The 72,089-nt window shown below is 39.7% G+C and overlaps 1 long non-coding RNA gene across 1 annotated transcript; it reads left to right on the top strand.

Annotated features, from left to right (window-relative positions):
* Positions 1-27,727: 27,727 nt before the first annotated feature.
* Positions 27,728-42,410, top strand: LOC148126882 (uncharacterized). Its single transcript, XR_015741413.1, has 3 exons — positions 27,728-27,876; positions 31,486-31,601; positions 42,196-42,410. It is a non-coding gene; the product is annotated as an uncharacterized LOC148126882 (long non-coding RNA).
* Positions 42,411-72,089: the final 29,679 nt, after the last annotated feature.

Raw genomic sequence — 72,089 nt, 5'->3', positions numbered from 1 at the left:
CTTGCATTCTTGGGTTTCTTTTGACTGTCCAGGGTGAATTTGCTTAGCCTTTCCTTCTCCCGTCTTCCTGAGCCATCTCATCTGGTTCCAAGCATGAGAGGCCAGTTTTACCGTCTTCTTTTAACACAAAGCAGAAATATATATGCATGGGAGGCAGACAGCCAGCGGGAGGTTGGGGGAGGTGGAGGGGAGAGAAAATAGCATTTAGATGGATTATGAGCAATTTCATCCTCTGAAGGCAAAGCTTTATTTTAAAGGTATTGGAAACCCTTTGGCTCTCGGCATCTGAGCTCAGTAACTACTCCTGCTGCTCTGGTATCTTTTAGGGGGGTGTTGAAGCTACAGGAGTTGTTGTAGGCAATTTGGAACTTTCAGGTAAAGTTGGGGAAGGCAGAAAGAAATGAGAAGGCTGCCAACATAGACCTTTTGTGCATGACAGACACTGGAACTCAAGAGCACACAATTTAATCAGGGTTGGAAATATTTTTTTTTTCAAAAGGTTCAGCAGTGATCTCAAGATGACCAGAAACTGTGGATGGTAAGAAAAAGATCTGGCATCCTTTGAGGCTGTAAGTGGATTCTAGCAACAGCTTGAATCTCTGCCCTAGATGGAGAACTCTTGCCTTGAGTGGGAAGACGATTTGGGGAGTGTAGTCTAAACACATTTGGTGGGTGCCAAGTTGAGGCAAGTTAGGTGAAAGTCTTTCCCAAAATGTGATACATGCTATTCACGTGCCATGTTCTGAACTGTTAGCAGATTTATTTAATATTTATTTATATTACACCTTCATTAATTATAAATAATTCAAGGTGGTGAACATATACCTATCACATCCTCCTATTTTCCCCTGTGACATGAGTTGGGTTGAGAGTGACTGGTCCAAGGTCACCCAGATAGCTTTCATGCCTAAGATGAGACTAGAACTCACACTCCTGGTTTCTAGCCTGGAACCTTAAATACTAGACCATGCTGGCTCTTTCATGATGATGATAAAAAATCTTAATAAGATCTTCAAAATAAATAATGTAGATATGCTAAGCTAATTAAGTTTGGATCTTGATTACTAAATAAGGGGCAAGATAGGACAGTGCTTAAAGACTCTGAACTTGTCAGCTGGAGAGCTGACAGCTTGGGTTCAAGACCCAAGCTCCACGCAACGGGATGAGCTCCCGTTACCCCAGCTCCTGCCCACTTCAGTGGGAAGGTTCTGGGTGCCTTTGGTATGTAGCTATACCGGCCACATAAATTGTCTTTGGACAATGCTGTCTTCCTCAGTCAAGAAACAGAGATGAGCAACATGCCCTAGAGTTGGACACAACTGACAGAGAAACATTTACTTTTACTTGGTTAGTAAATATAGAGAAAAATGTTTTTTTTTCAGGTATTCATGGGTCTCCAGACTCCAGGCCATTTGGGGTTTTATGAATTAATGCCAGACCTTGATGATCTCCTCTCCCTCCCCCCTCCCTCCCCTCATAGGGATGGGCAGCCACGTCAGATGGCAAATGCCAGTCCCTGGGAGCAGCAAAGCTGGTTTCAAGCTAATTGCAGTTTCAGTGCATATTAAAATCACAGGAAAATCATATTGGGACTTGAAGTTGAGGAGGAAGTTAATATGCCTGAGAGAGAAAGGATAACTGTAGGCTTACCTACCTTTGAGCTCAAAGAATGAATTGGGACAAGGTTCATAGGGGTGTCCCCATATTCGGCCAGAAAGCAGTGGTGTTTGTTTCAAAGGATATAGACAACATTTGATGTCAACGGTGGCCATTGTTACATCTGAAGCAGAGAAACACATTGCAGAGGAATGATGGTGAAAACCTTGAAAAGAACTTCAACAACCCTTACGTAAATATCAATTTAGGAAGGGATGAGAAAAAAAAAATCCTCAACATCGTCCCACCTTTATTCTCTATGATCTAAGGTAGGCAAAAGAGTCTGTGCTGGGCTTTTAAGGTTTTCTTGCTATAAACAATAAAAGAAAACAAAGTTCCAACACTTCATGTGATTTCTGTTTCCTGACCCAGTTTACCTCAAAGGAGCTAATATAAAGCGATGGCAGGCTGTCTTCCTTCCATTCCTTCCCCTTCTTCTAATTTCCTGGGACTACTCTTAATCCAATAACTGAATCTGAGCTGGTGGAATGAGTTGCAGGATGAAGGGGCTCAAATGAATTGTCTATTGTTAGGGGATTTTTTTCCCTCCCCAATGATCATTCTATCCATTGCACACCCTCTTCTCAGCCACCCTCTTCTCACCAAGGCTGGTGTCAGTAAACACACGACACCAGCCTTGGGGGGCCCAGGAGTAAAATTCTCACAGGTCTCAAGTGAACATTTCCTATCTCACTTCCCCACCCATTCCATACCAGTATGATTCATGGGGAGATGAAGGGGCCTTTGTGCTCCGGCCAGAGAGGAACAGATATTGCAGAACCCTGCAGAGGTGTTGGGTATCAGAGGCTGCCAAATCCACCCAATTCATGCGCAGCCACACGTCAGGTGAAGGCTGCAGTGAACTGGAACTGAACATTACACTTGTCCCCTGCTGACAAAATAGGTTTCGCTGCAGGGCTGCGTGGGCCAATTGAGCATATGGTATATTGAACAACGGGGGGAAAGGTGATAGTGGGGAACAAATTAAGAAACACAGCGTGAACGATGCATATTTATGTCCATTGATATCTAAGCCATGCACATATAGGCATAGGCACCCTGAAAGTACAATGCATACATCGTACGTACAGAGCTTTGTGGTAAGTCAGCGGGCATGCATGAAGGTTTCAGAGTTGCCTCGAAGGGAGATGGATGGCAAATAAATCAAATAAATGAACAAACAAACAAACAGACAAACAAACAAATAAACAAACAAACAAATAAATCCAGAATGTGCTTATTTATTTGCAGAAAGGGACATTGAATAATATTCCTGCAGATCTGTACATTTCTGAACGCATAGATGTGCTACCCATTTTTCATCCCCCCCCCCACCCCCCCACCCCCCCACCCCCCAGCAGTTAAGGAACTAGAAATCTGGACAGGGGAATAAATATTCAGGCAAAAATAAGGGGGAAAAATCTGGAAAAGGCCACCATTTGTGGACCCTATACATCCGCCCACTTTGAAAACGGCTTGGAGGAAGAGCTTTGAATTTCACATAAATCTGAGCATGGCACCTCTACATTACTCATTATTTCTGCATGAGCCTAAAAAGGATGTGGCTGCTTTAAAGATTGAAATGGATTAATTCATTTCCCACCCCCTCAAACTTGTGCAGATGTCCAACGGAAAGACGTGCTACTTTAATTTACAGCTGCAAAGTGTTCCTGTGAGGTTCAAAGCCGTTCTTCTGAGTCATTTTCAGAGTGCACACAGCTCTAACACAACTCAGCCTATTACCTTACTCTGGAACTGCACTATGCTGCTTTAGAAACAAGCTTCTAAATTAGCAAATAGCAACAGCACTTAGACTTATATACCACTTCTTCACAGAGCTTTACAGCCCTCTCTACGTGGCTTACAGAGTCAGCATGTTGCCCCCAACTATCTGGGTCCTCATTTTACTGACCCCGGAAGGATGGAAGGCTGAGACAACCTTAAGCTGGTGAAACCCGAACTGCTTAACTGCTGACAGCCGGTGATCAGCAGAAGTAGCCTTCAGTACTGCCTTCTAACCACTGCACCACCACGACTCTTATTTTCCATAATTTCAGCTCTGCATGATTGTAATGTTATCACCTAGAAATGCCCGCTTCTCTACATATATCCATTTCAAAGAGTTGGGAAGGTATGCCAGACCCACTGGTCACTTTCAGCATCTTCTGTTTTATTTAGCTAGGAATCTCCTATGATTTCCCCATTGGGATATATTGACGCCTTTTGAAAAGCTTTTAACCCATTTTTCCCCTCTACAATGAGAGGATTTCTGGAGATTTGAATCACATGGGGGTTACTTTATTCCAGCTTTATCGCTGATACTGACCTCTACCCACAAACGGGCTTTAAATCGATAGCTCTGGGACTACTTTCTTGGATAGCGAAGCAGAGGCTCAAGAACCATGTTACAGTTTAATACTGAACATCTTCCTGGGTTACCAGATTATTGCTCTGGCCATTCCACTTTTCCAAAAGGCTTATCTGTAGTCTATATTTATTTCTTCTGAATAGAAAAAGTGAACCATGTGGACCCCCATGTGGTTAAACTTTTAATTTGTTACCAAAGAAATAGGGGACTTGAGGGCTCAGTGGTTAAAGATGCAGCTTGTCAGCGGAAAACTGACAGCCTGCGTTTGAGATCTGAGTGCTGTGTAACGGGATGAATTCCAGTTACTTGCTCCAGCTTCAGCCCACCTAGCAGTTTGAAAACATGCAAGTGTGAGTAGACAAATAGGTACTACTTCCGTGGGAAGGTAACAGCATTCCATGCACCTCAACAACTTATGGTCATGCTGGCCACTTGACCATGGAAATGTCTTTAGATAATGCTGGCTCCCTTGGCTAAGAAATGGAGATGAGCGCTGCTCCCTAGAGTCAGACATGACTGGACCGAGGAAACCTGTACTTTTACCTTTACAAAAGAAATGCTATTATTACAGTATTTAACGGGAACAAACTGATCTTCACTTTTCTCTTTGTTATTCATTTTATTTTTTTCCCATCAGTTTCAATTGCTATTTTATTTATCCTGAATGTTTTCTTGCTTCTAGGATAAAGAGGGAATGGCTGTTTTCTCCTGATTAATCCAAGCATTGTGAGAAGATCAGGTGGCGGTTTAGTCATTTCCACAAAACCTCAAAGAGACCTATTATCAAATCTCCTCCTTTGGTCTGCCTCACACAGTCTTGCAGTGAGCTGTGGTTTGCAAACTTGTGGAAAGGACAGTATGAGATTCTTAAAATGTATGGTATAAAAATGTATAAATTTCTTTCTTTTAACACCTCAGTGACATCTGCCAGACTTAATTAGAACTTCCATCTTTCTTTGGACTCAGAATCTCCAGCAATGGGCAGGAGTCTCTGAGATAAACTTGAGGGATATGATTGGGCTGTTGTTCAACACACAGAGAGGAGAAAGGTGCTATTTGAAGTGCCTTTACAGTACTGTATACCAAAATAGATACTGGAGGTCTTTGAATTCCAGTGCCAATAATCTGATTTCTAGTTATGCAACTGGTGACTCATGAGAAAATTTCACTCTTCCTTCCTGTGTTTTCTTTAGGTCAAACTTGACCTGACGTTGCATACCTTCTTCAAAGTTAACTTGATTTTTGGGGGGGAGGGAATGCAAATTGCATCTGATAGAAAAAGTGAGGAAACTTAACAATTGGGTTAGGAATTCCAATAGGTAGGGAGTGAAGAGCTTAACTCTTTCCTCCTTAGCAATGGTCCTCAGGAAAACCTCTCCCTTAAAGAAGCTACAGAGAAGTTGCCCAGTGTGTATCCGAATACGCATGTACCCTTGAAAAAACTGCAGTAGAGAAGAAAAAAAACAGGTTCTTCCAATCTTTTGAAATTCTCATTCCACCACCTGTCCTTCCCAATATCTCTCTCTCCCCATTCTTAGATACCTTTTTTGGATAGTAGGATTTATATCTACAGGGAAAAAACCTGCTCTATCATAGAAGACTCCTCCGAGTCTTCATCGCTTAAGAAAGCTTGTTAAAGCTTCATTGCTTAAGGAAGCTTGTTGAAGACCATTCTATGCTACCTGCGTTTTTTCTTCCAAAAATAAAGCAGGGAGATATGGAAAAAAACTTCAGCAGTATTATCAAAGCCTTGCACATTATGGCACAACCATATTTTATTCTTAAAAATTTACTAGAAATAAAAGTTTCCAGCTAAGTAATTCACAGCTCTTTCCTTCTTTTTCTTACATAATCTTAATGATTTAGGACCAGATATTTGGCGCAGATCAATGAAATGGAGAAGAGAAAGATGTGAAGTTGTTCTTTCTAAGAAAAAAAATTAAATCAGAAATGTGACTTATGGTTCAGTGGATTTGAAAGGAAGCTGCAGAGCTCACAGGTCTACCAGCCAGTTTATAATAATATAACATTCTGGTTTTGGATTGCTTTTAACAATAATATCTGGATCAGAAATCAATTAATTGAAAAAAAAAACACCCAATTTATTTTATAGGACTGCAAAGTTTGAAACAGCTTTTGGTTTATTGTTTGGACACAAATAGCATCTAACTAATAAGTTGGAATTATGTGACTTACATAGAAGAGGTAAGATGAAGGAACTGGAGGACAAAACAGTGTAGTAAAGTTATTGTAGCCTTGGACTTAGTCTGTAATAACAGAGTAACATAATTGGAAGGGACCTTGGAGGTCTTCTAGTCCAACCCCCTTGCTCAAGCAAGAGACCCTATACGAGGGGTGTCAAACTTGCATCATTCATGACAGCGTCACATGATGTATCACAACATTTTTCCCCTTCACTAAGAGGGAAGTGCGTGACACATCCGGCCTGAGGGCCGTGAGTTTGACAGTCCTGCCCTATACTATTCCAGACAAGTGGCTGTCTAGTCTCTTCCTAAAAGCCTGCAGTAATGGAGCATTCCAACTTCTGAAGGCAAGCTATTAATTGTTAATTGTTCTGGTTAATTGTTCTCACTGTGAGGAAGTTTCTCCTTAATTCTAGGTTGCTTCTCTCCTTGATTAGCCTACATAGCAGCCTGTTACTTATGGCTCTTACAGAATGCCCTGCCCAATTATTTATTTATGTACTTTACACTGGATGGACAGCCATATTATTTCAGTTGCTAAGCACACCACCAACATTCTTCTCCTTTCTCTCCCCCCCCCACTCCTTATAATTGCCGTCTTGCAAAGAGGCTGGGAAATACACAGAGGACTACAGAAACTGATAGAAATTCTTCCAGCTCTGATTTAAAAACAGACTCGAGAGAAATGACTGAATAGAAACCACTATCATATCATCATGCCTATAGGAATAAAGAGGAATTTGTTTCTACCACTCTGCTTTTCATAGGATAAGCGTTATGTTCTACAAAAGGATGATATATTCAAATCCTTATGTATCACCTCCTGACAACGCAATGTTTGCTTTAAAATAATAACACTGTGGTGAGCTAACCAGTCTTGTTAAGTCCAGGCAGATCTGTAGGGGAAGTTTCTATCAACCTCAGGTTTTGGAGGATCATTTGATTCCTCTGTGACTGTTCAGCCCTAGTCATGCTGCAGAACATGTTTATTTGAAGTTTAAAAGCAAAACCTTCTCAAGCAACAATATATAGTGTGCCTTTGGGGATTTAGCCCTTCATTAATTTATTTCCAGGCAAATATATTTTATATTAATATTATATTACATTATTTATTTATTTATTAAATTTATATGCTACCTATTTTGCAGTCATGCGACTCTGGGTGGCTCACAGTATAATAATTTGTAACTTATACATAGTATAACTTGGGTTCTATTAATGCAAACACACACACACACACACACACACACACACACACACACATATAGAGAGAGAGAGATAACTATATAAAGTAAAGGAGATAACTCAGCGTGGCTGGCTTTTCACAAATATTGTATTCATATTTTATATGTTTGTGTTTTACACACACACCACACACATACACACACACACACACAATATTTGTCTATGAATACAATATTCGTGGAAAGCCAGCCATGCTAAGTTATCTCCTTTACTGAGGGCGTGAAACTACAGTTTAGCAGGGACAAAAATCCTGCTGTGTAGATTGTCGGTAGGTGGACTTTCAAATCAGCAGGCTTTAAAGTGTGGGGAAATATCTTGAATTTTCTGGCCAGCTAAAAAATCCTTGGCAACCTGGTAGGGCAAGAAAGTCTTATTTAAAGTACTTTGGAGCCACTTGAGTAGAGCGTGCTTTGTGGAAAGGTGACTCCAGTTTCTTTCAATGTAATAAACAACCAAGAGGCCGGAGAGTGATGGGTGGCTGATGGAGATAAAATATAGAAACTGATACACACTTGTAGAACAAAAGAGCATTTCCCCTGCAATAAACCTTCGGTAATAAAGAGCAACAAGATCTCCCTATCGGGGAGATGCCAAGCTGGGTGATTTTCAAAAGCCAGCACGCAGCCTTTGTAATTTATGCCGCTCTAGGGGTTTGCTCCCAAACTGTTCGCTTTGTTTGTATGTGCAGTGCAGAGTACAGGCCACTGAGAATGTATATGCTATTAATAAGCCTCAGAGACAATGAGCTTAAACTGCAATGTAATGAAGACCAGAGGATTGGTCTGGAGAAGTGGAATCGAGACAGAGGCCGTCGCTTTCAATCCTTTTGTCAAAAGCAAAGCATTGTGCATGTATGTCTGTATGGGCTGTTTAGCCTGATTACTTTGAATATTGTTGGACAATCGATCTCTGGGGAAGAGAAGGCCTTGACTCTAGAGCACACCGCAGGGCCCTGTTGCCAGATTTTCTGATGTGACCACTGGGGAGCAGTCTTTGCTCACTGTTAAAGGCAAAGAAAGCAGGGGTCTGGCAGGAGTTTCATATATGTGACTTTACCCTGGGGGTAATCATGAAAATAATGCTCCTTAGTGCCCCCTGATGTGTCTAACAACAAAGAAATCCTCTAAACAAATCCTCTGTTTGGAAAGGAGTTTAGCTCCTTAAAGGATATCAGGAACGTGTGCGGAAAACAATCATTGCCAGTCTCTATCAGTGATCTGCACCAGTTTCTTTAGCACAGAATAATAACACTGTAGATTTGGAGGGAAACATTGGGGCCCTCAAGCCCAACTAAGTCTAACTAGGTAACACCATCATTATAGGTGTTATGAATGTGAGGTTTGCCCTGCCAGTGATGTGATGGAGGTATAGTTTTCTCCTTAGGAATTCTTTGATTAGGATATTGTTTTCTACTTACTTTTGTTTGTTTGCTGTTAATCCTTGCTTATCTGGGTGTTGGTTGCTGGAGAGGATGTGGTTTATCTCTATGTGTCTGTTGATGACCAATTTGTCTGAGAATCAGACTTACAGGAATTCCCTAATGTTTTTAGATTTAACTTCCTAGTTGCAACTACAATTGTAGTGTCCATATGGTGTGAGATTAAGAAGTTTCTGTTGTGCTTTCTGACTGCTAGTTGATATTCATGGATGTATTCTGCTTCCTACAAAGTGACTTACAGTTCTTAAACTGCGATTCCTGGGTTTTCCCCCTTGTACTAATAGGTTTTTTTTATTTCATTTACCATCTCATTTTCTTTTTGTTATTACTGTTATTAGCATCACAATTTAGAATGGAAAGATAGGATACATACATATATAATGGTCATCCATACATAAAAAGATGGATACTTAGGCAATACAAGGTATTTCATATCTAAGGGAGCCATTATTTCCTTCAATGCCCAAAGTGAAGGAGGTTGTGGAAAATTGGAACTTTGACATACAGATCATTATTTCCTATATTTATCTAGGCATGATGATTGTTTGAGGGAAAGTGGTTTGCCTTTCTGTGTTGGTAAATATTTCAGGATGAATAGATTTCTAAACAGTACATATAAAATTAAACGTGTGTATTAAATAAAGGCAAAAATTAGTGCTGCTGCCATTTAGCAATTAAAAGCCTGGAGAAGGCAATATATCTTTGTACTTTTTCTAAACTCTGAGAAGACGGCAAACACCTTTCTTGAGGAAGTGCACTCCATAGCCCGGAAACAGTGAAACAGAAGGCTTCCATTCAAAAGCGAGAAAGACAGGCCTCAGACATGAAGTGTCTCTCCCCGAGAGATCTTTTAACAGCCATACTAGTTTGTAATAGGAGAGGCATCTCTTAAGTAGTCAGCCCCTAAGCCACTTTGCCATGGCAATTTGAGGTTAAGTTTGTTAAACAAAAGTTAGCACTACCTAGACTAAACAGAACTGTCAACATCCTCCCCATTCCAAGTACAATTATTTGCACATTATATATTATTTCCTTCTAATAACTTTTACCCCACTTCACAAACTTAGAAATTAGAACTATCCCTGCTTCAAAATGATTTGGAAAAGATGCATCAGATCACGTAAAAGTATTAAGCCCAATACCGATGTAAAGGAGCTTTATTAGCTTTTTGTTCATACTTCTACCGGAGCCTAAAAAAAAATATGAATCTTCTTTTGGTAGTTGACTCTTTAAAGTAGCTGTCACTTACATGTCATGCTTGATTGAGCCACTTTTTTTCTTTAGAATTCTGTGAAAACCCTGAAAAGAAAAAAGACATGGGCTACTTTAAGGAAATGCAATCTCACGGTCACGGAAGCATGTCTTCTAAATAATTTTTAAGTGTGCATAGCCAGGGGTACATGGGGTAAGGATGTGAAAAAAAAGGCTATCCACAAACAGCCTTCCTGTCCAGGCAGGATAGAAACTACAGTCCTAAACCCTGAAAAACCACCAAGTCAAGAACAATCATTCTACAAGCTTCCTATTCTTGCTCGTCTTCCCCTTGATGACTATTTGTATTGATCAGCTCCACATGGCTTCCTCTTTAAAGAGAAAATCCTAATAAAATGTCAGATTTCCCTGTCTTAGAAGACAATTAGTGGGAAAATGAAAGAAAAAAAAGCTGTGTTTAGCCCTGGAGTGATGCAAACTCATCTTGATTTCAAAGCAGCATGCTCAGGAATGTGTTCTTTAATCATGACATTCAGCTTACAGCTGTAAGATGGTTACTTTTGCTGAAAACCTGGCCAGATCCCCAATGAGGAAAGAGTGGATAAATCCCAATGCGATTAGATTCGTACCCAAAGGAGTTCTGTACCATTAGGAGCAAACATAGATATTTGTATATAATAAAGCTTTCTCCAATTTGTCCTCCAGATGTGCTGGGACATCTGGATGGAAATTCTGGGAATTCTCCAACTCTGAATATAAAATGAAATTCAGTACCTATGCGAGTGCCTGAAACATTCAAGTATGCTGATGCTTAATTAATTTGCTAGAGAATCATATTAATTTGAAGGACACAACACAGGTGTCCTTTCTTTGGTAAGTAATTTCTTTATTTAAACCGATTCTCCTGAGTGTTTCTTGCAAAAGTGTTACATGGTGCTCGCCTGTCATAATATTTCAAAACATATTTCCCCCTTTAAAACTATTTTTTGTTAGATGTTGTGGCTGACTTTCAATAGTGGTCTCCACACTAGCTAGTACTAGTGCAAAGGTGGTGTACCAGTGGTGGTATTCTACCGGTTTGGCCCAGTTCTGGTGAGCTGGTAGCAGAGATGAGCAGTGGAGACAGAAGTGGTTCCACCCACCCGCCTGGGCTCCCATACTCACCTTTGTCCGCTGAATTTGAAGCGTAGCTGCTTTGCGCGGCATAGAAGAGTGCCACGCAACAGCTGCTGAAATGACTGGGATCATGCAGGCTTGCAGGAGGTGAGTTAGAAAGCCTCTGTGCCTGCGCAAATGCCTCTGCACCTGTGCAAAGTGCGTGTTTGGTGCACGTGTGCAATCAAAGTGTGTGCATGCACGCAAAGCACTCCCACCAAGCCACACCCACTGAACCGGTGGCAAAAATATTTGAATCCCACCACTGTGGGCTACCTGAGGTGAAAATCAAGCCTATCATAGCTATAGATTTAGGACTTTTGAGCTGCTTCACTATTTCCCCTTTTAAGCATAAGAAATAGACTGAAACTGTCCAATTCAATTTTCAAATAACTGTGGTTTGATTGTGGTATATTTTAGTTTGATCTGAAGAACAAGCTAATATTAGAAACTATCATTTGAAGTTGGATTGTGTCCCTAGTATATAGTTAAAAATAATTAGTTTTTTCTGGTTTAGAAGCAACTGTAGCTAACTGAAAAGAGAAGAGGAAGTTGCAGCAGGATCCAATCTGGGCTGGTCGCTGGGACCAGAGGTTTTGTCTTCCAAGATTTCAGACTCATCCTGGAGCCCATCTTCCGGGAGCTTCTCTCTAGCCAACTGTATGCTGTTCTCTGTGTGGTATTTATATGGTACCTGTTGAATGTGGCTTTTATAAGTTCATTGGGGTGTTGATTGCTGCCTATTAAGTCTTTGGCTGTCATTTGCTTGTGTTGCTCAGATGTTACCTCCTAAGGACTTGAGTACAAGTCCTTAGATTGGATCCAACTACATTATCCTGGGACATGTATATTTGCCTTCATTCCAGAAGAGGAAGTTTTTATTTTGATCCTGGCAGCAGCATGAGAGCCTGGTAATGCTCACAAAATCAGGCTTATTCAGGTAACTGAAAGCACCCCTTCCAAGCACATATGGTCAATCTACATGTGCCAATATTGCAACTAGGCAGTGAGGTCTAAGACTTTTTGCAAGATTTTCTTTTAATTATTTGAGATAAATGAGTCTCGCCTCAAAAATTATATACGCACACATATGGGTCTGTATTCTATTTCTAAGGACAGGCAAACAGTTTTGTATGCCGTACATATAATGTATGCCATAATTCCTGGATAACGTATGCTTTGGAAATATATCCTCCATATCATAGTAAATCACATTTCCATGATTTCTCCAGATGGAAGACCTGAGAAACTAGCCAGGAACTTTGAATTGCAATTCAAACCTTGTACGCTCACTCACAAACAGACAAGGTGCAATAACGATTACAGATACTGTATTTAGTGGCTCTGTTAACCCAATTATACAGATTGAATCAAATGCAGGAATACAATATTAGGATTGCTAAAAAGCAGGATGTTTTCTCCAGGTCTCTTAATTTTTTAGCTAGTCATTGTCTTAACCAGTCCATAGATTTTCAAATAGAAACTTTTCAATATATTCTGCTTATATGAATGTTTCATCAAACATGTGTTCCTTTTCTTTTAAAATTTAGTGATAGATTTAAATTCACTGATCCAGAGTTTTCTCATGATTGCAGATTGCTATTTTAAAATTTTAAATCATTTTAATCATTTTAAAATTTTAGCTAGAAATTTAATAAACACAATGATTAATATAAATATACCCTTAATCCTCATCACTGTGTGAACGAATGTGCACCTAATTACTAATCAGCCTTGTTGCTGTATTTATAAACCAAAGGGTCCAGGAAATCAAAACTGAATTCCTGAGCCCATCATAACATGTGTGATCCAGAAAGTGAAGCTGAAATGGAATGGTGGAGGGGGGGAGGGACATTTCGGAAAACTAGATGAGGGGAGGAATAAGGCAGCAGTGATTTAAATCTTTTCTTTTTCCTCAAATAAAAGGCAAGTAATCTTTTACAGTATTACTAAGTGGAAGCAGGTGGGCAGGAATGAAGTGGTCTTTATAGTCTCTTCCAGATGTGGCAGGGAAGAATTCCAGCCAAGGAAGGAAGAAAGAGCCAAGAATGGTCATGGATCAACACAGCCAATCAACATCTTTCAAGAGGTTTCAGGCATGATATGAAAGGGGGGGGGGTAATTCTGTGTGGTCAGTTTGTCATCTGACCTTGACTTAACTTTATTTGGCACAGTAGTCAGGGTCACAATGTTTTCAATGGGCAACATATTTCACCACTATGAAATGCCTCCCTAAATAAGCATCCATGCTTGTAGGGATTACTGTTCCACTATGCAGTGATTCTCAAATGGGGGTAATTATGCCCAAGGGTATATTCTGGGGAAATAGAGCAATTTGTAACTGCTTGTTTGAATCGAGGATTCAGTTTGGGACAGTAGCTGCCAAGATATTTGGGTACCTCCATATAGACTGGGTTTTGTATGTGTGTGTGTTTGTGTGTGTGTATGTGGAGGTAATGACATTATTTGAGACTGGGAAAAGAGATAATTGGGTCACACGGTTTGAGAACCACTGCTTTAATGACTTCTCTGCCATACTCTGAAAGTATATAACGCATGTCCTCATTAACGGTTATTTTGACACAAGGAAGATTGGATGGCTCATAGCATCTTCTAGTTATCCAATCATTGCTGGGTCAATATAAAGGTAATAAGAACATGTTTTATACCCTTTCAGGGATGCTATGAAGTAGGGGGAAAGCTTTTGTGGAATATGACTCCATAGGATATCCTTGAGACCTATTGCAGGGGTGAGTAACCCCGTTTTCTTTTGAGAATGGCAGTAAATTTGGGGGAGGTGTGGGTGTGTATGTTGTGATGGGTGAGGCCAGAGCAAAAGGAGGTGGTCCCCCTTTCTTTTTGACATATTTTTCTTTTTTTTAAAAGATCTTGTTGCCAAAAATCTGAACCAAATAATTGCAAGAGGGCTTTGAAAATAAGGTTGCAGAGATTTTCCATCCCTGCCCAACTGAAAATTTATCAGGTATTTTGGAGACACCCTACCTTTCTTGCTCTGAGTTGTGCATCTATGTAAATTTCATAAACATGGATTGCTTGTCAAAAAGGATAACTTCAAGTATTTCATTTAGAAAGAAAAGCCAGAAGACGTAAACCTGTTGTTGAGAGAAGGTAATAGGTTAGTAACAAACAGGGAAAAAAAAGAGGATTCCTCAACTCCTATCTTACTTTGATTACCTCCCCAAATTGATCTAAAGAACAACAATTAATAGAAGATGAAGTGGCAACCCAAGATAAGTAAAGAGAAAGAGAGGATCTGATACCCTGAGCAAATATAAGTCTTCAGGGTCATGATGAAATAACATTTGAGAGTTGTGAAGGAACTTGTGGATATCATCTAGGAAACCCTTTCTTGTGACTTTTGAGAAATCATAGGTGATGGGCACAGAGCCAAAGGGCTGGAAAGGTTTGTTTTGTTTTCAGAATGGAGAAGATGAAGGCCAAGGTAACTACAGGTGCAGTATGTGAGTTTGAGGTCAGTCCTAGAGAAATCATTGAGAATGACTATTAAGCAATATTTAGAAACTCCTGCCTGCTGGTAGGTAGCCAGCATGAGTTTAATAAGAATAAATCATGCCACACTATGATAAAATATGGCCTGGATTATGCCACCTTAGAAGGATACACAGCTTGGGATACACTGTACCCCAAGAATGGAAAGAAAGATTGAGGGATTTTGTTCTAGTTCAATATATTTGTAAATGGTTGGATGAGGATTTGAAAATTTGATTATCAAATTCACAGAGACAGGGAGGTAGCAAATACTTTTGAAGTACATTGGCAAGTTTCAGGGATTTCTGGTAAGCTACAATAGTGGCCAGAAATCATCAGAATAAATTTCAACAGGAACAAGTGCAAAGTCTTACATCCGAAGAGGCAAAATTAAAGACATCTTCATAGGATGCTAAATGGAGAAATATACTAAGTAATAGTAAATGGAAAAAGGATCTGGGGGTAGGGCTTGATGGACATGAGCCAACAGTGTGATGCAAAATGCAAACAAAACAAAACAACAAAAACAATTCTAGACTGCATCAACAGAAGTACAGTGTCAAGAGCAATTATTCATTATTCTACATTAGTCAGATCATACCAAAAATATTGCACCAGGTGTAGGTATTGAATCTTGGAATGGACATTGATAGAACCTGCAAGAACATAAGAAGCCTTATCTGAATAGATCAGAGGCACTGAATTATGCATTGTTTGGAAAAAAAGAAGACTTGTAAAAGGCATGATAGTCATTTTCAACTATCTGAAGGACCATCACATATAAAGCGGAGCAGAATGGTTTCAAACTATTCCAGAAATCAGGACACGAGCAGTGGGTTTAAATTACAAGGAAATAGATTTTAGTTGGACATCAGGAAAAAAAAATCCTAATGACAAGAGCTGTTCAGCAGTGGAAGAGATTGCGTCTGGAGGAGGTAGACTTTCCTTCACTTGAGATCTTTAAACAGAAGCTTAGATGGAATGGCATAGAAGTGGTTTCTTAGACAGAGCAGTGGTTGGATGAGATGGCATTTATGGTCCCTTACCACCCTTATGCTTTAAAATTTCTCCCCAATTCTTTCAATGAACAGCTGCTTTCATCATGTTTACAGCCCTGCTAGATAGGCCTGTATTATTGTGACCAAATTGTAGGCTGGTGAATTCTGACAGCTATCACTGGATTTATGGCTGCTGCTATCTTTGAGCAATGATTTCTTGTATGAGATAAGGAGCTGAATGGGAATTGAGCTGTGCCTTTGATCAGTTGTGCAGAACTGCTGCAGGAAGAGCCCAAGGCAGGAGTGTTCCTCTTGCCTGGGCAGGTGCTTTTCCACCCCACTCTCTCCCTGATCAGGTTGATTTAGGATGGCATTTATGGTCAGTGAAGAGCTTTGTAGGCAGATGATGTTTTCCTGAGAAAATGCCAGGAGGTAAGAACTGAAAAGCATCTCTCTGGGTAGTGGAGAGTTTTAGTGCTGGAAGCTATTTGCAATAGTTCCTGGAGCAAATTTATTTTGAAAGAGAAATGCTGGTTCTGGGGAAGGATCCCCTTTCTTCCTCCTCCCACTAAGCTTTCCCACAATATTTACCACCACTCATAATTCCACATGTAGAGGAAAGGAAACTTGTGCTGATTGCAGCTACTGCTGCCCTGTGTTTTTCTCCTGGAGCCTTACCCCCAGTTGCTCAGCTGACAAGCCTAATACCTCCAGGTGTTATACCTTAGGACTATGCATACATTGTAAGGAAGAATAGGTTAGGATACTTGGGTTGGAAAGCAAGTAATTCATGTGAAACCAGCTTCAAAATGGTGATCTGGTATGAAATTCACTGCTGGATCTTGAACACATGATTGTTCTTCTTCCCTAAATTAACTCGCAGAATCAATCGATATCCACCTGTCCATCCCTCCTGAAGTAGAAACAGAGATTAGCCAGCCATCTTTGAACTAACTCTATCACTTGTGGGCTTGTAGGAATATAACTGTTCTGTTTTGTTTTTTTTAATGAGATACTTTTCCAGTTTAATGTTACTTCTTTATACAAAAGTTGGGATATATTCCATCCTTAAAAAGTTCTCTGATTTTAATGATAGTGATATCCAGAGAACAAAAACCTGTCAGGGCAGGATGAGAAATAAAAATAAAAGAACAGATTCCTTATGAACACCATCAATTACATACTTTACCTCTAGTCCCCATCTTCAGAAATTTCAAGAGCTAAGGACATGTGACAGAACTTAAATGATGCGCAGCTCTTGTGTATACGGGAAGCGACAAAATTGAACTTAGTTGCTGCTTTTTCTCTTGGTAAGCAGCCCTGCTTTTCCTCAGTGACACTGCCTGGAATAAGACTGCCACTCCCTGCATGCTAAAAAGCCTTCCTGGATGAAGGCCTGTTTCTCATGCTCCCTTGCGTGCAATGAAGGGGCAGATGCCAAGCCATATTTGCTTTGTTTTCTGGCCATCTTAACTTGCATAGCTCTTTTTTTTTTAATATAAATTCCCTGTTGCCTTCTATGTACAGACTTGTATATGTGTAAATAACATATAGAAGAAAAGCCGTTCTGATATTTGTATGCCTAATCTGGTAAGAAATGTTTCTGTTTTCTGTATTGAAAAATTCTAGGCAATGGCTGTGCTGGATTAGATTTTTTCCCCCTCATTCGCTGCTCAGACTATAACTCTATGAAGAAGAAAGGTGATAAAAGAGAACCTAGAGACTCTGGCTGTGGGAACGACAGAGACTCCCAGCTGGAAAACATAACCAGCTCTTTACTTGGGTTTTTCTTTTGGAGGTGGCCTCCTTTTTTACGTAGCTCCCTAGCGCCAGAGAGACGGGAAGCTGCTGGATCCTGAACAGAGAACCTCTTTGCTGTAGCTTGGTGTATGTCTGGGATTTCCTTCACTGGACAGTCTGGCTTGCATCTGAGCCCAAGAAGCAAGGGGTCAAGCAAACACAAACATAACCCATGTTTTCTCAGGAGAGGTGAGGACTCTGATACCAAAACGTCAGCAGAGGGATGGAGGAAAGATATGGATCTGACCAAAGCTGAATTACCTACCCTATTTAGACCATGTCATTTTTAGATTCAGAGACCAGCCAGCCAGGAGTCCGTTTTCCCCCTGAAATAGTTTGTCCCATGTCTTACCTGTACGGTGTGATTGTTGCTGTGCTAAAACTTTAGACTGACCACTTTGTATTGTCTCAAATTTATTGATTTTTTTTAAAAATAGAAGTTTATTGCTGAAGTTCAGAAGACAGGTATAGAGGGACTACAAAACTGAAAGTTTGGGCCCCAATGCAGACATAGAAAGCAGCTGGAACCATCTGGATCTTATTTAGAGAGCTTGTCTTACCATAGTGTGACCTAAGGCAATGGTTGTAACTGTTGACTGATAAAATTGAATTAGGTTTGTGAGTACAATATAATCTTATTGAAGGATCAGAGTTGCCAAATTTCAGATATATATCTACAAGGGTTTGGGTTTATTTATTTATTTATTAGTCAAACTTCTAAACTGCCCAATACAAAAAGGCTCTGGGGAGCTTCACAAAGTTAAAAATACAATAATAAATACAACATATATAATATATCCTCAGCTTAAAAAGGGACTCATCTAAACCAACTAGTCTAGTCTGAAGAAACAATTAGGTTTTAAAAGATAATCTGTGGGCAGCCAAGGTGGGGACCGTTTTAGTCAATGCTATCAACGCTTTTATGGTAATACCAACTCAGTATTACAATTCTATCCAGCGCTCTGTGTAAAAGCAATCCAACCATCTTTTTAACAACTTTCTTCAGAATGGCAAAGGTTGGAGACTTGCCAGAAGCACCCAAAGTGATTGGTGCAATGATGATGTCTTGAAGAAGTCCACTGTCAACTCATCCAAGGCCCATAGAAACATGCCTTTGTTCTCAGGCTTAGGAAGGAGCTAAAGGCAAAACACCTCAGAAAAACCTTGCCACAGAACTCCCGGGACTTGTTCAGACAATCTCCAATAAGTGGACACAACTGAATGGAATAATTAAAAAAAAGAAGGAAAACACCAGTAAAAGACCATGCTTTTCTAACTATTGTCTCTGTTGTCTAGTCTCTCCACAGTCTCATTTGTGACTCTACACCAATGGGTGTCAAACTCACGGTGTCATGGCAGCACCACGTGACATACCGGGACCTTTTTCTCCTCCGCTAAACCGGGCATCGGCATGATGCACCCATGGGCCAGGAGTTTGACAGTTTACACAGATAACTAATACCTGTCACAGGGGTGTCAAACTGGATTTCTTCGAGGGCTGGATCAGCATTGTAGTTCTTCTCCGCGGGCCAGTGGGGGTGGAAGGGGGTGGGATGGATGGGATGGATGCCTCCTGCAGCACTCTGCCAGCTGTTTTTGCCCCATTTTTGCCTTGTTTTAGCCCATTTTTACCTATTTTCTGACCCATTTTTACCCATTTTCTGACCCATTTTGTGAACAATTTTTGGCCCATTTATGCCCATTTTGGGCTGTTTTTTGGATAATTTCTAACCCATTTGGGGGCAATTTTTGCCTCATTTTTGGCCCTTTTTCAGCCAGCAGAGTGCTGCAAGAGGCCATGGAGGGTGAAAATGAGGCGCGGGGGTAGGTTGGGGGCACACACAGCCCGTTTTAGCCACCAGAGGCACTGCAGGCCAGTCCTTTGCTATTTCCAGGCCGGTCCCACAGGCTGGATTTAAGCACCCTGTCAACTGGATCTGGTCTGCGGGCCTTAAGTTTGGCACCCCTGACCTATCAAGAAAACTTCGTTTACCACAGTCCCCAGAAGTAATTTGGATTCCTTTAAAATTTTAAATGTTGGCTTTATGGTGAAGCTTTGGGAAAGGGTTAGGCTAATTAAGAGAACCTCATGGTCTCCTTAAAGTCTCCTTTCTCATGCTCCTTTCTTGCTAACCGCTAATTGATGTATCGGCATCACTCTTATATATCTGCAGAGAAACTGAAACCCAATGGAGTGTTCTGGAGGTTATGGTATTCAACTGACAGCTGGAGCCTGTGAGTAGGCCACATTCAGATGTGTAGTGGCAACAGGAGCACCACAGATCCACTTCTGAAAGCAGATGATAAAACTGAATGGGAATGGGCTACTCTGAGCTCATCATTAATGTGAATTGATTGCTTCTGGCTACAGAGCCTTTTCTAAACAACAACACAAAAAAGTGGGGAAGAGGGAGAATTTATGGCAGGTTAGGCTTTCCACAACGTATTGCTGTTCTTTGTCTCTTCTTATCCAAAGATATTGATTCAACTGCATCTATGTCTCCTCAAAATGATGTTGTGTAACTTGTGTGGCTCAGTATGCAAAAGAATAGTGAAGCCAAGTTAGTTGTTTCAGCCTCTGCAGCTGCAAAATCCAGAGGGTGCATGTTTGACTGATTTAGAAGGTGGTCCCTCTGGCACTAACCACTTACAGTTTCTCTTGGCTTTCCAAAATACAGCTTTATGGCACTATAATGATGGTTTATTTATACCAATTGCCTTTTAATTATCTGTATCAAGTCCTATTGGGATATCTGATATATCCCCCTGCTTTGGTTATTAATATCCACTATAAATCATATTCAGAAATGTGGATGCTACATCTTGCAAAGGCTCTGCAGAGTTCTGCTATTCTTTTGGTTTTGAATTTGGGAGGGTATCTACAAGAGTTCCATTAGCAAACCTACGGTCTCCTAGAGAGATGACTGCATTTGCCTTAAACTAGCCTATTGACTTCTGAAGCTGAGGTTATGACCTCTCAGAACTCTAATTCTTATCAAATATCACCGTACTAGGACAGTGCTGGCTTGGCTGGAGGTTATGTATGTTCAGGTCACAATGGCTAAAATCATAGAGAAGGACAAAAGAGAAGCAATTCATATATACAGTAGCAATGGGGCTGGGAGATATTCTTCCCAACCTTCCAAAGTGCACATTCTCTTCTGACATAGCTACCTTTGGATTTGTGATTGCACAAACATTCAGGGTTTCTTTTCTTCCTTCAGGCTCTTTGTTCTCCTTGCACAAAAGTTAAATGAGGACATTTGGATTGAATAAAACAATATGGCTGCTACCATCCCATCTTTGAACAGACAGATCGTTTCTGCACAGAGTTTATTTGCTGATTTCTTGTAGTACAAAGGTGTATGGACTGCTTCTATGGGGTCTTCCCTAGTGCAGTTTAGACAAAGCCTTAATAAAAGTCCAGAGCAAGTGTTGCTATGGCCTGAATCAATCTTATCAGTTCCAGCCAGTTTTTAAATCTCCCTTAATTATTTTGGTCAGATCTGGCCTTTAAACTCATACAACTTGTTAAACCACAAATATTATGGCTTGGTTTGTTGCAAATTTAGCCAACTGGGTCTTTCCTCATGAGGTATTTTGTACCACTCCAAAATCCAGCTAATGTCTGCAGCGAAGTCAAATGATTTCTGGCTCAACTTCATTTTGTCCAAAATACTAAAAATTGATTATGATTTCTGTTTTTGAATTGGCAGGAATTCTTGTCTCTGTTTGCTCCTATATGATATAGGCTTTTATTCTCAGATCTTTAAATGGGAAAAGTTGCTATATATCACACTCATATCATCACAGCGACATCAAGTGACACATCAGGACTTTCCCCCCCTTTGTTAAACTGGACATGGGCACGACTAGTGCAGGATGCGGACAACCGACAGGCTGGAAGTTTGACCGTTCTGCTTTATACCTTTGTAGTTTCCATAGCAGCTACTTGGGGTTTTTCCCCCCAAAACAATCTGAAAATTTACACTAATTTGCTGATTCCATTGGGAAGGATACGGGTAGTTTTGACTATTTACGGATCCTTGCAATTGTGCCTACCTATGTGGTTTTCCAAGCCGATGGAAAGGGATGACAATAACAAGACTTCTGTCTCACCCCCACTCTTTTGCAAAAGGTCAACCAGAGCACAAAGTGGTAGTTTTAACGATTCAGTTGTGTCTGACTTATAGATAAGTACTCTCCATCGTGTCCTGTTAAGCACAGCTTCTTTCAATTGGTGGATGTTCATCTTTGTATCAGTTTTGATGTTCTCTAGCCAGCATGTTCTTTTCTTGCCCCTTCTTCTTGTTCCACTAACCATTCCTAGTAATACTGACTTCTCCAATGGATGTTGGTTCATGACGTGGCCAAAGTAAATCAGATGTGGTCTTGTAATTTTGATTTCTAGTAATGCTTCTAGTTTTATACAATTCAGCACCTGTCAGAGCACAAAGCACCAGGCTACCTAATTGTTTCCCCACCAAAAGTGAGCTTGGTGAGTGGGAAGTGATGTGCTCTTAACTTATTTTCTTCTTCTTTTGTGGAACGAAGTGTGGTGCAGTTCCAGGTTATAAGTAGTATTTTCCCTCTCTGACACATTTTTTTTCTTGTTATGGATATATTCTCCCAGACTTCCCATTAATTCCTGTTCTTTGATTCCTATCTGTATATGCAAAACGAATATTCAATACTTCCACTTGTCAACAGATTATTTATGATAAAAGCCATAGGCTGACCCAGGATACAATCAATTTCCAGAGTTTTCTTCCCCTGCCCCACATTAAATTGCACAGCAAATTAACATTTAAAAGCTTTGTCAGGAAGCTTCCCAAAGTCACTATAACTCTGAAATTGTTTGGCGAGGTCTCAAAATCTGTGGAGGTTCTCAGTCATTCAGATCATGGTTGTCTCAAAGGCGCTTTTTTTTTCTTCAAAAGACAACTGCACTGTTTTTCCTTGAGGAAGTAGAAGAAAACACTTATCCAAGAAGTTTTTGAAGAAAAAACAACAACTTTGAAATGCCAAAGGGACAATTTCTGTTTTTTTTCCACTAAGTATATGATGGAAAGAATCAGGAAGAACTTGGGTCAGTATCCTGCATTCTCTGCGATCTGGCACGGACCCTCATCACATATACATTTTTTTTCCTACCCAAATCAACTAGTTCAGCAAAACTTTTACTCTCCTAATGAGTTTCCATCCTTGCATTTTGTCTCCTGTTCTTCAATTGCATTTTTTAATTTGAGGCCTCAAGGCTTGTACTCTGTAGTCAAATGCCAATTGCTTTCCCAAACAATTAAACCCTATTCATACTGATAGAGCAGGATAAAACAATTTTGTGATGCAGCCAAAAAAAGAAGAAAAGTGTATCCAATATCTCTGACAGCAAATATGTGAATGTAAACATGTGGACTAGAAGTCTAGATCTTTGTAATTTTGAACAACTCTTTCTTGAACTTGTTTGCAATATGAGTTTATTAGTAAATTTTGAACTAAATATATTTACTGAATTATTTTATATAGAACTATTTATTTTGATTCCATCTTTCCTTCAAGACCTCAAGGACGTTTACATGGGCCTTGTCTTCATTTAATCTACACAACAGCAATGCCTGTGACTAGGTTGGGCTGAGAAAGATTAAAGATAAAGGTAAAGGTTCCCCACACACATACGTGCTAGTTGTTTCCAGCTCTAGGGGGCAGTGCTCATCTCAAAGCCGAAGAGCCAGCGCTGTCCAAAGCCATCTCTGTGGTCATATGGCTGGCATGACTAAATGCCAAAGGCACACGGAACTCTGTTACCTTCCCACCAAAGTGGTCTCTATTTTTCTACTTGCATTTTTACATGCTTTCAAACTGCTAGGTTGGCAGAAGCTGGGACAAGTAACGGGAGCTCATTCCATTACGTGGTGTTAGGAATTCGGACTGCTGAACTGCTGGACTTTTCTGATCAACAAGCTCAGTGTCTTAGCCACCACATCCCCTGAGGAAGATTAGCTATTGTAAAATCACCAATGATTCCATGGCTAAGAGTAGACTTGAGCCTGGATTTTCTAGTCTTAACCAATCCACTACTTTAACCACTGCATCAAATTATATGGGGGGAGGAACTATTTAGGATATAGTCAATCAATGTTTTGCTCAATTCAGGCAAATTAAAGTGCCCCTACTAGTCAGCTGTTTAGCTTTTAGTTGAAAACATCTGAAAAGGGAGAATCCTCTAATTCTTTAGGTAATGACTCCACTGTTGTACTGTTGTTCCTGTTAAGAAATGTTCTGCAAAGTTCAAGTAGAATGTTTTCCTAAAGCACTTTGCAAATAGAATTCTATGATGAAGACTCTATGAGCCAGTTTGCTCTAGTGGTGAAGAGACCAGGCTAGAAACCAGAAGACTATGAACTATAATTCCGCCTTAGGTATGAAAGCTGTCTGGATGACCTTGACTTGAAAAAATGCTCACTCATTCTTTGTCATCCCAATCCACGTCACAGGGTTGTTGTTGTGGGGAAAATAGAAGGAGGAATGGGTATGTTGCTGCTTGAGTTATTTATAAATAATAATAATAATAATAATAGGATAAAAACAAAATAAATAGAACTAAAATATACTAAAACCAGAATTTTTGCAATGCTCTCGTACTGCCTGCCTGCCTGCCCAGCATCTCTGAGCCCAGTGAACCAATTCCTGCCTAGCTTAAGACTAACTATTTCTCAAACATTGAATCACTTCAAGAAGAATCCTAAGATTCACGAAAGCCTTGCAGAGACTTTAAGACTGACTCCATTGGCCATCCCTAAGCTTATTCTACTGTTTCTTTTCCAATCCTTGCAATCTCCTGACTGCCCTCTGAACTAAGAGAAGACAAAGTCTAATGGTTTTAATATATCTGGAGACTACCCTTGGATGGTACTGGGTTTAGCACTACTTTAATAAGAATTCAGCCGAGCTTAACTTAAGCCTCTTTATGCTCAAAGGCTGGGGAGAAGACGAAGGCAACTTTACAGGGACAAGGAAGATAAAGAATGTTGCTAAACCATGTTTGTGCCATGGTTAGATGCGAGTCTGGACATCTAAGCCTGGTTACCAAGCTTAGAAAATAAAACCCTGATGGCTGGAGCTTGGTGCTGTTTTTGGAGTTGCTTTCCTCCCGTCTAGAAAAAGGAAAGATTAATTGCAGGGAAAGAGACTATTCTGGTGAAGATAATTCAGAGGTTGAAAAATATGCACAATTAACTCATGCAAAATATGATTCCCATTTTGGGAGACTTGGTTTGATGTAAACATGTACAGAATTGTAATCTTATGACAATTACCAATTGTCATAAATATGTTTGTTGTTTGGACAGTAAATGTGACTGACCATAAAACTCTTCCCACATAGCGCAACAATAAATTTAAGATGGGTTTGAACACAATTCTAGACTAAAATCTGACTGACTGCTCTGTATTCAATGCACTGTAGTCGGTGTGATTTGTTTGTAGTGCAAAATGTTGTATAAACCCAGACACTTTGAATAATTCAATAAACTATGGTTAAGTACACCACAGGTTAGTGTGTCTGTGCCTCAGCCATTCATCTGGATCTGGCAGATTCTAACTTTGAGTGTCTCCAAGTTATTTTGTCTGCTAAAGGCCTAGAATATTCTCTACAGAGGCTCAAAACATGGTCTTGAGGTTCACCACTGTTCAATAAAGTGTGGGATATCTGAGAAAGAACTGCTGGTTGCCTTTCAATGGACTGATCAGGGAGGATAAATCACTCTCTTTTGCTGACCTTATCACCATGATGTAATCCCTAATGTGGGCTCTTAACATGTTCAGTCAAATCTCTGTCTCCTGACACATCATCTACTAAGCCAAACAAAGGTCAGTTTTATTGTGTAAACATAATGTTGGTGTACAATGGGACAGTTAGCGGTATAAGACTTCAACTTCTAAAATATCCTTTTGACTGACTCTAGTATGGCTGTGCATACATGACTGTTTTCTCACTCTACAGGATTTATATTTCCAAGCAATAAAAGGAAGGTACTGAATGTGTTTTTAATTTAGCAAAATATGGTGCATTTTAAGTATGCTTCCTCGGAACTTTGAATATTTTCTTCCATTTATAAGCAAAATAAACGAATGCAAGATGTTGGAGCAGAGATGGACTTTATTTTCTCCATCTCTTTCTACCTATTGTATGTTTTTTCACCACCACTACCATGCAGTGATGGGATTCAACCTTTTTTTACTACCAGTTCTATGAGAGTGCACTTTGTGCACATGTGCAGCATTCAAAAACTGCCAATTTTAAGCTTTAAAGCTTACCTTCTATTTAGTGCTGGTGAGTAAAACAGCTGAGGCACGAATCTTGCTGGGCTTCCTTAGAGGTAGCCTGATCTTCTTGTAGCCCCAAGGCACTGGCTGCTTTTAGGGTGTGTGTGTGTAAAAAAGGAGACCTCCAAAGATAAGGAAATTAGTTGAGACCACCCTTAGACATTTCCATGTAGACTTGTGTCTGCTGTACAATGGGGAGATTGAGCAGGTTTATGCCACAGAAAGAGGTGGCAAGCGAGACTGGCTCTATGTCACCTGCCTCTGGTGACAGGGAGGGTTTTGGCATGCTGTAGAATAAGGACAAATGCTTCTGGGAATTAATCGGACAGATAAAAATAGAAACTGGCAAGATCTATGATGGGACTGGGTGTGGGTGAGGCTTTTCTCAGCCCATTCAGCTTTTCAGTCTATTTTTTCATGCATGGGAGATCTGTGTACTTCGTCCCTAGCAGAGCACATTAGATCCAATCTCTTCTCTGTATTGACTCTCTCTCTCTCTTTTGCCACCTTTAAGTCATTCTATTTTTATCATCACATTTCCACACTGTCCATCTCACCTAAGTGATGTGACAAACACCCTTCTTATCTATCATTTCTCCTTCCCTTTGGGGTTGTATTTTAAAGTTTTTTTTCTTCATGCTGGCTTATGCTTGCCTCCTTCACTAGATAAACAGAAAATTTAAATCAGATGCAAACCTTATAATAGCCAACTTCCCCAAAGCAATGCGATGTTTCAATGCTGTTTGACCCATGTTGTATTTGAAGCCTGGCTCTCACTTTTCTTTGTGGGAAGACACCGCAAAGATATTTGCCAACCCGAGAGGAGATGCACTTTACAAGAGAATTACGGCACAGATACTATGTTGTTATAATCTCTTGACTCAGGCAATCTCAAAACCCCAACAGTTGACTGAGTCCATTAGAAACTGCGCCAGATCACTGAATTCAGGATAATCTGCTGGCTGCAAACCTTCAGCTTTTCATACCAGAGTCTTTTTCAGTATTACTTGAAAACATCAGGCATTGAACTTGGAAGCTTCTGTACACACAGCATGCACTCTAATAATGCTCCTAGTGTCATTGTAAGGAGTTTCTTGTTGTAAACAAGAGTGTAATCCTGGCATTAGTTTTTGGAATAAATGGAGTTTTGTTTCTGCCAATGGAAATGCAGACAATGATCCATTTCCCCTTAAATTGTAACCAGGAGTTTCAGCGGTAGGCAGAGTTGGCACTAATGCAGCTGGAGTTGTGTTGTCCAACTCCAGATACCCTACCTTCCAAGCAATTTTTTTTTAGAGAAAGAGCAAAGGGACGGGCCAGGCAGACATAAATCACAAACTGAGGACAGGAAGAAGGTAATAATTATGTGAAGCTTTAAGATTTGTTTAAAAAAGGAAAAAAGTGTTTGGAAGAATTTGGAAGCTTTCAAAGTTGTAGGCCATGAATTTCTGTTCAGTTATCCTGTTCTAGAGACATTACTGGTAAAAACTTCCAAAATTCCAATATTAGGGTTAGGGCAGCTTTGGATGTGGTGAATTCAAATGTCAATGCATTTTCTTAGATCCTGTTTCTCGGGGATGCCAGGCTGGAAGTGGCATGTAGGAAAAAAACACACACAATCCTTTCTAGGATTTGTTCTGCTTCTTCAATTTTCCCTTTGCATTGTTGTATCAGAAACCAAAGATAGCAAATGGTACTCTTTCCTGTAATTTTATATTTTTATTATTTATTTATTTTTACCTCATCTTTATTATTTTTACAAATAACTGAAGGTAACGAATATATCCAGCACACCTTCTTATTTTCCCCAGAACAACTCTGTGAGGTAGTTTGGGCTGAGAGAGAGTAACTGGAACCAAGGTTCACTCAGCTGGCTTTCATGGCTAAGATAGAGACTTGAACTCACTGTGGTTGAGTAGCCTGGTGTCTCAATCCCTAGACCAAACTGGCTCTACTTCTGATATGGTAAGAAGCAGTGGTGGGATTCAATTTTTTTTACTACTGGTTCTGTGGGTGTGGCTTGGTGCACGTGGCATGGCTTGGTGGGCGTGGCAGAGGAAAAAATACCTTAAAATCCCCATTCCTTCCCCACTCCTGGGGGAAGGTTACTGCAAAATCCCCACTCCCTCCCCACCCCACTAACCTGCTTTCCAGCTCCGTTCTCCTGTGCAGGGCAACAAAAGAAGACCCAGATCAGCTGGGACTCGGGAGGCAGAGAATAGATGGGGGTGGGGCCAGTCAGAGGTGGTATTTGCCGGTTCTCCCAACTACTCAAAATTTCCACTACTGGTTCTCCAGAACTGGTCAGAATCTGCTGAATACCACCTCTGGTAAGAAGCTTCTGAATTCATTATATCTGCATTTGTTATATATGCACGTGGTTTAGCTGAATCCAGATATATTCAGCATTATGGAAGAAACACTTTTATTCATTGATCAAGTTTGTATAGCCACCCATTTCACCAAAAGTGACTCTGGGTTGCACACAATTTCTCATCAACTGTTTCTTGAAGCTTTACTGGTACTTCCCCTTGGGGGCTGCCAGAAGCCTTTCAGGGTTGGCTGTGAATCTGTGCTACAATTAATCGCTTCTGGCATGCCACTGACACCCTCAGTGCTATGATATTTCAGGTGTCAGTTCTCTTGGAAACCTGGGCTCAGCTATGGTTGAAGAGCTTTTCGAAACTTGAGCTCCTTGGGAAGGATGCATGGCTGGCTGTTGCCTTTGTTATTTCTGAAGGAAAAGAATAAGCAGTCTATGACAGAGGTATCTTTCAGGCCTCAAAGCTTACATCATCCCGTCTTGAGGAGGTGGTGAGGAGGGAAGTATTTAATTGAATCTTGATGAAAATAAATGTGGGCTTCATTTACCAGAATGGCAGGAGGTAAAGCCTTTTTTTAATTATTTAAACCCAAAACATCTGGAAAAAGCCTGATGAGAACCTCCAAGTCCTCTGACTGATTGCATCTTCCTGGGTCTTTCCAGATGACATTTAAAACATAGATGCTTATTCCCACACAAAGGAAGAAGGCTTATGTGATACCTCAAACTTTGATGGAGCCCTGATAATACAACATCTGTCTCCATGTAATATTGGAGGCAGCTTCTTTGTAGAATGAGGGAAATAGTTGCATCAGAAAAAGATGGGTGAGGGGGGGAGGAATTATGTACCTATTGCAACTGGGGAAAAAGAAGTATAACCAGGTATTTAATGTGCTTTCATGCTGAAAAGAAGCCATAGCACTTAGATTTTATATTCTGCTTCACAATGCTTTACAGCTTTACCTGCTGGTAATAACACTGCAAAAGTTTATAATGAACCTATCCAGGATGATTGGTCTAGCTTATTACATCTTATTTCAGTGCTTTAGTCTTTGCTGTCATCCAAACTTTTGAGTGTAAAGTTGCATTAAATCTGTAAGGTGTCATAGATATTCTTTGGAGTTTTGCTACTGACATGAATTGCCAGCATCTTTTTATGATGTAATATTCATATGCAGCAATAGTGAAAGGAAATTATAATAAAGCATAATGGAAAATAAGTAAAAACAGGAGATAAATAGGCCCATCCCTATTATTCCCTTCTATTTGAGTAGAAGATTGCCATGATGTACCAGGCCTGTTGATCTAACCAGGAAGTTAAGGGAGGAAAAATCCAGAAGAGAAAGGAGACGATGATGGCGGCAAACCACTTTTATATGATTTCCATGACATCACTAGGAGTTAAGCTCAAAAAGATGTTTCTTTTATTTCCCCCAGCAGGTTTGCCCATTGCAACCTCGGGGTCCTTTAACTTTTCAGTTTGTCCTCCAGAAAGTAAAAAACAACATTTACCACTGCTGAGCAGAGATTTTCTTTAATTGTTTCATTTTGACTGCTGCTTATGCTTGTAGACGAATAGCTATGTGACTGAACTCACACAATCAGGCATCCTATTATTTGGAAATTTCTCTATTGGGATCTGTACATTATTGTGATTTCCTCTTCCCTCTCTATTCAAATAAACTTTTTTGCTTTTGGATAAGGACAATCACATGTCCAAGTGACTCTTTACCATGGAATTGGACATTATGGCCAGGCCTACAGATGCTGAACCAATATTATGGATGTGCCAACTTTTACTGGTGCAGAGTACATCCTTGGAAATATCTCTCCCTCCCACATTTTAATGTTCAGCTGAGAGTTGTGTGCTATCACTGTTCTGTAACACTTCCTGTTAACAGGTTGCCAACAGATTCAGAGAGTCTACTTGCACTGAATATGAAGCCCCTTTGCATTTTAATACGGCACACTTACTGCTACATGTGAGGAGGGGAAAATGTAATTCTGATTTCTAGCCCCATTTTCCAACATTATTTCTCTTTACCCAGCCACGTGCTTCTTTTTTTAAAACAACAACAACAACAATCCTCCACTATCAGCAGTTTTTAACTTTCCTGTTATTGTATGTTTTGGAAAATGTGCTATTATACATCTGGTTGAGGGAAATGATGAAGTCTTCCTGCATACTGCAGTTCTAATCGCCACACATTTACTCTGAAATAAAAATGGAAGGTGTGCAATATAAATATTACATCGTGTAGTTTAGCCCTGAAACGTTCCATAATTATTAAGCCCATGCAAAAGGGGTTCTGCTCTGCCTTGAGTTGTCACAGTGAGCAAGACCATCACAGCAGTCTGAAAAAAGAGGATGCCTTAACCCAGAAAAGTCCACACACGCACACACACATGCACACAACGGCCAGTTGAAGCCTCGAACCTGGACAGCTTGATTTGGTCACCATTTCCATCTGATAGAAAGGAATATTTCTGCATAAGCTGCTCTTTTAGTGTCTGGGCTCAAGCAAAGGAACTGATCCAACGTGGCATTTTGGAGGGGAATGCCATTTTGATTCAGTGCTTTGTCTTGAAGGGGAACCTGGACCAAATCGGTGTAAAATCAAGGTGACTCTTCAGAGTTCTACACAACCTTAGCAATTAATTGACGTTCCAAATCAGGCTAAGGAGAGTTCACTCATAATTTCCTCCAGAGTGAGTACTGGTCACATGTGTTTCTCCAAACAAAAGAATACGAGAAATTTATCTGCATAAAATATGCACGTACTGATTTATAGGCATTGATGCAAAGTTAGAAACTGCAGCTCATGGGACTGATGCCACCAAAAGGTTAGGGAGCTGCACAGGAGTCCTTTTTAATTGAACGAACAAGGTCCCGCTAAAAACATATCATTCACGCCCAAATGTATATTTCTTCCCTTGCTATTTTTGGGGGGACTGAACGGGTTTTACCAAGTGACCAAGATTAAGAAGCTGCTCCTTTCCTACTATTTCCTATTTTTAACTCTTGCAAGAAGAAATGTATTACAGTCTTTCTGTCATTTTCCAAATAATTAAATGAAAGAAGCACATAACTGAAAACCACGGGGCACTTTCCTCTGCACAAAATATGCTCTGGTAACTCCTTTTAAAATTTCCTTTCCCTTCTCATACCACCAGCTCCTAACCGAAGCAGCTTAAAGGCTTCCTTAAGCTGCTCCAGCTTCAGTGTGTTTTTTTCTCTCTCTCTTTGTCAGACATTCTTGGGTCAGCTCACCTTGGGTTTGAGGGAGAAAATAGGGAGGGCTAAAAATGCCACCTTGAACTCCTGAATGAAAGGCAGCATATCAACCAATCGTAGAGGTAAATAGCAGTAATAACCCTCCCCCTTTTTACAAGCCTGTAGTTCCTATTCAGGGTAGAGTTGGGGCAACTAGATAGAGCTGAGCAGAGGTGGCATTCAGCAGGTTCGGACCAGTTCTGGAGATAGCAGAACTTTCGGTAGTTCGGTAGCAGAAATGTTGAGTAGTTCGGAGAACCGGCAAATCCCACCTCTGACAGGAGATTTTATAGTATCCTTCCCCTGCCATGCCCACCAAGCCACGCCCACAGAACCGGTAGTAAAAAAAATTGAATCCCACCACTGGAGCTGAGCATTTACCGGCTGGATGCCCTTTCTGACACCTATGCAGAGTTTGCAGCAGTTATTTTTTTCTTTGCACCTTAGGAGACCTAGGACTGAACTCTCAACCTTCTTTTATGGGCGGTGAGTATCTTCTCCACTAGGTCACCACATTGCTCTAGAAGTAAATAATCAGTAGCCATGAATAACTTCTTACTTGTTTCATTGATAACTACTGCTCATGGAGTAGGGCTGGGACCTGACCAGCTCCCCCTGGCCATCACCTTTAGGGTCTTCTGCAGGTATGGCACCCTCCTTCTACAATCACTGGCCTTTGAGCTTGGCTTGTAAGAGATGCTGAATACCTACCTTCATAATGTCAGTCTGCTTGCCTGTCTCACACAGGTATCTTATGAACACAAGTTGATGGATATTTTAAAACAGCTCTAAACCAGTGATCTTAGCTGACAGTTCCAAGGCACAGAAGAATAATACCAGGTGAAGAAAGATGAACATATTTTGATGTTTCTGCTTCATGTAGCCCCTCATCCACTCTTGTGACATGTCAATGAGGGTACTTTTCTATAGGTAGGCACAACAGGTACAAAGGACAGCACCCTTCATCAGCCTTGCTATTGTTGCAGAATGAGGATTAGCAATAGGCATAGCACTATTATCTTAGTTCACAGATAATTGATGGGTAACAGAATCATCTGAAGATCCCAGAGTGGCTGCAATCCAGTGGCTTGCTACCTCAGCATTTTCAACCTGGTGTCACCATGAGGTTTCTCCTTGCAAGAGTCGAAGAATTCTTTGCTTTAGACCAAATGCAAGTTACTTGTCAGCAAAAAGAATGATCCATCATTGTCAAATGGTGTCAGATCAGGACAAACAGTGTTGCAAATCTTTGCAATTGCTTTCACATCCCACCGTATTCATTTGTGAGCCAGTTTGTTACGGTGGTCCGAATGTTGAACCAGGAATTGGGAGACTGGGAGACTTTAGGCACAGAAACTGGCTCAAGGATTTGGGGCAAGTTAATCTTTCCACTTAACTCAGAGGTAGGGAAAAGGAAAGAAAGAAGCCTTAAGTACACCACACTGAAGTTGTACAAAGCAGAAGTAAGCCATAAATCAAACAACAGTACAATGAAATTGCAACCTTGTTCAATGTGCTCACCATATCTGGAAAAGTGAACTTAAAATGTCTAAACTTTGCTGTCACAGCAAAGCCATAACAGTTAATATAAGTAGAAACTCATTAAGGAGAAAATGGTTGGAAACAATAAGCAAAGCAAGTTAGAACACAAGAAAAACCTGCTGAATTGGACTAAAGACCCATTTAAGCTGGTATTACAATTCCAGTCAGATAACACCAGGCAATTTATTAGTCTCATGTGCAATTAAGAACATTATTAAACCAATAGATCTTCAAGGCTATTTATTATTTCTCCAAGGAGGCATACTGTTAAGTAAGCATCTGATAAAACAGAGTGCTTGAGGCTTACGCTTTATTTACCCTTTACATATTTTCGAATCCCAGCTAGGGCTTTTCAATGTCCCTTGCAAAGTTGGTTCAGGATTGGAGGCAAGTCTGAGTGAGTGACTCTACCTTCCAGCTTCCTGTAAAAGTCCAGTTTCAATGTAGCTGAAACTGGACTTTTATAGGGAGCTGGAAGGTAGAGTCATTCACTCTGACTTGTCTCCAATCCACAGTGTTCATGTGCTTCTCAATTTACTCTCCCTCTGCCGTTGTCAGAGATTCAGTCTGAGGGTCTGCAATATCAGGACCTATTTACTGTTCAGACTATTCATTATCAAGACTGAATGTTACTTCTGATTGGCTCCAAAGATTCTCACAAGCACAGGAAGATAGATGCCTTTAGATAGACTTATGCACAATCTAACCTCATTCTCCTTTGCAACCTTAGTCATTCTTCTTACTAAGTGAGAGTCATGCTACACTTAAACCAAGCAATAGCCCTACAGCTTGTGTTTTTCCTATTGTTCACAGGGCTTTTACAACAATCTCCAGGCAACAAGCAGTCTTATTTTATACATAGCCTAATATTTGTTGTATTACTTCTGGTAATATTTATTTTAAATACCCATATCCTTGTACTTGTTTGTGATTGTTTCTCTGATAGAATGATGGTATTTTCTTACTTTATGCTATTTCATCTTTTGATCTCTGTAAATTGAGAAGGGCAGACAATAAAGCCATTGTTAGCACCTGCACGGCAGTGACTATCAAGGTGCAGAACTGCATAAAACCACAGGTACGTGACTACAGTGTCCTACAGATGGGGCTTCGTGCATGTATTTGCTCTGGCACTTTTATATAATAAGCCAAGAGGTATGTAAAGCATAATAGTATAATCCCAGAGTGCTTTAGGCATGGGCTTTACTCTTTACATTTACAGAAAAGAAAACAATTCAATGAAATACATAATTAGCTACAGGTCTATTTATACTACACCAAACAAGAGAGAGCAAATGTCCCCACAATGACATTTTTTTCCCCTTCTATATGAAAACATTTTCCCCCCTTCATGAAACCAGCTGCAGGTATGATCTAAGCCAACTTCACACACAAAGACTGTTGACTGAATTTCTTAGGATTGATTTACAATTTGATTGTGCACTAATGAATAGATAGGGCTAGAGATTTATAGCCACACAAAATAGACAAGGAATAAGATTCCTTTTCTCTCTCTTTCTTTCTCTCATTCTCTGTGTAAGTTAAAACTCCATGAACTCTAATTAGAAGAAAATGAAAGGTTTTTTTAAAAAATAAATGGATATTAACTATTGGTTCGTATCCAGAAGGGAGTCATGAATAAATGGCTTATTTTATGAACATGCCATTGTTATTGAGTGGCTGAGGCAGTTGCTCCTAGTGGATCCTGAATGGAGCGAGTGTGACATCCCTCCACTTGCCCTGTTGGACACCTCAGCAGCCTTTGGTATTGCTGATTACAGTATTTTTAACTTTTTCAAGAAGCCACTGGAATTTATAGTTTTAAGATGGGCACATGCACATAATGGTGATACCAGTTCTATATGTCTACTGGAGGTTGTCAGGGCTTCTATGAGGACAAACAGGTTTAAAATCAACCTCAGCAAAATGGAGTGGCTGCTGATTCCCACCCTATATTTGGGGTGGTGTTCTCCCACAAAGGGTGGGGTAACAACTTGGGGAGCGGGGCGTTCCTCCTGGATTGAAATAGGAGCCACCAAAGATGATCAGTCATGCTTGCAATTGATTAGTGGTTTGCTTCTGAGTGCAATGTAAGGTGCTGATAGTTGCTTGTCCAACCTGGACAACCAATGAGTTGAAAGTCCTGCCTTATTATTCAAAACAATTAAATAATAATAATTCACATTCTATAGGAGCGCTTGTCATTGAACATTTACATTTGAACCAAAAGTTGGAGATTTTAAAGGAGCCCAGGATTCTAGAGGCACAACAATTTTTTTAATAAACGAAAAAGAGAGATAGAAGAGGCTCTTGAATGCTCACGGCATTTGGAAAATTAAGGACAACCTCCAGTTCATCCAATATGACTCTTGGATTAAAACAAAACAAGCTCCCATCCATGCTGTAGATTTAACTGAGCTCAGAAGGAGCCCAGTATTCCATCATAGTGCAAGCAAAGGGAGAAATCAGGATTAAAAACTGCTATTTCATTGTTAAAGTTTAGCTTAACTATTCCCTGCATTAGGAAAAGCTCAGAAACTCTTTTAGAATGATTGAGGCCAGCCGTATTGAATTAGGAATTAGGTACTTAAATGCACAATGATTACAAAACTGTAAATAATAGTTTTGGAGACTATTAGGAGGATATGGGAGTTGCAACCATTGGAACTTCTGGGTAAATGGTTGTCCAAATTTTGGAATCTGTCATTTTGTACTGTGGTCAATTACTGTAACTTAAAGAGTCTGTAGGACATAGATATCACTGCCTTGCTGAATGCGAGCTTGGAGAAAGCAGCCCCATGCAGAATGCTGGGGGAATCAGAGCTGGGAAAAGGAGAAGAAGTTTAGGGATTCATAATAATGAAGAAAGTTACAATTTGACAGGTCAGACAAATTGTATCTGTGTTATAAATGTATCCATAGCTAACAAACATAATTTATCAAATTAACTCAATTTTGTGGGTTCACATGACACACCAAACCACTAACAACCCACATGGGCTGAGTTTGTGCAATACACTAGATTAAAATGTGACTAGGTAGTTTGTGGTTTGGTGTGAGGCAAACAATTCAACTTCTGACAACAGATCTGTCACAGTCAAAGTTTTTGACGTAGAATTGTCCGTAGACTGAATACATGAGGGTTGGCATTCACTAAACCTGAATGGGAATTGTTGGTGATATTCATTTAAAAAAAAACGAAGCAAAACTGTCTTACAAAATATGAAATGAATCCTAACTTACATAGAGTGTCTTCAAAATAACTATAGAGGATCCAAGTGTGTTCCAACCTTAGAAGGAGCTCTTGGCTCCTTTGAGGTGTCCATTGAAACATACCTATGGAAAAAAAGCAGCAAAACAAAGCAAAAAATATACCTTTGAAAAAAGGAAACAAAAGAACCTTGCTTCTCTTCATCTGGGAGAAATAGCCACAACTATTTGTTCTGCATGTGCAGAACAAGCTCTCAGTGAAATGGTCAGGCTGATAGAGTAACATGGCTCACTGAGATGCTTCAAGTACACAAGGTGAAGTAGTTAGTTGAGGCAGCTTGCAGATCTACATCTTCCATATAAAGCATTATATTCAAGCAATTCACTCTTGACCTTAAAAGTTTCAAGAGCCAAAGGAAAGAAATAAAAAGAATGGGTTGTTCTTATACAAACTTGTGAATTTCCAACCAGTCTTTGAGCCATAAAGCTCTGGGTTATGGCAACATAATCTATAGAAAAGCAAGTTTAAATATAATGGCCATCCAAGAAGTACAGAGCGGTCAATATGGAAAAATTAACAAAATAAATCCTGGAAAATAATTATACAACCATATAGGGGAAAGGAGAAATAACTGCTGACTTTAGTTACTGCAAAAATGGATGAAAATAGTAAAGTAAACATATTCTAATTTCATCTGGATGTTGACAATGCCAACCTTATACAGTTCCTTTAATATGTTGCTCTGCTGATCTCATTGGGATCAAAGAGAACTGAACTCAAGATGATGTTAGAAATGGTGTAACAAAATCCATAAAATTTCACCCATGTCGAGGGGCATCTTTGTAACCTTGGGAACATTATAACAGCAATAAGCAATATATTATGTTTTTCTGGGCCAAGAGAAGCAATATGATTCAAATGATTGAGGGAGCAGAAGAATGACTCAGAACTATTCTCAGAAACTAAAACCCCCAAACAAATACAATTTTTGATGGGTGCATATCTTCTTGAATAAAACAACATTCTATATGCATAGAAAAAGTTCAGTACAGCTCAGACACATTTATATAACCTCTGTGAGAACTAGGCTTCTATAATGTACGCTGCTCAAAAAAATAAAGGGAACACAAAAATAAGACATCCTAGATCTGAATGAATGAAATATTCTTATTAAATACTTTGTTCATCATATAGTTGAATGTGCTGACAACAAAATCACACAAAAATTATCAATGGAAATCAAATTTAGCAATTTGGAGATACATTCAAAATTAAACTGGAAAAAAACACTACAGGCTGATCCAACTTTTGATGTAATGTCCTTAAAACAAGTCAAAATAAGGCTCAGTAGTGTGTGTGGCCTCCATGTATGACCTCCCTACAACACCTGGGCATGCTCCTGATGAGGTGGTGGATGGTCTCCTGAGGGATCTCCTCCCACACCTGGACTAAAGCATCCCCCAACTCCTGGACAGTCTGTGGTTCAGTCTGTTGGTGGATGGAGTGAGACATGATGTCCCAGATGTGCTCAGTTGGATTCAGGTCTGGGGAACGGCCGGGCCAGTCCATAGCATCAATGCCTTCATCTTGCAAGAACTGCTGACACACTCCAGCCACATGAGGGCTAGCATTGTCGTACATTAGGAGGAACCCAGGGCCAACTGCACCAGCATATGGTCTCACAAGGGGTCTGAGGATCTCATCTTGCTATCTAATGGCAGTCAGGCTACCTCTGGCGAATATATGGAGGGCTGTGCAGTCACCTAAAGAAATGTCACCCCACACCATTACTGACCCACTGCCAAACCGGTCATGCTGGAGGATGTTGCAGGCAGCAGAACGTTCTCCACGGCATCTCCAGACCCCGTCACGTCTGTCACATGTGCTCAGTGTGAACCTGCTTTCATCTGTGAAGAGCATAGGGCACCAGTGGTGAATTTGCCAATCTTGGTGTTCTCTGGCAAACGCTAAATGTCCTGCACAGTGTTGGGCTGTAAGCCCAACCCCCACCTGTGGACATCAGGCCCTCATACCACCCTCATGGAGTCTGTTTCTGACCGTTTGAGCAGCCACATGCACATTTATGACCTGCTGGAGGTCATTTTGCAGGGTTCTGGCAGTGCTCCTCCTGTCCCTCCTTGCACAAAGGCGGAGGTAGTGGTCCTGATGCTGGGTTGTTGCCCTCCTACGGCTTCCTCCACGTCTCCTGATGTACTGGCCTGCCTCCTGGTAGCGGCTCCATGCTCTGGATACTACGCTGACAGACACAGCAAACCTTCTTGCCACAGCTTGCATTGATGTGTCATCTTGGATGAGCTGCACTACCTGAGCCACTTGTGTGGGTTGTAGACTCCGTCTCATGCTACCACTAGAGTGGAAGCACTGCCAGCATTCAAAAGTGACCAAATCATCAGCCAGAAAGCATAGGAACTGAGAAGTGGTCTGTGGTCACCACCTGCAGAAACACTCCTTTATTGGGGATGTCTTGCTAACTGCCTATGCTTTCTACCTGTTGTCTATTCCATTTGCACAACAGCATGTGAAATTGATTGTCAATCAGTGTTGCTACCTAAGTGGACAGTTTGATTTCACAGAAGTGGTGATTGACTTGGAGTTACATTGTGTTGTTTAAGTGTTCCCTTTATTTTTTTGAGCAGTGTATTTATTTGTAACATTGGAATAGCCACCATTTTAAAACTGCTCTTTGAACTGTGTTGAAAATTAACTCTCTGCCTAATTGAATCTATTCTCATTGAACTGAATGGAAATTACTACACCAATCCCACAGAAGAAAAGCATGCATTCTGCATAATTGGAGACACTTAAAAAAATCCTGCTCACAGATAGACCCAATCCAGCTAGTCATCCAGCTATTGATAAAAACAGTATCATTTTATGGCACAAAATTATTTATTCAGGTACACTGTCTACCTGGATGTTTTGAAGTAGATCACAATACTTTTTGCAACAACAAAGGAAGACATTAGGACATTGCCAATCTTTTTCTCCAAATCACGGACAAAACATTGTTGAAATATGTTCTAACTTTGTGACTTTCCTGCACCAACAAAACTTTTCTCTAAACATAATGCTGAGGATAAACCAGTATCAGCAACCATCCCATTCTCACATGCTTGAATATCCAGGAATCAAAAGCCTAACTGTCAAATCCATAAGTCTTCTTGCCATGCTTACAAAGCCAGCAACAATGCTTGTAGAAAGCTCTACAGTTTCATTTATGTGAGGAACTTCCTAAAGCGAACCAGCAAAACAAGTTTGGAGAAAAACAACAACAACCCCTTCTTGCACAAACAAAAAAAAGAGAGTTTTGATTAAAGACTTCTGAATACTAAACAAAAATATTGGAAAGCTGTCCAATTGAAACCACACACAGAAGAGTGTAGTAATGCAAACCTGGAGGCAGCTCACCGTGACACATGGCGTGACTAGAAATCAAAGCAACCAAACCCTGGGAAAGTGTCATGAAACCAAGCCTCTATTCTCTAAAAACAATAAACTTTTAAAATCTGACCTTATTTTCTGTTGATACGAATAAAATCTTTTAAAACTTTTGTAGCTCCATGGGAGGATGGAAGGGAAAATGGGTTGCAGTGTTGCACTCTTTTCTTGAGATAGTCTAAGGTCAGTTTTTCAGAGGTGAATCAGTTCTTCAGTAAAGCAAACATGCCTAGGATTACAGTATAAACTCCTAATGTAATATCCTATAATTGGCATGCACATTCATGGAAAAAACATTTAACAGAGAAGAAGAAGAAATCCTTCCTTCCTTCCTTCCTTCCTTCCTTCCTTCCTTCCTTCCTTCCTTCCTTCCTTCCTATCCCTTCCTATCCCTTCCTTCTTTCAACCCCTTCCTTCCAACCCCTCCCTCCCTTCCTTCTTTTCCAGCTTGAAGAAGCCAAATATATATTATCTTAACTTGGAAGAATCTGCACTATAAATTGTCTTTTTATCTCCTTTTCTTCCTTAGCACAGATCATACATAACCACAAATGTATATGCTTTAACAGTAATGACTGTCCCAAGTTATTCCTCTGTCTGTGGCTAGGGATGAGGTGACTCCAGAGGCAGAGTTGGCTTTTTCAGAATTGTCTCCAGGGTTTAAAGCTAGGCTTGGTTTCCCACATGTGACTCATTTCAAGTTTGGCCAAAACTGCCATTGGAGGGGGCAATATGTCAAAGACATATTCCTCTTTCCTCCTTCCCCACTGATGGCTCATCATACCCTTTGTGGGCTGACCAGGAACAATGGACTTAACTGCAATGCTCTGAGCAACAATGGATAAAATTTGAGGTTACAGGATTTCTTCTGAGTTATCTTTTCCTAAATGCTCAAGATCCATCAAACAGATTAATAAGAAAAAAAAATATGGCTTAGAGCCCAAATGTATACTTAGAATTAACAATAAAGAGCCCTATGACACTTTAACAACTAACAAATGTACTATTGTGCAAGTTTTGATGCCAGTAAGACTTTTAGTTGTTGTTTTTTTTTAAAAAGAAACTAACATAGTTACTCCCTTTTGGAAACTTTGAGGCTTTCCAGATCAGTAATCCATCTGTTTCTCAAGTTTATACAACACCTATTTAAATGTATTTGGAATATATTTGTGCTATTTATTTTTCTACCACTAAGCTAATATTCATAGTGTTATAACCATGAGCATAATTAAATTTTGGGGAGACCATTACTCAACCAGCTTTATCTTACTTGTTTTTAAGTTGCCCAATAGCTGACTGCTCTTCTGGTCTCATCCCAGATAACTAAGTTGAGAATTGACAAAAATACCTTCATACCTGCCCTTGTAAAAAGAAAAAAAATGCTAATATCATGCATTTGTCTATATTGGTTTTATGGTGTTTGTGTGTGTATCTCCAGTCAGAAAGGCTGAGGATCTGACAGGGCAGATCCCTAATCATAAAGCAGCAATATTGCATTCAGAAGCCCTTTTGAGTAGCTATGATATGGTGGCAAGGGCACAAACCAGCATTCAGAAGTCTTTCCCAGTGGCTGTAAAAGTGGCAGCACCACACCAATCTGTGTTTAAAAACATCTCCCAGTGAATTGGTGGATATCTGGCAGCGTTAAGGAAGATCAGTAGTGCATATACAATTGCTAAGATATTGAAAGCCAAATCACTATTGGCTCTAGAAATGTAGCAGAGCTTCTCTGAACTTGAATTTTCAAAGGAGAATTTTCATTACTGGAGAAAATGCAAAGGAGGACATATATCTGGTTATGTACAAAAAAACTTATCTGTCAAACAAATAGTTGGGGCATTATATTGGGAAAAGCTTTAAAATGTCTTAGATTTAAGTAAACGTTGCACTGAGGAGTTATGCTCTTCTTTTCTGCTTTCCCCAATTGGACTGTTTTCAATTTTTCTGCTAGCAATTGGATTTTTGTGTAGCATTCCCATTTACCTATGCCAGCCACTAGATTAAATTAAAAAGATGAATTCCTTTCATGGAGAAAGAGAGGGATGGGAAAGGGCCATCTGGAGATCTCTTCAGTTTTGGTCTTCTGAACATGTAAACACGACTGTCTCTCAGCATAGATAATGCACAACATACATATTGCATTAAACTGTTTTCCACAAAACAATGTGTTCCACCTGTGTTGACCAAACTTCCATCAGCTAATCTCAGCTGTCACTGCCTGTGATTGCTGGGAGGAGAGGGAGTCATGATTCAATATATCTAAAGGTTAATAGTTGGTGAAAGCTGGCAGAAAGGACACTGAGGGGTTTTTTTGGGGTGGGGGGGTGGGGGGTGTTCTATACATACAAAGACCTACCTGCTGGCCAGAGCTAGAAAAGCCAAGCCACAGGCAAATACAGTTTCTTGTCAAAATCACTCTATTATTATGTCACAATCATTTTATTATTATGTCCTTTTAGAACAGACAGGAAGAAGAAAGCGAGTTTTGGAAATGAGCTACTGAGAAAACCTTGGAAAGCAGGCACCTCATGTTTCGCCTACTGCAAATTTCTTGCAAAGATCCTGGAACCTGGTTTTGCACCATTATTACTCTTTTGCAGAGGACCCCAAACACCCGAAAAACCAAGTACAATTTACAGGAGGCAAATTGCTTAGTTTCTTGGAACATAAAACTGCCGGCACATTTTACACTACAGATGCTCATTAATAAACATAAAAAACAAAACAAAAACAAGTGGAAAATAGTTTCTTCCTTTGCTGGCTGCGGGAATGGGAAAAAAAAGATGCAAAAAAAAAAAAAAAGGGTCTGACTCCAACTAGTGTCCTCTGTTCAGCTATGAATTCATTCCAAAGAGAAATAGAAGAAAGCCATGACCTCATCTCATCACTATGCTATGGAAGACATGTGAATAATCAGTGGACAGGAAGAAAAAGTAAAATTTAGAATGTAGGTGCAGCCCAACTCTTTTGTCCAAGACATTAATGATTTACTCAGCCTTTGTAAGAGTCCCATTATTTCCCAGGAGTAGTCAATGACTCAGCAGTTCAGCAAATTTTTTTTCCTGATGACTTCATCACATAATTATCTCCAAAACCAGCACCTCCCACCCCTTCTCAAACTTTAGAAATGGATGACTGGGTTGGACAAACTTCTGGCTATTCTCCCCTCATACCTTCCAGTGCTAACATGCCATACCACTTGTTATGTGGTTCACACAGTTAGTGTGAACTTGAGTAGGCACCCACACAGTGGAAAGGATATGTATGAACATAAAATACATGCTATTTTATAATATCTACCCCACAGCTGACATTATGACTTTACTACAGCAATCATGTAGCTCAGGAAAGTTTCTATTTGAAGAATCTCTGAAGGCTATATTGACTTAGAAAGCTTCTTGTATGTATAATATAGTTTATGTTGATGCTTAACCAAAGAAGTGATGGTGTTTGCTTGATAATCCCTTAAAAAAACCCTCAAATGATTTAAATTATATAGAAGATATTGTATTATAACAATAGATATTCTGCAGAGGCTTTGAAGAAAACTAACAGTCTATATTTGCTAAGGAGGACTGCCAAGGATTTTGGGGTTATAGGAATGTGTTCAAGATACTAAAGATGACAGAGACCAGGTACATGATGAATACACAGTGATCATAGATAACATCTGATATATGTGTATGTCTCTCCTCCCCCAAAAGTATACTGTCAAGTGGCCGGCCCCCATAAATTTATTGTAAGACAATATTTGGTAAGTTGCCAGATTATGATTATTATATTATTTATGTTAATACACTCCTAGTCTTTTTCATTTGTTATCTTAGGGTCTTTTAAACATAGGTTTTGAGTTAAACCAGCAATGCTTTTGTGTGTTTTTGATGCTCACAGTAGTAGTGGGATTCAATTTTTTTTACTACGGGTTCTGTGGGCATGGCTTAGTAGGCGTGGCAGGGGAAGGATACTGTAAAATCTCCAGTCAGAGGTGGTATTTGCTATTTCTCTGAACTACTCAAAATTTCCATTACTGGTTCTCCAGAACTGGTCAGAACCTGCTGAATACCACCTCTGGTTCATAGAATGGGCCAACAGCAGTGGTGGTATTCAGCAGGTACTGACCAGTTCTGGAGAACCGGTAGTGGAAATTTTGAGTAGTTTGGAGAACTGGCAAATACCACCTCTGGCTGGAGATTTTACAGTATCCTTTTACATGCCCCCTTCAGCTGGGGCAGATTACACTCCCATCGTCCCAGCCAGCCTGACTGAGAGGTAGGAATTATTGCCCAATTCATGTGGAAGAAGTTTGATTATACAAGGATGCAAGCATTAATTGAGTTATATCAGAATCATTCCAAGTTAAATTGGTATAGGGTTACAGTCGTAGCGGTCTTGGTATTTCAAAACTGCTAGGTATGCAGTGGCTGGACCAGCATTTCTTCTTCTTCTTCTATTTTAGAAATGCTTAACTTTGCTGTGTTTGCAAAATTTGAAAAGGAGTGGAGAACAAAAAGAAGGAACTTGAAAAGGCTACAAAATAGGTTAGGAGACTCAGAATAAGCAAAGGGAGAAACAAGTTGAAAGGAACTTTCACAGAGTTGAGAGGGATGAATAGATTAAAGAAGGAAGGATGACAGGTGGTGTGAAAGGCTTCTGCAAAAACAAAAAAAATGCTACTAGTATAGGTGGATGCTGCAGCAAAGCTAGCGACTCTTTGAAAGGAAAATAAGATGCTTCCTGATGGGAAAAATGTGCACATCTGGACAATGCAATTACTGCTCACAACTGCTTGTTCAGATAGACATGGTCAGATACATGACTGGCAACAGAATGATGGTAAGATGCCCACAGTAGACATAGAACTAACCTCATGCATTTCTATTTGACCGCCTTAGGTGTTTTCTAAGTAGTGCTATTCCTGAGGAAGCTGTCTGCGGCCTTCAAGCCAGCAGAGTGCTGTCAAGGCAGGATGTAGCGTTAGATCAATTGGACGTTTTGCAAATTATTTTCACTCACTGTAAGAAAGAATAGTTTGGAGGTATATCTCTATGGTAGAGTGGCTCCCTATACTTTCTGATCTTGCTAGACCCAGCCGGTCAGAGAACTGCAGCTACTGTCTGCTACCAGATAAGCCTGTCAAGAACCACTAATGGGAAAGTGAATGCCCCAGAGATTTCTCTGCTTAGCCATATCCACCGCAATGCAGCCCTTTAAGTAGCTGTTGCTGATAGACTTACAAACAGAATGTCAGCAATGAAAGTCTAGCTGTGTGCTTTTAATGGTGCTCTCACGGTGAAGTCTCCCAAGCATTCTACTTGCTTATAAGTTCTCCTTACCGAAGGAGTCTGAGAGCTCAGATATCCCAGACCTAAATAAATAAACACCTCCCACTCCAGCTTCTGCATTCCATATTTCAGAAAGGATATCTTTTAATTGGTGGCTCCCCAGCAACCATGGACTTCAATAAAGAGCCATTCTTTCTTGCACCACCATTAATGCTATTATGTGGGACTTTGCAGACTTAAGATAATTAATACAGGTTGACCTGATGGAGTGGCCTCGAATTGTTACCGATGTCAAGCATTTGCCATGGTGAATGAGAGGCACATCCAATTATGAAAACAGCAAGGGTTGTTTTGAATAACAGCTGGGAATAGGGATGATCTAATAGACATTTTGGCAAAAAAACCAACAACTTAGGACTGATTAATATTATGATTATCCTTTGAGCTCTGGATCATTCCCATTCCATCCAGGGTGTTCTGTTTTTGGATGCAGTCCACTATGATGACTATGTGTTCTACTTTACAGAGAACAGTCATCTGTTTGAAGGCATCCTATATCTAGGTCACACAGTCCAGTCCTTTGAAAATAACTAGAACTTGAAATTGACTAATTATGTCAATTTCTGTGTCGATTTCTGTGTCAGTACCTGTCTTGTGGAACGCCATCCCCAGAAATCCAGATGACCCTGACCTTGCTACCATTTCATGAGGCTCTGAAGACCTGGCTGTTCCTCCAGGCCTTTGGGTCAAATTAGGCAAGCTCTTTAGTAGATGAGATTTTAGGACTGGACCGTATTATTGCCTCAGACGTCATGGGTTATTCTTTTTTAAATTGGTATAGTTTTTAAATCTACTGCCTAGAGCACTTGCATCTGATGTGTTGCGGGTCCCACTACCGGGATGAATTAGTCAGCTGATGACCTGCACCCGGGCAGACTGTCCGGGCGGGCTCCTCTTAGCGGCAAAGATGACAGCGACACAAAGGTTTCTTTTGGTGAGAGGAAGCCCAGATAGTACTACGCACCTCTCTTTTATTGTGCAGCAAGCAGGGGGGGGTTAGGTTACACATGAGGAAGTTAGACAGGAATAGGGAATATTGCCATATATGGCTAATCCTTATGCTATAGCCAACTCAGGTTTTATACGTTGCTGTTCCATAGTGTCGCCCTATATGTGTATTGTATGTGTATTGGGTTTTCTGTGTACGTGACTTCCTACTGATGTGTCATGATATTGCAACATGCATCATCATGGCAATGTCACGCGATGTATCAGGAATTTTTTTCCCTTCACTAAACCGGGATGGGGTGGGGCCAGCATGTGACGCATCTGGCCCGCAGGCGGCGAGTTTGACACCCAGGCCTAGAGCCATTTCTGGGAGATGGGTAGCCGTATAAATAATCAATCAGTATGGACAGCAAGAGTCAGCAGACTCAGAGCATCATTATCTCCCACCCCACAGCTAAATAGTATTACTATCTAAATTATACATTATTTTAAAATTACATCTATAGATACATGTTTGTTTAGTTAATACAAAACATTATCCTTGTTTTTTAAAATCTTGTCTTCCTTTTGGGCATGTGTGTTGATTTTATCACTTACTTTTTCTTAGCACCATCAAGTAGCCATCATAGGCCAAGCGGATTGGAGGAGCATTAAAATAGTTATTTTCTCTTCCCAGTCCTGTGCCTTGACAATGTCCTGAACTTTAGCCTTCTCTTTTCCTCATCTGTCTCTATGATCTCTCTTAATTTTACTCCATTTCTCTGGTTCCCTCTTTGTATTTAAAAGTTAACCCCTTTATGGAAGAAGATGGGTAAAGATTAGGAAGAAAGATAGGGATTGGTTGAAGTGGATGAAGCATTATAGATAGAATGTTAGTTTGTGTTTCAAATGCTGAGTTTTTACGGATAAAATTTACAGAATAATTGGTGATAAGATTATGGAAATGAGAAGAAAATGCAATTAGAATCTCATGCATATTTAAATTGAATTTGTTGCAAGTGACCCATTGGAACCTCTAAGCACTTACTTCTTACTACCAGATGCTCCTGGGTTTCTATAATGCTAACATGCCATTAAAATCACTTGCCTCTTGGTTTTTCTAGGGGTTTTTGTTTTTGTTTTGGTAATTCTTTGGTAACTTGAGCTATGACTGGGTCCCAGGGATGTAGACAAGAAGTCTAGGTAAACAAATAAAAACAAAGGGTTGTGTTGGCTTTATGGATTTTATAAAGAAGTCATCCAGTGATATGTCGGTGCAAAAAAGTAATTGCCCCATAGGGCCAGTTAACACAATTTTCACTTCAGTTAACTATTCTGAAATTTCCTGTACTTGATAAACTGACTTTCACACTGCTGAGTGGGAATTTTGGCTCACTTCTTTATGGCAAGCTGTTTCATTCCAGTATCATTTGAGGGCCATCTGCCCTAAACTGTTCATTTCAGGTCCTGCCAAAACTTGTCCATAGAGTATAGATTTAGATTTTGACTCTGAACCTTGAACATCTTCGTCCATTCTCTGGTGGACTTGTTTGTATAGTTCGGATCATGGTCTTGTTCCATTGCCTACTTCAGCTTCAGTGGATACACAGATGACTTAATATTATGTACAATTCCTTGATGCAAACCAGAATCCATGCCTTCTTTACTTTAGTTACAACAAGTTGTCCAGTTCTTGAAGCAGCATAGCATCTCCAAACTATAACACTACTATCTGCACATCTGACAACTGGTATGAGATTCTTATTGAAGAACACAGTGTTTGTTTTCTGCTAGATATAAGCACCGCATATAACCCTCCCAAAATATTAACGTTTAACCTTCTGTCTGTAGAACGGATGAAGTCTGGGTAATCACCCAGGTGCTTTTTAGCAAGCTGCAAACAGGCATCAGTATTTTTCTTAGTAAGCAATGACTTCTAGGTTGCTGTTTTCCTGTGAATCCCATTTTTACCTAGTGCTTTTCTGATGGTAACATGATGAACATTGATTTTAGTCTACAGATCCCCCAGTGTTGTTCTGCACTTCTTTGTGACTTTCTGGACCATTCTATGCTCTGTTCTTGGAATGATTTTGACAGGGCAGCCACTCTTGGTAAGATTCACTATTGTCTCAAATCTTCAAGAGCATGGCCTGATGCGCATGACTAGCTTGCCACAACACAAGTATGGGTTGTTGGTTTTTTTTGACAAGGTCTCAAAGGCTGGAATGCACAACAGTTGTTTTCGATCCACCCTCAGTACACCAGGAAGGCAATTGTGCCTGTCTTTTTCTGCTGTTTGTCAAAAGCAGTGGGTTGGTGTGTATGTGTGCGCGTGTCTGTGCATATGGTTTTAAATCTGTGTCTGCTCAAGCAGTGCTTTCTGGTTCACCTGCAGCACTTAATTTAATTGTAAGCAAGCATCATTTCTCCAATTGGCGACTAGGCGCTTCCAGTCACTTGCCCTTCCAAAGCCACTTTTCAAATGAGATTCCCCAGTGAATAGCAGAGCTTTTTATTTACATTAAAAAAAAACGAATTTACTGATGAAAGAGTGACAGGATGGGCTTGCCTTTTTCTTTATGTTATTTTATTAAATTTGTATGCAGCCCATTCTCCCTCTGCAAAGTGACACTAGGCAGCTTATACATCCTTTTTCAGCTCAAGTAGTAGGGAGGAAAAAAAGTAAAATGATTATATATTTTACTAGTTCAAGCTGGGTGCAGAAATGCAGGAAGAGGTTGAAATGCAGATAGGAATTTCTTAAACCAAGTTCATGTGCCATCTGATTATATGTGGAAAAAATGCAGTTTAAGACTGCAGGCAAAGTTGAATATTCTGTGGCCAGTGTAGCTCCAGAGCTTTAGAAATCATTTTTTAAATTTTCCAGACCAAGAAATACCGATTATTTTTAAAAGGTCTTCAAAACTATCTTTTGAGACTCTAGAATCTCTGTAGTGAGCTTTACTATAGGGCAGAGCTGGAGCAAACATGATTTTATTATCCTTAAACTGAATTGATTGCATTAGAGGGGCTGATTATTTTTTTAATCGACATATTGTATGCAGAACTGCTTGTTTTTTAGTATAACTGAAGAGGCTAACATTGTTATTGGTTCCTTTCGTGCACCAGTAGCACTTACATAAAGCTCTGATAACATTCAGTAGAAAAGATTTGTAAGAATTCATAAAATCTGAAAGGGGGCAAATACTTTGTTTTACCCAATTTCATTTTTTTTGCACTGCCTAAATTCCCCTGCACTGTTCTAACTACAGATTGGCCCCCAGGCCATTCTAAGGAGGGATTAACTAAACAGCATTATATTTTGGACAGAGCAGCCATTTATTCTTATTCCCAGAAGTCGTATTTACTGTTCTACAAATATATATTTACTTCTTGAAAACCTCCATTTTGCTCTCAGCTGTGCTGCAAAAGTAGAAGCTTCAGACTGATTTCAGACCTCACTAAATCTATGCAGGGCCCCCCACAAATTTCAGGCTTGTAGAATCTAATTTGATTTATTTGTTTTTAGCAAACTTCAAGAACTTATCACCCAGTGTTTCTTCAAAAATAAACAAAACACCATAAATGTGGGTCCAGGATGTTTGTTCTGTGTACCAGAGCAGAATGGAGTTCCCTGTCATTTTACACTGGTGATTCTCAAACTGTCTTCCATTTCAAGGGCGTAATTTGACAGAGGGGAAATAGTGTTGTTGCTCTAGTTCACGGGTGTCAAACAAGCGGCATCATGTTGCCGTCATGTGACATTTTGCAACAGTTTTTCCCTTTGCGGAACTGGGGCAGGCATGGCCTCTGCATGACACATCCTTCCACCCTGCAGGCTGCCAGTTTGACACCCCTGCGTCTAGTTAAACAAGGAATCAGATTTCCATGCCACTCAACATCCTGACCTCATTGCAGAATGTTGTTTGCCTACTAAAGACAATACATTTCTTTTTGAAGCCATCAAGATATCACATGATAATGTAGCTGGGGATGGGATGCTACGGGTTCGGCCCAGTTCTATAGAACTGGTAGCTGCAAAGAGCAGCTGACACCAAATCAGTTCGGTGTTTGGCCCACCCGCCTGCCCAGGCTCCAGGCTGTCCTTTATTCTCTGCTTTTCCCTCCTCAGCTGCTCTGCGCAGCATAGCTGAGCTTGAAAAATCAGGAAACGAGGATTTCCAAACACTGTCCACCTGCACACAGTGCTTGTCAGCTGTGTAGGAGGCACAGCTAATGATTTCTTACAAATGCTGCACACACGCATGTTATGATTGTCCTCAGTTCGGAGAACTGGCAAATTGCTCCATTGGCTGGCCCCTCCCCTCCCCATCCACTCACTCATTACCTGGCATGTGAGCCATCCAATTTGCCTGGTTTGGTAAGTTGCTATTTTTCCTCCCCCCACCCACCCATGACCATCAGCTGTTTTGCTCTGCTGGGAGATTTAGATTAGCTAGAAAACAGGAAATCCTTGGATTTCTTGCTTTCTAGTTAATCTAAAAGCAGAGCTGCACCTTCGTTAGGATTGAAGCTTTTCAGTGCAGTCTCAGGTAGCTGATTGCAGATAGATAGGTCTCTAAGTGAATCTGTGATTCTGTGAGCAATTCAATCTGCCTGCCTGCTTTGCCTGCTTTGGGGTAAAAGTTGCTCTTTTTTTATAAAAAAAAATCAGTATTTACACAAATATTTATAATAGTTACATACAAGTCATGCCCACCCAGTCACATGACCACCAAGCCATGCCCAATCAGCAAGCGATGCCCACCCAGTCACATGACCACCAAACCACACCCACAGAACCGGTTGTTAAGTAATTTGAATCCCACCCTGAATGTAGCTGAAAATTTCAATCCACTCTTATTCTTTGTGTCAATATTACAACTTGGGGAGGGGGAAGGTAATCCCACTGCAAATTTGTAATAAACACTTGATATAGATGGATAAAACTAGTAATACAGTAAGGTAGGTCCATTTATCTGTTCTTTTCCTATATTCAATAGTTAATTTTACAAATAGTTGGTCTCAAAACAGGTGATTTAATGTGCCCAGAAGAATTAATCAAATACATTTGGAGTGTATGCAAGACAACCCAATTTTTAGAATACATTGGGCTGAAGCATTTCAGGTTACAGTGTAGATAGTGTAGTCCAACTTTGAGAAGATTTTCATTAAATCAAGATGAGGAAAAAATGTTACTGTATTTTCCCATACTATAGCTCAGAAGAAAAATCACACACAGCTGCATTTTTATTAGTATGAGATGCAATATGAAGATAGGTAGAATTATGCAGGACTGAAGCTCCCTAAATTTCAAAGAAGTCAATGTAGAGTTTCTTTGAGTTAGATTTTCTTCACAAATAAAAGTAACCTTATTCTTTTGTGAGAGAAGTTTAATTTTGCAGCCATCACAGTTTTTATGGTGGGAAACATTCATGGCACTGCAGAGGATCAGAAAGAAGAAGAGAAGCAGAGATAAAAAGGAAAGGTTTTGCCATTTCCAGAAGGTGGCAAAGATTATTGAAAAGACCTGAGGTGGAACTCAAAGGGATTTTGTTCCCCCACAAATTTATCATTGGTATTGGTATCATTGGTATTGGTATCATTGGTCTGATTTGAGGCACACCTACCACTTACTATGTCCCAAATATGCTTTTTCAAGAGGCAACTGGAATGTCTGAGGAAGCTTCTTGGATGGGAAGCAAAACATCTTCAAAGAAAAACCAGAAAGTCCAATTGCCTCTTGAAAAAGCACCTTTGGGACAACTGTAACCGGGAGGACTGAGAATCTCCATAGACATCTATCGCTAACTACCCTACCTCTGTTCTTTACCATGATGAATTAGATAAATGCCTTGCAGTATTTCTTTTGAGGAAGAATTGCCTTTTGGGTAACTGTGAGTTGTGTGTTTCCATGTCAAAACTCATGATGGTGCAACACAAGTAAAAAAAGGGGTGGAGCTTCAATTGCACAAGGCCTGTTAACCATTATTGTTTTTTGAATACCCTGATTGCCATGACAAAGTTTTGTGCAGTTTACTAAGCTTCAAAGAAACAGACGAGAACTTATTTATTTATAAGCTGCAGAACTTCATTACACTATAGAGTTTTGTGGAAGCCAAAATCAATACAGAGGGGACTTAGGCTTCCCCCTTTTTAAAAACTACATACATAACATTAGTTTCATTGTAATAATCCTTGAATTGCCCAATTTAAAATCTTTTCCATTTTTTAAAACATATGTATTAGTTCAGAAATTATAAGCACTCACTTCATGTGATTTACATTATTACTTTTGTCTTGTTTAAAAATAACTGTATATTACAATATGGTACTTTCTGAAAAATTAAATGTCCGGAACAATAGATTCTTAATATTACTTTTCTCAGAAATATTCAGATCAGAGAATTTAATTAAAGTGCTACAAAATGTTTTTGTGACGTGCATGCACTCCACACCAGAGGTCGGATTCAAATTTTGTAACAACTGGTCCAGTGGGCGTGGCTAGGTGGGCATGATCATGTAACTGAGTGGGCATAGCTTTCCCCCCACGCCGTTTTTGGGCCTTCTGGGCCTCAAGGAAGCCTCCTGGGGGGCGGTTTTGCTCCCAGAAGGCTTCCCTGGGGCTCAGGAAGGCAAAAAATGGGGTTGCAAGGCTTCGGTGGTGGCAGGAATCCACATGTCTGCAGGTCCCTGCTGTGCTCGCCGCTGAGGTACCCCCGATCCAACTGGATTTGGGGGTTGTCGCTACCCCGGAGGGGCAGCGGAAGATAGAGGAGATCTGGGCAGGGGTCTGGGGATATCGCACCCCCTTTCCCCAGCTGGCTAGACTCCTTTTTTCTGAGGCGGTGGAGCAGCTGTCAGAAATGGCAGCCACAAAGGAATCTTCAACCGGATAAGATTTGTGCAGGAGGAAGAATCAGAAGGAGAAGTTTTCTTGGCTGAACCGGGACATTAAGATACTTTTAAACACCCTGGAAACCTGACTTTTGGATTAATACATTTGTTTCCAAAAGAAGTTGTTAAAACGGCGAAAGTGCTGAAAGGAAAGTTCACTCCCCTTCCTTACAGAGAAAGCAAATGAGCACTGAAAAACCTGCTTCTTTAAGGTAAAAATAAGCTCTTTGTTATAAGTGGGAAGGAGAGGACTAAAAAAATCTTTAAAAATTTGTTGGAGGAGACGCCTTGAAGATTATAAGACCAGCAACTAACTGTAATACGGCTTTAAATATATATTTTGGGATTTTGCCCCAGGAGGAAAAACTGCATAGAGAAGAAGAGGAAATATTTTGTGTCTGTTTGGATTGTTTGATAACTTTGACACTTGGAAATTACTTTAAGATTAAAAACATCTGGGTTGTTCTTAAAAATTTACAATGGCACTATCTGTGGATGAATTAAAAATGGAATATGAAAAATTAAAAGAAAGAGAACAAGAAGGCAAGGATTTTTTGGGAGCTGTCTTCCACTTTTTAGAAATGGTGGTTTCTACATATCAGCAAATACATGAGGAAGAAGGAGAAGGAGAAGGAGAAGGAGAAGGAGAAGGAGAAGGAGAAGGAAGAAGAAGAAGAAGAAGAAGAAGAAGAAGAAGAAGAAGAAGAAGAAGAAGAAGAAGAAGAAGAAGAAGAAGAAGAAGAAGAAGAAGAAGAAGAAAAGGAAGAAGCCATTTTTAATGGACAAAGAAGTTCAATTAAGAAAGAAAACAGGAAGAGAGGAAGGAAAAATGAGAATTTAAGATTTAATAAAACAACCAAGAAAAAGAAAAATAAGGTGAAAAAAAGGTACAATGTTAGAAAGCAACAGAAAAGAGAAATACAACAAACAGGGGAAGTTAAAAGGTGGAGGTCGGGGGGAAAGACCAGACTGGGGAAGGCAAAAAATGGAGCATGGGGGTGCTCAGCACCCCTGTACTCTATTCTGGGGCCTCCTGGGCCTCAGGGTGCCTTCTCAGGGGTTTGTTTGCTCCCAGGAAGCTTCCCTGGGGCCCAGGAAGGCAAAAAATGGAGGGGGAAGGCGGGTACTGATGCACCCCTCTCCATTTTTTGCTTTCCTGGGCCTCAGGGAAGCCTCCTGGGTGAAGCAGTAAGTAACCGAAGGGATGCTGGCACAGCTGATCATAGGAACAGCTGATCGTCGGGGAAAAAAAAAAGAAATACCTTAAGGAGTGATTGGGCGGGGAAGAAAGTCAGTGATGTTGGGCATGTGCACAATGTTGTGCATGCACAATAAGGACTGAGTGGGTGGGGAGGGGAGGGGCAGGCAGAGAGGGGCGGAGCCAGCCAGGGGTATGATTTGCCAGTTCTTCGAACTGCACAGAATCATAACAACTGAGTCTATAGAACCGGTCTGAACTGGTAGAATCCCACCCCTGCTCCACACACACACAAAACCTCACAATTTATTGAAAAATATATATTTGAAGACCAAATGTAGCAGTAGTGGTGATAGATTATTTTCACTAAATATGTGAACTTATATTTCTCAGATCCTTACTCCATACTATGCTTTATTTTCTTCATAAACACTCTGGAGTTTTTGTCTTCTGCTTCATCATCTTTGTGAGACTGCCCTGAAGTCTCATCAGTTTTATGCATTACGGCATCAAGAGATGGGAGACCTGGCTCCCTTTGTATCATTTGGAAAAGCTCTTTTAGTTTTTAATATTCCATTCATCAGATTGTGGATTACACAACAGAGGTGGTAATCTTCGTTCCAGTTTCTACAAGCAGAATTGATCTATGGTGCTTTTTTTCTATTAACATAGTATTTCCATCTGATCCTTTGATGTTGTTCAAAGGAGATTCAGCTTTTGATTTCTATACAATTTCTGCAAACCTGTTTCATTTCTAGGTTTCAAGTTTTAAATGAATACATCTGTCTAATAAACATTACTCTATACGGTTACTTTATTAGCTTTGAATAGTTGTAAGATAAAAATACAACGTTTGGCTTCCCCTCCCCCACCAGAATTTTGAGAAGCCAATTTTTACTTTTGTTGTTGCTACAGAAGGTCATCTAATGAAAAACTTCAGATAAAGATTTGCATAGTGAGAATCCCAGGGTATTTAGCTTTGTCACATGAGTATACTTCAAACTATTACTTGACTACAACAGGGCTGCAACCATCCAAATATTTACTGCTCTCTGAAAGTATGAAAGATTTCCCAGAAGACTGATTGCCTAGATCTGTATCATTCATATTCATGGTAACTGCAGTGTGCTGTACACTGTGAAATAGTGAATGATTGAGGAATCTGCCTTTTCAGGAGATTATATGAAACAGGTGTTTCCTTCATTGCATTTTCATTCACAATACAAAAAAAGAAAAAAGAAGCACTCTTCATTTATGTAGAGGTTCAAAATAATGCACCAAAATATATCCACCAGACAATAGAATTCTCTTAGATATTTTTGCTCCAGAACTCTGTTATACTAAGTGAAAGATTAACTTAGAGAGCTGCTAAGATGGTCAACACAGTGGTTAGGACCTGTGACAATATTTGCATATCATGGTAGGGGAACTCAATATAGCAATTTCCTCCATTTGCCTGCACCAATTTTAACAACATCCTTTTTTCTTCTGAAAGTTGCTCCTTAATTAAATGTATTGTTTGTCATTTATAATTTTGTGAAAAAAATATCCATACCCATTAGGACTTTATGAATTTCTGTAAATTTTGATTACTGAATGTTAGTAGAGTTCAAGTGGGTTCCATAAAGACAGAAAAAGAATTAATTATTGTAAACTTAGTTCCATTATTTCTATTATAGACATATTGTTCAATCGTGTGTTGGTTAAAAAAATAACAAGTCTCAAGTTTAAGCAGATCAATTAGGGCTGGTTCTGTGAGTATAAGTAAATCAGGATGATTTGGACCAGTTGTCCCTATGTGAGTTTCGTAAAAATCTCATTGCAATGAAATTCTTACCAGTTCTAGAACCCTGATAATGTTTATGTCAGAGATCACAATACATTTAGAAAAATCAGAAAGAGGCTAAATACTTTCAGAAAACAGTATGCTGTCTTTCAAATTTTCTCTCTTAGTTTTTGCTAAAGAGAGGAGAAAAGACCAGAAGGAGCAGGCAGTTGAAATACTATTTTTGTGGGTCAAAGCTGGCTCCAGGTTTTCTCATGGATTTCAGAGACAATTATCAATCTCATCCCTCTGAAGCTATGTTTTAAACTCAGAATCCAGAACTCACCCATCAGAGCCACCTTTATTCCAGGTACAACCAAAATTTAAGCAGTGCAGATTAAATGAGAAATACATTCGGAAAGATTACAGTGGGGAAGAAATTTGGTCTTTCATAGAAAAATTCCTCTACAGTAGATCATATTCCTTGACTTAGCAAGTTGTAATCTTGAGTTCATTGTTAAGAGATGTAGGATAGTCTGGTAACATAGAAAGGCAAAGCCTACTCCTTTTACAGGATGGTAGATAGTCAGTGAAGGCTGTTTTGAGGTGGATGTCAGAAAATTAGAAAACCATAACCTTGAGAGAAAGGTTTCCAGGGATCCAAAGGCTTTCCCTTCCTTCTCAGAATGAATCAGCTCAGAGCAAAAGAACAGATTTGGTATCATCCGCTTCAGAGCCCCATCTCTTGCTCAATTCAGAGGCCCCAGGTTATTTCCCCATCCTTTTTCCTTTTCAAAGGGGAAGACCTGACAGAAGCTGATCCCTTTCCCTCCCAGCACCTGTGAATTGCCTGTCAAGAAGAGGCTCTTTGGACTCCCCCTTGATGGGAAAGGCATGCCTAATTCTCTCAGTCCTGCAGGATGCAAGGCAAGGAGTTAAGAAGTTCATGGGAGGAAGGGAGTGTTTGGGTAGTGAGAGCAGATCTGCAGGTTGATGCTGGGCAAAGTAATTATGGTTTAAGCTGAGGAGATTGTGATGATGAGAACAGTAACATCTGGGTCAGTTCTATTTAGCTATTGTTGAACAAGTTTAGTAAAATAATTATTGAGACATATTTGATTGTTGGGGACAAGTAAGATGACCAAAGATTTCTTTGTTCTAGACAAAGGCAGAGATATCACAAAACTGTCAATACAAGAGGAATACCAAATATTCATGCATTCTGAATCCTATGCATTTTTACATAGGTATTACGTATGTATGTATGTATGTATATTTCATACAGTTTATTGCTTTTACATACTTAGGAAATGTCTTTTTTACTCAGAATGTTTTATGAGTAAAAAAGACATTTCCTAAGTATGTAAAAGCAATAAACTGTATGAAACCAAGGAAGGAAAGGAAAACAATCTTACTAACTGAAGTTTTTAAAAATTAGCTTAACAGCTTGTATTATGACTTTCTAGGTATAAATGCCTCCTAAACATTTAAAACTGAATGAATCTGGGGACAAGGGTCTTGAACAGAACAGCTTAAAAATTGAATCTTAGCAAAGTACACAGTAAATAAAACTTAACAAAATCCAGCATCTTGCATGTCCTAAAATAGTCATGTGAGTAGGCCACAAGACTGTTCTAACAAATAACACAGAGAAACATTTGAGGACTTGGTTTTCGAGAAAGAAAGTAAATGCTAGTAAAGTACTATCTATGTATGCATGCATACATACATAATAAGTAAATAAATCAGTAATATAAATAACAAAGTATTAAAGTACTCATTAGTGTTGTTTTGCTTTTTGTAATAGCAATCCTCTTGAGAAATGTAGATAGCCAAACATGACTGTGGTTAGCCTGAAGAAAGCAAGTGCTATGGTGGTTAAGAAGGATTATTTTCCTTTATAATCAGCTTCTCTTTGACCACTTACCACAGTGGTAAGAGAAATACCACAAGTGGTAAACATTTCCACAGTCATCGTGAATCTCCAATTAACCACTTAGGATACAGCATTAGAGGTCAGCGTCACAGGAAGTATTCAGTCAATATTCTGTGTTTATGTGATCAACCAGGGGAAAAAAAGAGAAGCATTAGACTTTTAGAGCATGTTAATTTTTGATCTTATTTGTTTGATTTGCATTGCAATATTTGATAGAAATATGTGTAGCTGTACTATTAAATTGAGGTTACATCACGTCCTCCCTCTTGGATTTTTTGGATTAAAAGTTTTATCAAATTGGAGGTAAATTGAAACATTTTTAAACAAAATAATAATGATAAAATGTTAAACTTTGTAAGGTAGCATTTACTGCAATTCCCAAAGGTGCTTTTTTCAAGAGGCAACTGGACTTTCTGTTTTTTCTTTGAAGACATTATGCTTCTCATCCAAGAAGCTTCTTCGGCTCTGACTGGATGGTGGGGAATGGAAGGATTTATAGTCCAATTTATATTTTAGTTGCCCTCTTGAAAAAAGTACATGGTTTGGGACAACCGTGACCTGGATGACTGAAAATCTTCATAGATATTACTGCAATTGTTTCTTCTATATTCTGTTGCTTTTGTTCTCAATTGTTTACATGTAAATTGTTCTTTCATTTTCTTCTTTCTCAAATAAATTTACCAAACAATTCCAGCCACTCATGGGTCAGATAATAAATGGATAATGTCATGAAGCTGGAAAACCAATCAGAGTTCATCTGTAACTGTACTATTCTGATCAAATCGATCCAGCTACAATGGAAAGCATCTTATCAATAATTCATATTAGCTATCCCACCCAAAAGAAAAAACAACAACATTTACTTCTATCAAACTTGCTGTACAATTTCTCTTATCCTTCATTTGTCCTTACTCTTCTTGACAACCTTTGCAACCATCTTTTTTGTTTGTACATCCTTTCTCATATTTCTGACAAGCAGAGCTCCACACACTGGATTCTGTTCCAAGCTGTTTTCACATCTTCTTTCTTTACATTCACCTCCTGCTCACTCAGTTGGGAAACTAATGATTTTTTTTTTTTAAGATCCATACTTTTTCTTTCCGTGGCCATTCTATTTTCACTCACTCCTCTGTCACTTTCTTCTTCTTTTTCAATTAACCAGTGGAACGGCTTGCCTTGTGAGTTGTGAGTGCTTCATTATTGGAGGTTTTAAGAAGAGACTAGACAGTCACTTGTGTCAAACTGTATAGGTCTCTTACTTGAGCAGGGGGTTGAAGATCTCCAAGGTCCTTTCTAGCTCTATTCTGATTGGTTCTTCATGTCCATATTACCTCCTACAACCCTATGTTCTTATGACATTTCGGACCTCTTATTATCCTTTTCTAAAAGAGGAGGGGCTCTTTCAAGTCAATGTTTGACTCCTAGACTAGTCCCTGTGTCAGGGTTCCAAATAATAAATCCATATTAAGCAAAACTCCAAGGCCAGCAGATTCCTCAAAGAATAGCTTTATTGGAAATATTATATTGGCATAGATCTAATAAAAACCGACCCTTGAAGTCTCCCACAGCTTTCACCTAATTAAAAGTAAACGTTTTTCTACTTTCTCAAAACAATCAGCCACTTGGTCCAATCACGGTGCGGTCTAGCATCACTCCGCCTTCCTCTGACCAGGTGTGAGAATGACCTTGATTCCCAAGAGAAAATATTTTGTTTTGGCTACAGAATCCTTTCTATCTCAAATCCCCCTGCCCTGTCCTTCAGCTCCAGTGTGGCAACACTGAAATGGTCAAAATGGCTTCGGTCAGATCAGCTTCAGGGTTGACACCCTGCAGTTTCCTAGAAAAAAATTGGTTTGCCTTCTCCTTGGACTAAGAGAGATGGGCTGCATATTTCCAGCACGCTTTGGTCATGCCAAAAGTGGAACTAAAGCTCAGTTGGGCTCATGCAGTTTTATGTAAACTATGCAAGTTAGGATCACTAATCTACTCTTGCAATCCAGTATCCCACCAACTAGGAAGCATATGCAGCATATTGACATACAAGGAGGAAGCGCAACAATTCACATTCATAGTATCTGCTCTTTGTGTGAAATAACTAGCTTTATTGTAACTGCAGATTTCATGTATAGTTCCTAAAGAACTGAAAAACTTGCGTTGTTGTATTTAGATTGAGTTTAATGTTTAAAAAGAAACATACCACCAGCAAGATTGGTAAGGCAAATTTTAAATAGATTATATTTCAGTAACTCTGTTAAAAGATAACAGAACATTATATAGCCATTTCAAATAATGCTCCTAGTGGGGAATGCTCTTTTGCTGTTGGTTTTTATCATGGTTGCTCAAACATTTTGCTAACAACCTATTTGACATATTTTTGAGGCAAATGTTGAAGCAAAATGACTGTACTTTTATTTTTCACTGCAAAGCATCAGTGACAGAAATATATGTGGCCTCATTATGTAAAAATGTGTGAAGATGTGCTTGAGATGTAATGTGACAGGCATTGGCATAATTATTCTACTGAGCTCTAATCCCATTCCCTCATCATCTTCATTATTATCACCTGCAAATTCCCAACAGACTACCCGTTAATTTATAAAAATCTGACAATTCTGGCACAAAGCAGACTAGACAGACATTATAACACTCTAGCCTTGGACTAGATAGGGATGCAAAAGGAACACGCCAGGGATTTCTTTTCAAGTGCAGTGGCAGGATCTCCTGAAACACAATCTGTCACAGCATGGACAGGCACATAATTCAAAGAGTCTGTCAACATACCTCTTGAAATATTTATTGGCTCCAAAGTTGCACACAAAAATATGAATATCTGAGAAAGTTGGATTCAAAAATCTCACACATAAAGAAAAGTAGCAAATGTGTTTTGTGTGATAATTATATATCGATGGCATATAATATATGTATATGAAGGTAAAAGTTTGTACATTTGGAAAGTATGTGTAGAAAAGGAAATGTGATATGAGGCAATTGCTGCATTGTGCTTTTTATTAAAATCTCTGAAGTAAAGTTTGAACAAATGTTGTGTTGATATCTGAGGCCCAAACCATTCATGCCCTGCAAAATGAATCTGCTGTCACATGGGCAGGTAGACAGGGTTTGATAAATGAAGTATTTGAACAGCTCCTTTTCTATTCTGTAAATACCCTATTGTTTTTAATTGGTTTTGGACCATATGTAAAGAGAATTAACTTTTGGACTAGTCTAATTATATACCATTAAATTCATTCAATAAGAACAATTAAATAATGCAATTACATTACATTCATTTCAAAAAACCAATAGAGGGTAAGATCTGCTTTAGGGAAGGTGGAAATTATTGAGTAGAGAACAGCAGATAAAGGGAAGGACAGGCACTTGAGAAGTTGTGAGCTGAAGCACTCTTGCCAATAAACTCTTTCTTCAAACTAGGGTCCTAAAAATTCTCCATTTCTGTTTGCTTTTCCCAGGATATCTCTGATGGTGGAAGGGTGAAGGATGGCTGTGATAGAAATGGTTATCTCATAAAGGTAAGTTGCTCAAGAAAGACTTGCCTGGCACCTCCTCAGAGAACATTTTTGAATGAGGCAGATCTTTCTGTTTTCTCAGACATTGTTGTTGGATTTCTGCTGCTAGTTTCATTTGTACTGAATAGCGAAAATTTCTTCTTTTACTTTACCACACGGATGGGAGATAATTTATTGTAGGCATTCTTTCAAAGAGGAAGGACATTTCCAGGCTATATTCCTGGGTACACTTAATTAATTACAAAGTGGCTAAAGGATGTTTATAAATGTCCAGTGTTACTCTGTAGAATAATTTCTCCAGTAATCTGTACCTTTCGAGGCTTCGCATGCTTTAATGGATGACATTGCCATTGGACAATTTGATGCAGATGGACTCAAAGTTAGGGGAGACTTTCTGAATTCAAAATTAACTAAAATATAATCATTTCAAATGGATGTGCTCTAAGTTAGATTATAACTAGAACCAAGCTAAAGTTTGGGTATTTGTTTGTTTTATGAGCATTGGTTTTACACAGTTGGCATCCCAGATTGGTTTCAAAATCTAGTAAAGGCTTTTGAAATAAAGATAAGATGTGTGAGGTATTCATGATGCTGTTTTTTTTTTTAATCAGAGCTGGATGAGCATTTCTTAATGTAAAAGAACACACAGTCCCAAGTCAGTATTTTCAAAATGGTTGCATCAGGCTTCAAAAGTTCATGAGATTGCAGCTGGGGAAGGACTTGGTGTACAGTATATTACTAGAAATGTTCTAAGCCAGGGGTCTCCAACCTTGGCAACTTTAAGCCTGGAGCTTTGCTGGCTGGGGCATTCTGGGAGTTGAAGTCCTCCAGGCTTAAAGTTGCCAAGGTTGGAGACCCCTGTTCTAAGCTCTATCCAACTGTTGCTTGTGACATTACGGAATCTATTTATGAGTTAACTGGAGAAAAACAGTATTTCTCCTATGGTCAAATATTCTGGTTTTGGGTGTGGAAAAATGTGATTGTTCCACAACAGAAGTACATCTTTAAGAGAAAGATATCTGGAATCTGTACAACAAATTATTAACAACTGTGCATTTATTGTGCTATAAACCAATCATCCATCGAGGCTCTTGGGAATAGCTGCAGATCAATCCAATCAGTCAGTCAGCCAGTCAGCCAGTCAATCAATCAATCAATCAATCAAAAACCAGGCTTGTTGATGACAGATCCTTAGATATACACTCAGTTTTCCTTGTTCTGCCCATCTGGTGCTTGAATGCCAACAATTGTGACATGAAGTAGATAGATGTGTCCATGGAAAGGAGTAAAGGGGGCAGATAAGTTAGGCACTGTCAATGAAAATGATTGAAAAGAAGATTGCTGGGTAGAGAAAGAAGGGTGTTGGGGGAGGGAGGAAGACATTCCCCATCCCATTAAGAAGAAGTGATGGGTCATGCCTAAATAAACAGGACTTCTACAATTTGTCACACCCCATCAATATTGCCAACCCTGCCCTTGTCCACCCACATGGTCCCCTTTCCATAGTTCTGGAGGAAGAGCTGTGTGCATTTAGATGGCCCAGTGACACCTACAGCTCACAATGGGAGAGAAAGCTGAAGAAAAATTGACATCCTGGATAGTGATCCTCAAGGGGCTTTCTATGCACAGCTTGACTGATGGGATATTAATGGTAGTGGCTCCACAGCCTATGCAGAGCTTGTCTTTGCAGCTGAAGGAAAGGGGGTAAGTAGGTGGAAAGGCAAAAGAAGCAGGATCTTTCAGACAAATGATCAAAGGCCAGGCAATCCCTGAGAGATGTGGGGAACGTGAGCTGGACTCCATGTATTTATAGCCAATTGCAGGGCAAGAGGGAGGAGGAGAGAGGAGAGAGCTCCATCAAGACAAGAGAGAGGAAAAGGCCACATGTGGTCTGTTTGTCTCCATGATTAAGTCATATTCTTCAGGAAAAAAAAAACTCAGCAGTAATTCATTGGCAATGAGACTTACATTCATAATTTTGGGGTGAGTCCAGCAAGAGGTTTGGCTGCTGCAGTGACAGGAGCACATAATATGCAGTCCTTGAGGAAACATACCAATCCCCAGCTGCTAGTCTGAAGAAATGAGCAGGACTAACATGGTGGGTGGCAAAGCAACCAAGTCACAAACCCAACATCTCCCATAGCAGACCTCACATGGGACCCCTCCCTTAGCACATTTCTCCCTTTCCCCTTCTGCTATTTTTCATACATCACAGGGGGGAAGCATTATTCTCAAAAGTGTTGATTCAATCTGAGGAAAATATTTTAAAAACCACATATTGCTGTTGGGATCTAAACTGACAGAATTTCCTAAGAAAGAAGTTCTGGGGCTCCTGAGTGAGGATGCACACATCCCTTGCCAAGTCTTGCCAAGGCCCAACACAAAGAATGTTCCCTTCTCACCCAGTTCAGAAACTTGAGTTGTAGGAGGTGAGAAAGGCAAAGTTGGCACTAGTAGTAGTGGGAGAAAGTTGGCACTAGTAGTAGTAGTGGTGTTCTGCAAACTCCTTGCTCCATCAAGAGCCAATCAAGTGTGGATGGCCTGACAGAGTTTGTGAGTGTAGAACAGAGGAATACTCTGCAATGTTTTGGAAGATCCTTTGTTTATACCAAATATATGAATTTTCTACATAAACTTGGGAAGATGGTCTGTGCCTAGATCACATGGGACAAATTCGGCAATCAGCATTCTATTGTTTTTGACTCCCTGCGAACATCATAATTTTTTTATTCTGTAAAGACAATATTTACATCTTCTGAGAAAGATTTCTCTGTCGATTCTAGCAAAGAAGGAGTTCTCCCATTTGTCTCAAAATCTAGCTTGTGAATTTGGAATGGGAGGGAATGTTCACCCTTGGCTGAGACCTTCGTTTCTTACCCACAAGATATTAATGCTGCCTTTTCTCTGCCATGATGCAATTGTGTGCAAAGGCAACTGAACTTTAGCTCTTCATTTTCCTTACATATATTCTCCTGGCTAGATGGCTGAGTTGGTCAAGAAGAAGAAGAAAAATATTATCTTGCCCTAATTGCACATAACGTTTATTCTTTATTTGTTAGATTAATACCCTCTCATTCTGTTAGTAACTTAAGGCAGCATAAATAGTGCTCCTTCTTTCCACCATGACCCTGGGAGGTAGGTTGCCCTGAGAGACTGAAGTCGCCCAGTGAGCTTCTGAGGCTCAGGGTAGTTTTGAATTTGGGACTCTCTGGTTTAAGTCCAATCATCATTATATCCCACTGAAACATTTGTGCTGTGGTTCAAATCAGCAATCTTCTATTTACAAGTCAATTTTATAAACATTCTCTGCTATCATGGAATTCCCCACTATTTCCCAATATAGCTCTGACCATTGAGTCTGCTATCACCACTAGGAGGTGTCTCAACAGGTTGTGTTGTTAGGGCAGGACTGTGTACTTCTGTCATCTTGGCAACTGAGACTTGTGTGATATGCTAATGGCCACACTTCAAAAGTGGGTGTAACTCCCGCAAGCATCAAAGCAGAAGTTAAAGGATTCTGAAGTTCCACAAATGGAAATTCAAAGAAAAACAGAGAGAAACCAAAACAGATGTATACCTCCATTCCTACTGAGGAATAATGTTTGTGTGGAGTTTAATAGGCCATTCTGTTTCTCTTTTTTTTTTTACTCGCTCTGGGGATTTCTTCCTGCCATTTTGCTTTCATGTTGCAAATCAAATCAAAAGAAGTGGGAGCTTCCATGCTTGCAAACTTAATAAGAGGAAGTATAATTTTTCTACTCTAATTATTGATACCATTCATTCGTAAAACCACAGTCGTAGATCGTGTAGTTTTGACTTCCTGGCTTGAATTTTTCTTTATTCCAGCTGAGTGTGCTCTGAGTAGGAATCTGTATGTGATGGTATTTCGTGTGTAGACCATCCTCAACTGTATTAGAATTAAGTTATTAATTGAGCAGATGTCAATACTCTTCACACTGCGCTGGACTGCACCCGGTTGCTGAAGGTGAAAGGGCAGCCTCTGTTTACATCTGATGAAGGACCCCATAGCTCAGTAAGCACTTCATCTTGAATAAATGTGGACCGGGGAGGTTGAGTTTATTCAGCGATGAGCAATTAACACAGGAGACTTCCCTGCCAACTCCAGCACTTCTGCCTTTCATCAGCCAAAGAAGGCTTAACTTGAATGGATGTTTTCATGCACTGAGTCAGAGCATAGAGAGGCCTTTGAGCCTTGAGGGCTTCTCTCTCCACTTCACAAACAGATGTGGAGAATGAATGACAAATATGCATCAGCAGGAACTTATTCATTTCTGACTTGATGAATAATTCCAAATGTCATTGGCATGATAATGTTATTCATCTGTGGCCAAAGTGTAGAGGATGATGGACAGGTGCCTAAAATATCTGTCAGGTTTGGAAAAGGATACAGGATACACTTCCTATATTCACAGCCCACCCTTTTTTCCTTATCTAGTGGCCCTTGACTCCATATGCCAGTGGCCCCCTACCTTTTGGAGACCAGGGACTGGTTCTATGGAGAAAGATTTTCTCATGGACTGGAGGAGGTGTGGTTTCATGTGCTGCCTGCGTTCCATGGGTGGTCTGGTTTCTGGCATGCCACAGCCTGGTGCCACTTGCAACTTGAATCCATATCCCTCTCCTCAATACAGAATGCCAGAACTGATAGGCATGGCCATTTCAGCCAAGCACTATGGAGGGCATGTTTGTTTATTTCTTTATTATCTCCACTCAGTCTGGAGTCAGGCTGAGGTAGATTTGTCCAGAAGCTGATTTTGCTATACTAGCACTAAACTAAAGAACATTTTCCAGGCTGTTGGGAAGAGCGCCAGAACACTGTGCTGGGGATGTGGAATTGTCAAAGCATATTCCCACATTAATAATTGTAGATGAACAATATTGGCTGCAACGCCAGACAAGCAAAAAATATATTAGCTACACTGCTTAAGAGTCGTAATTTTTTCTTTCTTACTGGCTTGATGGAATCCTTATTATTCCTCTGTTTGTGAGGAATTTGGTTTTGAGTTTACACCATTGGGGATGAGGACCTCAGCTGTGTCGAGTCCCAGGTATCTTATGGCTCCATCTATCGTCGTGCAGCACCTTGTATTTTTTTAAAAGAAAGTTTGATTATTTTTACCCATACTTTTCTTGTACTAACCAAGATAACTGTAAGTTATCCATATGACCTAGTAGATCTCTTTGCTTGAAGATTCCTTTGATCTCAATAACTGCAAAAAGAGAGCCTAGGATAATAGATCAAGTAGGTATGCCAGCCACTGGGCACAACATTCCCCAGGTATATTGTATCATAATTCTAAATTTGCATCTATCCTTACAATAATTTAGGGCAAGAAAATTATTACATAACAATATATAATACCTTCCCCCCCAGAAGATCAATGTGGATGACATGGAAAATTCTCTTCATTTTATTTCTGCAACAACAACAACAACCATGTGAAATAGATAAGACTAAGGGGAATGAATGCCAGCAGGTTTTTATAACTGAGAGCAGATTGTATCAACATTTTAGCTAACATACTACACTGGTTATAATGAAATATGCACACATCTTTTTATCCCCTGTCTTGTAATGCCTTTCTTCTTTTTGTAGCATAACTATTCTAGAAAAAAAGCCAATCTGATGTAGACACAAAGAGATTTAGACAGAAAGTCAACTGGATGACCATGGGCCAATCACTCTCTTTCAACTCTAGGAAGGAGGCAATGGCAAACCACTTCTGAAATCTTGCCATGATCACAGCAGGGACTTGCCCAGGAAGTCACCAGGAGCAAACACTGACTTGAAGATGCATTGGGTACAGAGATTCACTGCTTCCTTTTAGTTGGATGTACATATTGTTGGCTTCATCATCTCCAAAGGTTTTGGTACAGTGCTTGAATTCTATTACTCATTGTTCAGAATTTTGCCATTGTGGTTTGCTTCCAACATTCAAGAGCAAATTTCTGAGAATCAGTATCTATTGCCTGAAAGAAGGAGGCTTAAAAATGGAGGGAGAAAAGGTAAAGTTAAAATATCCATGATGCTATATTCTTAAGATACTATATTTTTATATAAGGTTAAATTTTAAATATTTTGACATTATTTGGAAATATTTTAGACCATACTGTTTCTTCTTTTCAAATGTCCTACTTCTGTACACTTATATGTGTGTTCTTATTATGTATTGTCAGTTTAGAGCAATTTATCTCCCATTTCAAGGGAGAAAAAATTAAAGGTAAATATATTCTATGATGCCATCCAAAACATTTTTCTTCAAAACCTCCTGGAAGCATTTGGCTAGCCAGTGTGGAATAGTTATTTCATTTATTCATGTGTTAAACTTAATACGTATTCATGTTTTATTTTGTTCCAGCCATGCCTACACTTTTTGGGCATTTTTGAGTTTAGCTCTTGGCACGACATACCAGACTGAAGACTGCCTTCAGCTCAACAAATGTGCTTTCTTTGCCCTGTTCAACACAACTGGTGGATCAAACATACAGTAGATGTATAGAGATGAATTCCTCCTGTTCTTCTCATTGATGGATGAGGGAACGTGATTGTAATCAAAGTTAAAATCACTATAGTTAAAATACGGATGGAAAGTGAATAAGGCATATTGACACAGACTGCAAAGAAATAAGAGACAGATCTATAAAAGTCTATTAGTCATGTTAGCTACATGTAGACATCATGTCCCAAGGCAGCATTTCTTTGCTGACCAGGTACACGAAGCTGCTTATCTTGGTCATTGTAAAATTCCTGAATTCCTAGATGGCCACAGTTTAAATCAGAGGACTCACCTTATGGTCTCCAACTCTTGTCTTTTTCTAGTACAGGTAGTCCTTGATTAGCAAGTGCTTTCTTTCCAGTTACAACTGTTATGGAAAAGTAACTTTCTGACTCATCTTCACATTTATGATATTTGCAGCACTGTTAAGCAAAGAAAAGCTGAGGTAACACCATAAGCACGGTTGCTGTTTCACATGGTGACTGCTTCACTTAATGAGTTGCTGCTCCCCATTGTGGTTGCTAAATGAGGATTATATATTCATATTTTATTCCCTCTTTATGGGTGCATTTTCCAGATTATTTTGTTGATTTATCAAGTGTGCATACTGAGTTAACAGACTTTTGCAAGTTAGCAAGTTTTTCTATGATAGTATACCAAAAAGAAACAAGATAAGCAGCATGCACATTTTTTTTAAAACTCTCTGGGAGGCTACTAATCCCATCCCAGTGAAGTAGCAAAACTCACAAAATCCACTAGATGATAGCAAAGAGATGCAGAAACTGTAGCTCTTGCTGCTATCTAATGGTTGTCTGGCATTTTAAAGCTAGTTTAGGGGATAGGGCTCGCAGATTTTGGCCATGGTTCACTTAGATTTGATTTGCAGCCAAGCTCAGTCATACTTATACTGCAGGTTCCCTCTTTTTGAAACTGATTGCTGGAAACGTAGACAGCTTATTCATTCAAATGTTAATCACAGACATCTGTGCAACTAAAGGAAATACCTGTTGGTCAGTTCATGTCGATACTCATTTTTAAAACCAAATCACTCTCCGGTAATATGTTTCTCTGTGTTGTGACAAGCACTACAAAGTGAGGGAGATTTAATACCTGAATCAGATCCATCAGCAGGACATCTTGATTGGATTAGGCAGCACAGCGTAGTTCCATCCCCAGTTATAGCCGTTGTCAAAGGACCCATTTGTGAGGGCGTCCCAGTGCAGGATTGGGAATCACCATTTGTGGCCCTGGATTGCTGGATGAGGAGCTGCTGGAGCTGCCAAGCAACATAGAGAGATGTCCTCACTGCTGAGATGAAACACAGAGTAGCCAGTTCCCTTTCATGTGCCAGAGAACCTGACTTTATCAAAACTGCAGGTAAAAGTAGACACAATTAGCATTTTTTTTCACGTGTAATATGAGCTTTTAAAAAGCTAAGCAACTGTTTTGCCCGGTATGAGAGGGTAGAGGCTGATAGTTAGCGGAGTGCAATGGATGATGATGGAAACTTGAGCCTCTCAGCAGCCTCGAAAGGGTGGGAGTGGGATGGGGAATCTGCACTTTCAAAGCCAAGAGGCACTCCAGAAAGGCAAATCTGACATGGAAAGGATTAAACTCTCTTCCATGCTTGCTGCCTCATTCTCCTTCCAGGATTTTAAAAGATTCATATTAAATAAAAGGCTCATTTGGTGTCAATGGCCTTGAGCCTATATCATGGGAATTATGTGTAAAATTATAGCATGTGATTGTTCTTTTCTCTTCCTTACAGAAGAGGTACTGTGCTGTTGCCAATTTGGGTTTGTTTTCATTTTCTAGGACTACATCATACCTCAACAGTCCAAGAAGTGTGAAGACAAAACCTCAGATAGTGAGCCATATCCCTTCCTGGGCCTCACTATATCAGATTCCCATAGCTTCTTGCTCCAAGCCATGCCAGTCTAAGCAGGACAGAACAAATGAATAAATAAACAAATAAATAAAAATATTAATAAATAAATATTTATTAAAAAGAAACAATTAAATGCTCTGTCTTACATATTGGCAAAAAAAAATCAGAAAATAAAATACAGGCTGAATAGTCAAGACCTTGTTGATGTTCCAAACTCTGTCAAGGATCTTGGAGTACTCATCACTAATGACCTAAGGGCTAGAGCCCACTGTAACTCCATAGCCAAAAAGGTGTTAAGAGTTGTTAACCTAATCTTACGTAGCTTTTTCTCTGGTAATATAACACTAATAACTAGAGCATACAAAACATTTGCTAGACCAATACCTAAATACAGCTCATTAGTCTGGAACCCACATTACGTATCTGATATTAACACAGTTGAGAAAGTCCAGAAATATTTCACCAGAAGAGTTCTCCACTCCTCTACTTGTTGCAGAATACCTTATGCCACCAGACTTGAAATTCTAGACTTAGAAAACCTAGAACTACACCGCCTTCGGTCTGATCTAAGTATAGTATATAAAATCATACATTGCAATGTCCTACCTGTCAATGAATACTTCAGCTTCAACCATAACAATACAAAAGCGAACAATAGATACAAACTCAAGATTAATCATACCAAACTTGATTGAAGGAAATACAACTTCAGCAACAGAGTGGTCAATGTCTGGAATACTCTACCTGACTCTGTGGTTTCTTCCCCAAACCCCCAAAACTTTAACCTTAGACTGTCTACTATTGACCTCACCCCTTTCCTAAGAGGTCTGTAGGGGGCGTGCATAAGCACACCTACGTGCCTACCATCCCTGTCCTATTGTTTCTTTTCTTTTTATATGTATCCATGTATTCATACCTTTGTGTTTACTTATACCTATTATCTTGTAAGCAATTGACAAACCAAATAAAATAAATAAACAGATTGAAGGAATGCTCTATACATTGATGTAAATAAAAGGACCTGCCTTGGCTATAGGAGGAGAATGAGGCAACCAAAATCCTGTGGCTTGAGTGGGTACTCCAGAGGAACCCCATTATTTTTAATTTAAACTGTTTTAAAGAAAAGGATAAAAAAGAATAGAGGGAGAGGGAGACAACCAAAAAAGAGAAACACCTACTTACCCTCTCACTCACATATATTGTATGCATACCTGCCACACACACACACACACACACACACACACACACACACACACACCTCACGGTTGAACTAGTTCCCACAGTTTGTAAGATATAGTTTAGAAGCCAAATATAGAAGTTAAGGCTGCTATTAAAGTCAGTAGTGGAGACTTTATATATATATAAAAGAGAGAAATGGCAACCTTTATTCTCTGGAAAGAGGAGTTAAGTTCCATAGCCAAAGACTTGATGGATCTTAGCTTTGGAGAACCCTTTTCTTTTTCATTGGCACTGGTCCGGTATTTACAGCAAGCCCACAAAGCAGACCCTGAATTGCACAAAACCATGCTCGTACCAGGAGTTGGTTTCCATGGCCAGAACTGGAGTTCTTATACACACAAATCTGTTTCTGCTTTCCCTACAGTGTTCTTGATTTTAGTAGTTTGTATAATTGTTAAAGTGCTCAGAGTTATAAAACATGGTTCATTTGTCCCAGCTCATTGGGAGCTCTTCCAAGGATTTATCTTCTGCTGCTCCTGCCTTAGTCTCTGTAAACACCCAAGAACTATTGTTAAGGAACATTTACTCTGTGTAGCATTAATTGCTCCGGGCCTTCTTTGAGCATTACTTGATTCTGTTTGTTGCCAAACACTGATTCCAGGTTGGAGGTTGAAGCTGTTTCCTATCATTGATTTCTTTAATCTCCTGGTTTTTAAGCAACTAGCCTATAGGCAGGATGGCAGGTTCTCTGTGGAGCAATTTACATGATCTTTTTCGATTTCCAATTTGTAAGATTAGACGGTATAGGAAGGCAGATGTTTCTTTGCCAGGCTAATTCAAGGGCAACAAGAATGCAGATCATTTCCAGATGGTAATGGAGCCAAACATATAGTCCTGCTGTTCACATTACTTATCTCTTTAAATATTTGTTTTCATTATTGCAGCTAAGAAGCCAGCGAAAGTATCTTTTTCTGTGTGTTTACGTATATGTGCATGCATATATTCACACACATGTATACATACAGACATATAATACATAAGGCATGTTTTTTTTTTAAAAAAGAAAAATTGTAGCATACCTTCCTTCTTCATGTTCCCCTTTATTTCATTCTAAAAAACAGATAGGTAATGGCTATGCAAGCTGCATACCTGTGATTTTGTGGAATAGCATTATTAGTGTCCACTCCTGATGGCT

This window comes from Pseudonaja textilis, chromosome 2 (assembly GCF_049901715.1).
Source record: "Pseudonaja textilis isolate UNSWEBS1 chromosome 2, rPseTex1.2, whole genome shotgun sequence".
NCBI lineage: Eukaryota > Metazoa > Chordata > Lepidosauria > Squamata > Elapidae > Pseudonaja > Pseudonaja textilis.
This window is presented reverse-complemented; position numbering and strand designations above follow the sequence as displayed.